The sequence below is a fragment of the Sapajus apella genome, unplaced genomic scaffold, assembly GCF_009761245.1.
Source record: "Sapajus apella isolate SASKATOON/1434 unplaced genomic scaffold, GSC_monkey_1.0 scaffold1, whole genome shotgun sequence".
Lineage (NCBI taxonomy): Eukaryota > Metazoa > Chordata > Mammalia > Primates > Cebidae > Sapajus > Sapajus apella.
In genome coordinates, this window is record NW_022436941.1 from 5,238,067 (window position 1) to 5,310,155 (window position 72,089).

Below are 72,089 nucleotides of genomic sequence, written 5' to 3' on the forward strand. Positions count from 1 at the left end.
TCTGAGAACCAGCAGGGAGGCGGTTTGGCTCAGCCTTGCATCCACAAAAGGGCTGGAAGGCTGTGGACACTAACTCCAAATGAAGTCAGACACATGGTCACTGAGACACTGACAGGGTGGAGGAAGATGCTCCACCACGAATTCCAATTTGGACCATCCCTGGATCTCCATGACTATAGGCTCTATAATTTTGATGGTCACTTTAAAATCCTGAAACTGCCTTGTGAACGGCACAGACTCCTTTGTATTTTTATTTGTTAACCACATTGATTTATTATATGTAAACTTTTATAATTTACCACCATTTCTCCCCTATTTTGGCCTTTATTTATTTAAAATAATAATAATAAACCAAGTCTCTCAAGCCCCTGGAAGCATCCAACACCTTGCTCCCCTGAGAATCCCTCCTCTCATCTCTCAAGAAAGCTGTTTCTTCATCAGTGTGTTGATGCCAGAAAGGTCTTCCCGATGAAGTAAAATCACCTCCCTGCTTGTCCCACTGGGGTCCTGAGTCAGATCCCTGGGGCTGCCTGGAACAGCTGTGCCCTTGGAGTACCTCTTGGTGGTCATATAAATGTACCTGACCCACTTCAAGGGTTGAGGCAAGCACAGGAGAGGAGGGTGGTTGCTAATGCAAAATATCAATTCTAGTGTCAACGAATTGGCTCTAGATATCAGTCAATATGACTTCAGCAAGTGCTCCAGAGATTCTGATTCCAGGGGTATGCCCGGCCTACCCTCCCCTGCTCCCCAGCAGATTGGCAGCTGGATGTTTCACACATCAGGCAGAAAACCTGGTGCGGTGCTCACTATGGTGGCACCTGCTGTGGCTGGATTTATTACATGCCCACATAACCTTCTATTCTATAACCTTCTGAGAATGACCGTTTCCACAGATACGCTCATGTACTAGGCTTGGAAGGCTTCGAGGAGCAGGAGAAACTTTCATCTTCCCTGGCAAGCATGCACATCCTTCTAAATGTGGCCTGGCCTTTTTCTCTTGAGGAGAGGCTCTGGGCCTCTCAAGCTGCCCCTTCATTCTCATTGTTCCAGGGCTCAGTCCTATCCTCAGTAGATCACTTATAGGAGGGCCCCCTGCAGATGCACTTATAAAAAAGCACAAGAGGTAGGCACTAACAGCCAAGAAGGAACCATGACATGCCCTGCCCAAGAGCCAGGAGCAGGCAGGGCAAGGCTTGGATGCTTGCCTGCTCAGCTCTCTAAGGTTCAAGAAAAGGAAGGGAGCATGGAAGGAGAAGGCACAGACCCACTGCTAGCTAACAAGGTGCCTCTGGACATACTGACATGGTGTCCTCTCTGGGCAGGTGTAGGCCAAGTCAGGGTGCATGGTTTGGTGGGTGGTAGAGAGGCTGGATTCCAGCACTTACTTGTCCCTCTAGCAGATGTCCTTGTACAGTGAATGACTGGAAGAACTTTAACAGCCCTGCTCAGAGAGAGCAGCAAGAGGTGGAGGAGAAGGGATGGAACAAGGAAGGCCACCATGCCTATTCAAGGGCCACCACAACTGCCCCCTTACCCTCTTTTCACTGGGTCCACCCAGAAACCCTATCCTCCAGACCAGCCCCCATACAGCTACTACAGTAACCCCCAGCCCTGTCTTTCACCTGGATTGTCTGTTCACATGCCATCCAGCCTTCAAGGCTTTTGCAAGTCCCCCTCTGCCAAGAAGCCTGCCCTTTGGGAGGTGCACAACACTCTTCAGATCTGCTCCCGTAATAGGCCCTCGGCACCTCTCTAGTCCTAATGCCACATCTCCTCTCCTTGAGGACTATCTTCCTGCTTCACACTCTGCAGAGCCCCTGGCACAGGGTGGCATGCAGTAGGCTGTCAGTGTGTATTTGTTGATGATTGTGATGGAGGAACATGGAGTAGGGGCTGAAAGGACTCCTGAGTCTGGCCTAATTCGACCACCAGTGATCCCTGAGGTAACCCGATAAAAAGACCTCCCCATCTCCCACCTCAGTTTCCCATGTATGAGGTGCAGTGGAAAGATGAATAATCTCCAAAGGTTCTGCTGGCACTGAATCCTGGCTTACAAGACTCAGAGCCCATGATCCTCATCAGCCAGGTTTATCACCCCTGTTACCCCCATGTCCAGCACAGTGTCTGGCCCAGCACAGGCAATCAACATAGCCAATCCTTCAGCGACTTGAGGATTTCACTTGGTGTTTTATTTATGAAACCACAGACACTAATCCTGGCCATCTGAAGCAGAAAAGCCCCACTAAAGAATGGAGGGCTGGAGAACCAGGCTCAGAAAGCAGGCAGAACCAGCGCAGGCCCTGGGAAGAGTTCAGTCAAGACATCCACTGGTTCCTGGCCACCTCCTTCACCACTGGTCACTGGCTCTTCTGGGTTGTTGCCATGACACAGGTGAACTCTGGACTGTCATCAGCTCTGAGCCTAAATTCCAAGTGGGGCAGCCAATTGCCTGTACTAAAATCATGTGGCCACACCCTAATTGCTAGGAATGGGGAAAGGGTTCTTATGCATTCAAATTTCTCAACAGGAAAGCTCTTCAGGTACCTGTCAGCCAAAAAAGTAACACTGGCCAAACCAATTCTCTCCTCCAGGAATTTGGAAAAGCGTTTGTTGTAGTGAGTTGAAATAGTGGATTCTATTTCCATTAGATATGTCCTCCCAGAACCTCAGAATGTGACCTTATTTGCAGATATAATTAAGGCAAGGGTTGCAAGATTAAATCATCCTGGATTAGCTGGGCCCTAAATCAAATGACAAATGTCCCTATAAGAGACAAGAAGGAAAAGAAACACAGAGGGGAAGGCCACATGAAGAAAGGAGGCAGAAATTGGAGGGATGCAGCTGCCAATCAATGAATGAACAGCCAAGATGGCCAGAAGCCACCACCAGAAGCTGGGAGAGAGGCAAGGAACAGACTTTCCCTCAGAGCCTCCAAAAAGGAGCCATCCCTGCCAACACCTTAATTACAGATTTCTGGCCTCTTGAACTGTAAGAGAATGAACTTCTGTTGTCTTAAATCACCCAGTTTGTGGAATTTTGTTGTGGCAGTCCAAAGAAAGGAAGCTGATGCAGGCAGAGAAGTAGAGGCTGGGGGCAGAGAGAGGACCCCTGTGCTCCTGCTGGTTCACACAAGCCCTTGAAGCCCTTGGGTTCTTGAGATGCCCCGGTATTCATCCAACAACTGCCCTTTCTTGAGTGAGCTGGTTGAAGCCACTTTCTGTGACTTCTAATAAATCTCAAGCCCTTATATATGACTGTGTCCTAGCCTTCTGCCTAGGTCAGGGGTGCTTGCAGGGTACAGTGGGGGAAGGGGACGGCTGGGGAGAGTCCCCTGAGCCAGAAGGCAAGCGTTGGTCAGTGAGCCAAGGTGGGCATTGCCTCTCCACAGCCCCCTTCCACAAAGAAGCCAATGCCCCCCACACAGAGTCAGCTAGGCTCCCAGGGCAGCAGGCCAGGCTTCCTGCCTAAGGCTACCACCTGGAGATCAGGGGAGGGGGCTGGCACTTTGCTGAAAGCTGCTCATTTTCCAGTGCTGTTCCTTACTATTATCTCCCAAGTACAAAGTTGGGCAATGTCTGGGCCTCTGTTGCTCCTGGGTGAGTGTAGGCCACCAGAGAAAAGTGACTCCTGACATGCAGAGGGAAGACCTGCTGGAATAGGCCAGGTTAAGACACCAAAGGCGGGAAGACGTTTGGAGAAAAGGGGTTCCACTGTGCACCTGCCCGCCACAGGCTAGCTCTCTCTCCCTCCAGAGAAGCTGGATCCCCTGGCTGGCTTGCCCTGAAAAGGGCCACAGAGGCTGCAAGCAGGGCTCTGAGAGACGGTGAGCAATGGAATTCTCAGGCCATGGGGCGGGCAAGGTCTCAGGAACACGGGAGAAAAAGAGTCTTACACTTCTGTTACCTTAAGAATCTTGGGGTGACTGTTGGGGGCAGAGGTGTGGAGGAGAGTGGAGAAGGGAAGGGGAGAGAAGGGAAGGGTGAAACCAAGACTCAAGGCAACCTGGGAAGTCACCCGATTCTCTTTTCCACTCTCCTCTCTGCACTCCCCAGATGAAGGTCAAAAGATTCTTTCCCGTTTCTTCATCAACCTGGACACAGCAGCGACACTTATCCTTGCCCTGCTCCCTTGGCTCTGGCATGGCCTCTCTCCAGTCTATTTGAAAATGATTTGCGCCCTGTTCAGCAGGTGCTGCCTATTTAGTGTCCCACGAACATGATCTCTGATCACCCTCTACAGGTAAACTTGCGTCTAATTTTACAGATGGGGAAAGCGAGGCTCAGAGAAGTTAAATTACTAGTCCAAAGTCACCCCAACATTCAGCAGCTGGAGAGGGGATGCGAACCCAGACTCCAAGTCCCCTCCAGGTTTCCAGTACTCACTGGGCGGCTCACACTTTCGCACTCGCGCCCCGCCTCCCCATCCCACCCCAGCGAGGGGCGCCTAGCCCGCCCCGAGAGGAGCGTGCCTCTGCCGCTAATCGTCCGCAGCCCCCGCCTCCGTTTCACTGCCTGGAGACGCCCTGGCCAGCTTAGCCCGAGCCGACTCCCGGGGCCGCGCGACGCCGCCGATTGGCCGGCGGTAATTACGGGCACACTCCGGGTGGGGGGAGGGGCGGGGGCGGCCTCCTGCGAGCATAAATTATGCAAATACCCGGGCGCCGCACGGGGATGACCTGCCGCCTTGTTCCATTCACCCGGGCTGCCGCGGGGGCGGAGGTGGCAAGGAAGGGGGGCGCCCATTGTTACGCCGGGTACTTAAGGGGTCCTGAGGCCGGTCGTGTGCCACACTCGGTGCTCACACGAGCTGATCTGATCGCCGGCGACATCACTCGGGAGACCGGCCGGGCGCGTGGCCCCTGCAGGCGAGGCCAAGTTCCCCGTGCGTCCCTGAGCCCTTCCAGGCTCTCGCGCCCGCTGCTGGCACAGAGTAACAACCCCAGGCCGTTGGGAACGTAAGTGCGCCCTGGCGGCCCTGCCCCCAGTCCGGGCTGCCGCGCTCTGAGCGCCTTTCTATCCTTCCGTCGGTCCTGCACAGCGCAACGATGCCAGCCCCTCTGGAGACCTGCATCTCCGACCTCGACTGCGCCAGCAGCAGCAGCAGCAGCAGTGATCTGTCCGGCTTCCTTACCGACGAGGAAGACTGTGCCAGGCTCCAACTGCCAGCCTCTGCCTCGGGGCCGCCAGCGCCGGTCCGCAGGGGCGCGCCCAGTACCTCCCGAGCGTCAGAGGTTCCAGGGGCACAGGACGAGGAGCAGGAGCGGCGGCGGCGCCGCGGCCGGGCGCGGGTGCGCTCAGAGGCGCTGCTGCACTCGCTGCGCAGGAGCCGGCGCGTCAAAGCCAACGATCGCGAGCGCAACCGCATGCACAACTTGAACGCTGCGCTGGACGCACTGCGCAGCGTGCTGCCCTCGTTCCCCGACGACACCAAGCTCACCAAGATCGAGACGCTGCGCTTCGCTTACAACTACATCTGGGCTCTGGCCGAGACACTGCGCCTGGCGGATCAAGGGCTCCCCGGAAGCGGTGCCCGGGAGCGCCTCCTGCCACCGCAGTGCGTCCCCTGCCTGCCCGGACCCCCAAGCCCCGCCAGCGACGTGGAGTCCTGGGGCTCAGGTGCCGCCGCCTCTCCCAGCGCCGCCGCCGCCTCTCCACTCTCTGACCCCAGCAGCCCCGCCGCCTCCGAAGACTTCACCTACGGCTCCGGCGACCCCGTTTTCTCCTTCCCAGGCCTGCCCAAAGACTTGCTCCACACGACGCCTTGTTTCATCCCTTACCACTAGGCCCTTTGTAGGCACCGTTACCTTCCCCCTCCCCTAGTCAGCAGGCAATAGATGGGGCCCCAGCTGCCGCCTCCTCGGGACCCACTCTCCAGGAGGAGGGAGGAAGCGGGAGCTTTAAAGGGGTCGGGGATACCTGAGCCGCTTGTTAGGTCGCTGCACCCTCGCTGCGGCTGCCTCTTGGTCTGTTTCTCCAGCCCTCAGCCCCGGGCCCCTCCTGCCCGTCCCTAGACGGCCTTTCCTTTTGCACTTTCTGAACTCCACAAAACCTCCTTTGTGGCTGGCTCAGAACTGACCCCAGCCACCACTTCAGTGTGATTTAGAAAAGGGACAGATCAGCCCCTGAAGACGAGGTGAAAAGTCAATTTTACAATTTGTAGAACTCTAATGAAGAAAAACGAGCATGAAAATTCGGTTTGAGCCGGCTGGCAATACAATGAAAAGGCTTAAAAAGGAGAGACAAGGAGTGGGCTTCATGCATTATGGATCCCGACCCCCACCACTGCAGGCTCGCTCTAGGAAGAACTGGAGACTCTTGCTTAGCTATTCAGGCACCGGGCTGGAGTGTACTTTAATTTATTCAAGATGCTTCATTCATATGAAAATGTATTTTTGTACATAAAGAGTTTATTCTATTATGAGCTGTCAAAGTTTACGTTTGTACTGCAGATGCTTCATGTAAATAAAAACTAAGAAAAAAATAAGTCACCAAGTTTCTTGCCTAATATTGGTGTCTCTGGGGCTTTTCTTGCTTTTCCCTGGTGGCTCAACCACTAAAGTGAAACACTATCCCCACTCACCTCCAAAGCCTCCAGTCCTGTTTCAAAAACAATTAAAAAATAAAATGCACCTGATTTCCACCAAGAAACGGATAAAGACAGACTAGGGCATTTGGGATCCATCATTTCCTTTCACCTTGTAAGCACAAGGGAGATCTTTCAGGCTCCCCATAAGCCAATTAAGACTTTTTAGTAGAGAATTAGCTCCGAATCCGCAGCTACCTGTTGAGGTAGAGGCAGTGGGAGAGTCTTTCTTTTGAGGAGCTCCACATCAGCTGGCTCTGTGTTTCAAAGAGAGGGGATTAAAAAGATCAATATAGTGTGACCACTGGTTAGGAAGTCGCAGTGACAGGTGGGCCTAGGCTAGGCAAGCAGAAGGGTCCACTCTTATAACAGCCTATTTAGAGGGGGAAATTAATTTGTAAACAATGCGTCCAAATTGTTTTTCGTTGAGTCTGGATTCACCCTGGCTGTGAGGTGTGGGATGAATTATGCTGGTGTGGTGTCCTGAGTGGGGTGTGTAGCTGCCTAATATTGTGAGTTAGGGTGCTTGCATTATCCTCAGCCCCCATCCCCCAGCATACACACACACACACACACACACACTTAACACCCTCTGTGGCCCACAGTGGTGGGGGAGGCCCAGAGAGGGAGGGCTCGGGTGTAGGGCTTGCTCAGCCAGGCCTCAGGGGCAATAGCTAAAGCTTTCATTTGATGCCAGAGAAATCAGCTGCCCAAACTCAGTGGGGATTTTTCTGGCTGCAGTGTGTTTGTCTGTTGTCTTACAATCAGCTAACAGCAACAGCTAGTAGCGGTTTTTGTTTTAAATTTTTAGAATGTGGGTAATTACAAGAGGTAGTTCCTAAAATGCTTTTACTGACATTTCCTCAGTTCACAAGTTACCCTATGTTGTTCAGACCAGATCTCGGCCAGGCACTATGGCTCATGTCTGTAATCCCAGCACTTTGGGAGGCCGAGGCATGTGGATCACTTGAGCTCAGGAGTTCGAGACCAGTGTGGACAACATGGTGAAACCTCATCTCTACAAAAAAACACAAAAATTAGCCAGCACAGTGATGCGCACCTGTGGTCCCAGCTACCCAGTAGGCTGAGGAGGGAGGATCGCCTGAGCCCAGGGAGGCAGAGGCTGCAGTGACCCCTGATGGTGCTACTGCATTCCAACCTGGATGACAGAGACCCTGTCTAAAACACACACACACACAAACAAAAAAGCAGGCCTTTTTTTCCACTGGGTTCTTCTTTTCCTGAATATAATGATTTAGTGGCAAGGTTGTGGGGAAGGTGGGAATGGGCTCAGGAAAATGAGTCCTGAACACAAAGCTGGTAGACTGAATGATATTGATGGAGAAATTATATTTGTGTGGGAGGCATATAGAAGCAGAGGGCCAGAGTACAGCCACTGATGGCAGGTTCTACTTATGAAAGCATTTTCCCTCCTCACATGTTGGAGCCGCAGATCCACACACTAGGTCCCTGAAGGCATCACTAAGCCTAGCCATTGGGAAGGCACCCGCCTTCAGATACGAAGGCTACTTTGCAGAAGGTTCTGGAAAGTTGAATGCCTTCTCTAATTGCCCCCAGAGAGACAAAGTCATCCAAGAAAATCTTCAAATTGCTTCTTCTAAAAGCTCCAAGGAAAAAGTTGTGTCTCCAGAATAACTCAGTCCAGGGTCTCTATTGTCTGTCTCAGAATTGATTCACTTGACTAGTTTTGTGTTTTCTGTTTTCCTATCACAAACAGCAAAATGGTCTGCATCAGATTTTCTGCTCTCCCATGCATAGGGTGCTTGAAGTGACTCCCTCTAGCTTTCCAAAGGGCCCAGGCCAGGTTCGAGAATGGCAAGTCTTCTATGGAGAGGAGAGTCCAGCCATAACATAGGCACACGTGTCTGGGACAGGGAAAGAGAACAACAGATTGTGTCCTGATTATTGTCCAAGCACTGGCAAACAGCTGGAGCAGGAACTTTGTCTCATACAGCTAGCTGCATGTGGGCAGCACTGAAAGCAGGGAGAAAGGCCATCACCACTGAGACTAAACAGCAAACCGCATCCTCAAGCTTATTGCCACAATAGACTCAAGATGTAGGCCCCAGAGCACCTTTCCAAAGAGAAAAGTCTTTAACAACATTGCTGGTTGGGGGGCATCTCTACCCCTGCCAGTTAATACTATTCTTCTAAGGAAGTAAGCATATATATGCAGCTCTTAGAATTCTCAAATAGGGGAAAGGAAGGAAAGTGATTAAAAATGCTTATCCCCACCTCAGGGGCCTCTTTCTTCGCACAACAAATTCTCATTTATCTACAGACACCTGTGAAGGCAGGGGATGGGATGGGGGTCAGGAGGGGGGATAAGAGAAGAGCGGGCAGGTTACTAAAAGATACCAAACAATGATAGAACATAGACCTCCCTGCTGACAGCCATGTCTCTATCCTCCACATAATCTTCAGAAACATTCTTCATTCTCTACCTTAATCTCTAAATTTATTTTTGCCCTGGTTTAACATATGGCTTAGTTTTTGTTTTTGAGACAGAGCCTCACTCTGTTGCCCAGACTGGAGTGCAATGACATGATCTTGGCTCACTGCAACCTCCACCTCCCAGGTTCAAGCAATTCTCCTGCCTCAACCACCCAAGTAGCTGGGATTACAGACACGCACCACCATGCCTGGGTAATTTTTTGTACTTTTAGTACAGACAGGGTTCTGCCACATTTGCCAGGCTGCTCTTGAACTCCTGACCTCAGACAATCCACCCCTCTTGGCCTCCCAAAGTGCTGGGATTACAGGCGAGAGCCACTGCACCCAGCCAACATGTATATTTGTATATACTTCTTCCAAGCCTTTGTGAAAGCAGATTAGGATAAACTAATAAAATGAAGATTCCACTCATTCTCTTATTTCTTTAATGACTCTTTATCAAGCCCCTACTATGTGCTGAGCACCTTTCTAAGCACTGGAGTAACCAGGACAGACAAAGTTCTTGGCCCAAAGGAGCTTTCATTCTAGTGGGGAAAGGCAAAATAAATTTATGAAAGATTGCAGTAAGTTCTGAGGAGAAAAAATAAAGCAAAAGAAGGTGGCTATGGAATGCCAGGGTGGGAGAATAGTTGCTCTTTTAGAAAAGATAGTCAAGGAAGGTATTTAAATGTGGTTACATTTAAGCAAAGGACTGAATGAAGACAGGGAGTGGGGGATGTCATGCCAATATTTCAGGTGAGGGGAGAAGGCCCAGCAAGGGGAAAGCCCTGGCCAGCAGTGTATTAGAGGGGCAGCAAGGAGGCTGACATGGCTGGAACAGTGGGCATGCTGTGAGCAAGGATGGCCTGAGAGATGATGGTATCGTTTGGCTGTGTCTCCACCAAAATCTCATCTTGAATCCCCACGTGTTGTGGGAGGGACCCAGTGGGAGGTAACTGAATCATGGAGGCACCTCTTTTCTGATCCCATGATAGTGAATAAGTCTCGTGAGATCTGATGGTTTCAAAAAGAGCAGTTCCCCAGCACAAGCTCTCTCTTTGCCTGCTGCCATCTGTGTAAGAGGTGACTCGCTTCTCCTTGCCTTTCACCATGATTGTGAGGCTTCCCCATCCATGCGGAACTGTAAGTCCAATTAAACCCCTTTCTTTGTAAATTGCCCAGTCTCGGGTATGTCTGCATCAGCAACCTGAAAACTGAGTAATACAGATGAGGTGCACAGTCAAATCACAGTGAGCCTTGTAAACTATTGTGAGGACTTCAGGGGTTTTTTTCTCAAGGTGATTGGAGGGCTGAAAGCAAAGACGTCCTAAGGCCACACTGGTTGTTATATGAATGATAGATGCTGAGGCCAGGGCAGAATAAGGGACCTAACTAAGCATCTGACCATTAGTCCTGAAGAAAGGAGTATATAGTGTAAAGCTGGTGAAAAGTGGTCAGGACCAGGATACACTTTGAAGATAGAAACACCGAGATTTGTTGTTGAGCATGAAAGAAAGAGAGGAATCAAGGATGGCTTCAAGGATTTTAATTCGGAGCAATGTGGATACAGGACCTACCACAGAAAGCCCTCTACAAATGTGTGATTTTGCCTGAAATGCTCATTTTAGTATCTAAAACAAAGATAGAAGCACGAGTCTCCAGGTCTGTATTAGTCCATTTTCGTGCTGCTGATAAAGACATACTTGAGACTGGGCTATTTTTAAAATAAAAAGATTTAACTGGACTTACAGTTCCACGTGGCTGGGAAGCCTCACAATCATGGCAGAAGGCAAGGAGGAGCAAGTCACGTCTTTCGTGGATGGCAGCAAGAAAAGAGAACTTGTGCAGGAAAACTCCTTACACTAACTATCAGATCTCATGAGACTTGCTCGCTATCACAAGAACAGCACGGGAAAGACCTTACCTTCCAGTGTCCACGAGCTGAAGACAGGCTGGTGCTCAAGGGAACCATAGCTTTGTTTGAGTTGGGGCCAAAAAGAAATGCCTAAAAGAACATTCATGGCAAGGGTTGGGGAAGGGACTAGTGGTGTAATGGCCAAGGCCCTCAGTATCACCATCCCATCATCGTCACCCTAGCTAGCACTTATGTAGCACTTACCCTGTGTTCTGTGCAGTACTCCAAACAAACCACACACAATAACTTATTTCATTCTTCCACCCATGAAGTTGATAATATCATTATCTCCATTTTACAGATGACAGAAGTGAGGCACAGTCAAAGAACTTACCTAAGATTACACAGCTAGTAACTCATGGAGCTGGGATTTGAACCTAGGTAAACTGGCATTAGTGCTCCTGCTGCTGCTTCAATTATCTCTCAAGGAATAAAAATGAAGTGCAGCTGAGTGAAAAGCATCATGGGCCATAAGCTTAGCTTCGATCCCCAGTCTAGCCCAGGAGGAAGCTGGATCATAGCAGGAGACAGGGCCATGGCTGCCATTCCAGGGCCTTTGGCTGAATGAGGAAAAGGGCACATTCGCCCTACTCCTCTCACTGAGGGAGGAGAGAGCTAGCCCAAGAGGGCTTAAAGGTGAGTTCTCTGGCAACAACCTGGGGTATCAGTTTGCAGGACCAACAGAGCTAAGAACCTGGTGGCATCCTCTTGTGAAAAATCAGTCTCCACCAATCCACATCTGTCTAGAAAGCCCCTCACATCTTACCCGTCCTAGACATTTTTTTTTTTTTAGAAAATATGTATGCAGTTGCTTCAACCTCAGCCAAGCAGGAAATTAAGGCCACAAAGTTCAACACCAAAGAGACTGATGGTGAAGATTTTAGCCTAGAAGATGCTCCTAGTAAGTTTTACCAGTTGTCTGCAAGGCCATAAGTCAATAATATGCCTAAGTATATCTCTCCTTAGGAGCTGTCAGTTTCCAGAGAAGCTCAGGACAAACTCTCAGCTCAAGCACTGAGTTTACCTGCTGCTTACTGGGCTGATGACCATGAGCCAGGAAACCCTGAAGGCAGGATGCTAAAACTAGACGTTGGGGTTTTAGATGGCTGAGCTTATGCTATCCTTTAGGGCAGGGTACTATTTGTCTTCTAAGGTCACTGTCTTATTAGGATGAAGACCACTGTGTCATTGACAGATGTCATCTTCTGGTCTTAAGAGTAAGGGGAAGCATGCATCCAGATTATGCCAAAGTGGTCTCAGCTCTCTGACATATAAGCAAAAGAGGAGAGCCAGAGTATACACTGTTTAGTTGACTCAAATTTGATCTTCATTCTGTCTAAAGAACTGCACTTGACCCTTAATCATATGCTGCTTGCTTTTATTGGTTAAACTCATCTCAACACAAACTGAACACCTCCTGCACAGCCAGCATGTGAGCTTGGTAGACTGTACTATTGTTCACAATTGTTGGTTCCTTCCCCCACTTTTACTCTGTGCACTCCTACACAGGCTGATAGTCCTTCCTGTCCCAGCGACTTTGGCCTTGGTTGTGGGACTGGCTTTGGCCAGTGGATTGTAAGTACACGTAAGCTATGCCACATCTAAGCAGAGGCTTTCCTTGCATTTGTACAGTTTGTCTTCTTCTCCACCTCTTCTTTCTCCAGACTCTGCTTTCTGCTTGAGGGCAGCAGGACTGAGAAAGTGGCCACCTGTGTCTGTTCATTTTGCATCACCATAAAGGTATACCTGAGGCTGAATAATTTATAATGAAAAGAGGTTTAATTGGCTCACAGTTCTGCAGGCTGTACACAAAGCATGGCACCAGCATCTGCTCGGTTTCTGGTGAAGCCTCAGGGAGCTTTAACTCAAGGCAGAAGGCAAAGCGGGAGCAGATCCATCATGTGGTGAGAGAGAGAACAAGAGAGAATGTGAGCAAGAGAGTGAAAAGGAGGTGCCACACACTTTTAAACAACCAGAAATCACATGAATTCAGAGCGAGAACACAGTCATTACTGTGAGGACAGCACCAAGACATTTGTGAAAGCTCCACCCCCATGATCGAAACACCTCCTACCAGGCCCCAACTCCGACACTTGGAATTACATTTCAACCTGAGATTTGGAGGGGACAAACATCCAAACTGCATTGCTGCCCCTTCAGTTTGAGCCCCAAATGAGAAGTACCTGTTCAGTTCCTCATCTCAAGGTCTGCTTCTAGGAGATTCCAAAAAACAAGATAGTGCATATCTGAAATCTGTTCATAGCCTTTTCCTCAAAGAAACCTGATCAAAACATGCTGTACCAAATAATTATACCTGGCTCTTCCTAGAACTAAATCCAGATGCCTTGGGTTGTATACTCATCTACCCCCTCCATATCCCCTAGGCCTAGACCGCAAGAGCCCTCTTACCACCCCCCAAAACACAGCAGGGCCTTTTGTGACTCTATGTCTTCTACCCACTTGTCTCCTATCTAGCTAACCCCAGGCCCTCACTCATCCTTCATGCTGCAGCTCCAATGCCGTCTCCTTTGTGAAGCCTCCTCCAATAGCCTAGGCAAACTTAGTCATTCCATTATCCTCTGGGCACTTATCACTCAGTCACCTTCCTGATTATTGCATATACTGTGAACATATCAGTTTCTAAGGGACTTCAGGTTTCTTAAGCTCAGGAAGCAGGTTCAAGTCCTCTAAGAGCCTCTAATAGTCCCCCAAACTCATATACTATCATTTATGCGGTGCTTTCATGCAGTTCACAACTTGACTGGAGAATCACTGAAATAGCTCCCAGTCTTCCTTGAAAGGGCTTACAGATGGTTCAAGCCAAAGAGAAATAAGTTGACTTTATTTGATCTTTCATCTGGTCCCAGTCAATTTCCCTTAAGGGAGAAGGCTATAATTCTGCAGGCAGACAACACTGCAGGTATGGGAGCGGGAGAGGTACAGTAGAGAAGCAGCCATCAACTCAGGAAGGAGGCCAAAAGAACTCATCACTCACTTTTTTTTCAGCCACAGCCAACTCAGAGGTGCCCAAAGCACCTTGTTCTCTTCAGATTCCTTACCATCTCAACAGGGCTAACACCAAGAATGGAGCCAGTGATTCATAATTGCTCCAAGCCCAGAATCATTTTTGTTTTCTTTTACTTTTGTTTTTGAGACATGGTCTATCTGCTGGGAGTGCAGTGGCGCGATCAAGGCTTACTGCAGCCTCCACTTCCCAGGCTCAAGTGATCCTCCCACCTCAGCCTATCAAGTAGCTGGGACTACAGGGGCATGCCACCCCACATGGCTATTTTTTTTTTTTAGCGATGGAGTCTTGTTATGTTGCCTAGGATAGTCCCAAACTCTTGAGCTCAAGCAAGCCCCCTGCCTCAGCTTCCTAAAGTGCTGAGATTACAGGCATGAGCCACATTGCCCAGCCCCAGAATTATTTTAGATTTCACTTGTTTGGAGCCTGGGGACTGAGGCTGCTGGTAATTCACTGAAATCCCTTCCTTACTTCTTCTATGGCACATGACTAGACTACATTTCCCAGAATCCTTTGCAATTAGGCATGACCATGTGACTGGACCTTTTCACTGGGTCATGAGTGGAAATGTGAGCCATTTCTGAAACAGGGACTTTAAGGCAATGGTGGACACTTGAACTTTCATGTAAAATGTAAGAAGCTCAAAGAATATCACTCTTACTCTAAAATGAGAAAATCCAGGTAATGTACAAAATCATAGCTTTTCTTGAGCCAATCAGAAAGCTGAGGTCACAAAGTGATTAAATTACAAAGATGGGAAAGCCCACCCCACCCCCAGGAGAGATGGGGCATGTTAACTGTTTCACCTTTGGCAAAACACAAGAGAAAGAGGTGGCTTACGGTAGGTAAGAAGAAATCAGCTAAAATTTTAATAAAATGTTAAACACAAAGTGTGGACTAGGGTGTCAGTTTGGAACAAGAGGAGTGCACACCTATATCCATGGGCCTCCATCAGGTATTCACAAGAAAGATCAGGTCAGAGAAGAAGACTAGAGGAAGTTCCTCTGGTAGTAAAGGTGTTCAGGAGGTGATTTCTGCCTGGGAATAGGCGCAAAGCTCACTCATTTTCCCAGAGACTTCTATCCTTAAGCAGACACATTAAGCCACAGAAGAAGGGGAACTATCTTCCCTAGAATACAGGCATGCATCTATTGCTTCCGCAGAGAAATAGAAACAAAATCTACAAAAATATTCTGGTAGAGGTGTAGAAAATTATCTCAACATCAGGACAAAGGCAAAGATCAATTGCTGCTAGAGGAGAAGTAGAGGCAAACACCCTATTTCTTGTGGGAAACTTAAGGATCCTGTACCAGTACCAAAGTCTGCTACTCTGAAGGGAGAGAAACAGGAAATTTCTTCCTTCCTTCCTAAGAACAACCAAAATAGGGTTTGCCTGTCAGGCAGGTATGGTGCTGGAAATTTTCAACTATGAAGCAAAGATGTATATAGGTCCTGCCAAAAACTGAGGCTGGATGCTGTTATGAGCCTAACATTAAGTAACTAACAAGCAACATCAGTCTAGTGCTGGAAGAGGAACAAGAGTGTAGATAGAGATGCCCCCTGGAGCACAGTCAGCCAAGAATAGCTGAAAGCTGAGGGAAAACAAACAAAAACAAATCCTCTGCATCCCCCTCATCCCATTCCAATAAAAGAACATAGCAACAGTCCACTGCTGAGGAGATGGGAAACGTGCGGTGCACTTGACATGCTTTGGCTTTGCCCCACCCAAAATCTCATCTTGATTTGTAATCCAAATTATAATCCTCATGTTAGGGGTGAAACCTCATGGGATGTGATGAGATCACGGAGCAGTTCCCCCATGCTGTTCTTATGATAGTGAGTGAGTTCTCATGAGAGATAATGGTTTTGTAAGGGGCTTTTTCTCCCTTCACTTGGCCCTTCTCTCTCCTGCCACCATGTGAAGAATGACATGTTTAGTTCTCATTCCACCATGTTTGTAAGTATCCTGAGGCCTGCCCAGCAATGCAGAACTGTGAGTTAATTAAACCTCTTTCCTTTATAAATTACCCAGTCTCAGGTAGTTTTTCACAGCAGTATGAGAATGGACTAATGAGGGAAGTTGTTCTCTTTCTGGGTCCACACTGGGGCGTAGTTTTAAGGGCAAGAACTTCCCAGTGCCATACCCCCCTCCCCTGTCTCCATCCGGGAGATTTAATGGTTTATGTTTGAATTTCACAGGCGTGGGAAGAAACTAAGAGTCAATCACTCCAGCAGAAGTTCTAAGGAACTCCTTTCATTGGCCTGGGGTCTTGGAGAAGGTGGGGGTTCCTTCCAGGTTAAAAGTCTCCTTCTTCCATACCCCTTCGGACTCCATGTTTGGGTCCTCTTCCACGAACACTCCCTTCGTGGAAGCCATCTTTCTCTCTCCTGGATTTTCCCTCTGGAGTCCCCTTCCACACTCTCTTGTGGAAGCCTGTCTTCTCCTCCTAAACTCCATCTCTTTCTATTCCCTAACACTCTCGTGGAAACTGCTTTCCTCTCCTGGATTCCATCTTTCTGGATTCTCTCACCCAGTTTGAGAGCTAGCTGTTTCTCTCTCCTTCTCCTTTTTCTCTCTATAAATAAATCACTCTCTACAAACACTTTTGAGTCCAACATTTACTGTGCACTGTGCTGTGGTCCCCTCTCTCATTCTTGAGAGAGCAGGAGACCAAGAACCTGGAGAAACATCCTCTCAGGGGAGCTGAGGGCACCCTGAACCCCTGAACCCCAATATTACACTAATACAGTAAATTGGTACCAGGAGTAGGACACTGCTGTAAAGATACCTGAAAATGTGGAAGCAACTTTGGAACTGGGTAACAGGCAGGTTGGAGCAGTTTGGAGGGCTCAGAAGAAGACAGGAAAGTGGGGGAAGCTTTGGAACCTCCTAGAGACTTGTTGAATGACTTTGACCAAAATCTGATAGTGATATATACAATGAAGTCCAGGCGAAGGTAGTCTCAGATGAAGATGAGGAACTTGTTGGGAACTGAAGTAAAGGTCCCTCTTGCTATGCTTTAGCAGAGATTGGTGGATAGCTTTTTGCCCCTGCCCTAGAGATTTATGGAACTTTGAGCTTGAAAGAGATGATTTAGGGTATTTGGCAGAATAAATTTCTAAGCAGAAAAGGGTTCAAGAGGAACCAGAGCATAAAAGTTTGGAAAATTTGCGTCCTGACCATGTGATATAAAGAAAAACCCATTTTCTTGGGAGAAACTCAAGCTTTCTGCAGAAATTTGCATAAGTAATGAGGAGCTAAATGTTAATCACCAAGACAATGGGGAAAATGTCTCCAGATCATGTCAGAGACCTTCACAGCAGCCCCTCTCATCACAGGCTCAGAGGCCTAGGAAAGAAAAATGGTTTTGTTAGCTGGGTCCAGGGCTCCAGTGCTCTGTGCAGTCTTGGGACATGGTGCCCTGCATCCCAGCTGCTTCAGCTCCAGCCATGGCTAAAAGGGGCCAAAGTACAGCTCAGGAAATTACTTCAGAGGGTGCAAGCCTTGGTGTTTTCCGTGTGGTGTTGAGCCTGTGGGTGCACAGAAGTCAAGAATTGAGATTTGGAAACCTCCATCTACCTAGAGGATCAGAGGATATATGGAAACACCTTGATGTCCAGGAACAAGTTTGCTGTAGGGAGAAGGGGAGCCCTCATGGAGACCTTCTGCTAGGGCAGTGTAAAAGGAAAATGTGGGGTCAGAGCCCACACCCAGAGTCCCCACTGGGGCACAGCCTAGTGGAGCTTTGAGAAGAGGGTCACTGTCCTCCAGACCCCAGAATGGTAAATCCACTGATAGCTTGCATTGTGCACCTGTAAAAGCCACAAAAACTCAATACCAGCCTGTGAAAGCAGCTGGGAGAGGGCTGTACCCTGCAAAGTCACAGAGGCAGAGTTGCTCAAGGCCATAGGAGCCCACTTCTTGCATCAGTGTGACCTGCATGTGAGACATAGAGTCAAAAGAGATCATTTTGGAGCCTTAAGGTTTAATGACTGCCCTATTGAATTTCGAACTTGCATGGGGCCTGTAGCCCCTTTGTTTGGCCAATGTCTCCCATTTGGAATGGCTGTATTTATCCAATGCCTGTATCCCCACTGTATCTAGGGAGTAGCTAACTTGCTTTTGATTTTACAGGCTCATAGGCAGAAAGGACTTGCCTTGTCTCAAATGAGACTGTGGACTTTGACTTTTGGGTTAGTACTGGAATGAGTTAAGACTTTGGGGGCCTACTTTTGGAAGGGCATAATTGTGTTTTAAAATCTGAGGACATAACATTTGGGAGGGACTGAGGTGGAACGATATAGTTTGCCTGTGTTGTCACTCAAAATCTCATCTTGAATTGTAATTCAAATTGTAATCCCCATGTGTTGGGGGCAGGACCTCATGGCAGGTGATTAGATTACAGGGGAGTTCCCCCATGCTGTTCTCATAGTGAGTTCTAATGAAATCTGATAGTTTCGTAAGGGGCCTTTACCCCCTTTGCTTGGTATTTCTCTCTTCTGCTGCCATGTGAAGAGAGACGTATTAGCTTCCCCTCCCACCCTGATTGTAAGCTTCCTGAGGCCTCCCTAGTCATGTGAAACTGTGAGTCAATTAAGCCTCTCCTTTATAAATTATGCAGTCTTGGGCAGTTCTTCATAGCAGCATGGGAATAAACTAATCCCACCGAAGATAATAGTAACAAGAAGAAAACACAAACTAAGCTCAACTCCTGACTAAATTGACTTCACCCACCCCCTTACATATTAACTGCATAACAAAAACGGTGACATGTCCAGTCATAACATTATGCCTCAAGCTCTACTGTTCCCCTATTCATGATAATTGGCATTAATAAAAAATCACAGGACACACACAGAAAGAATAAGAAACAACCTACTCCTAATAGATAAAGTAATCAACAGATCCAGACTCAGATATAGCCTAGATGCTAAGCCTGGATGTCAGATTTTCAGATAGGAAATTTAAAATAGCCTTGATAAATATGTTAAGAATCTGTTGGAAATGATGGACATGTTTGAACAGATGGGGAATTTCAGCAGAGAAACTGAAACTATAAGGAAAAGTTATATTACCATGCTAGTAAATAAAATAGAATATCCAAGATAAAAAATGTATTTGATGAGCTCAGCAGTAACCTGGAAAGTGAGGAAAGATTATAACCTTGAAAATAGGTCAACGGGCTTTATCAAAACAGAAACACAAAGAGAAAAAGAGTGGGGAAGGGGGGACTTCAGAGCAGAGCATTGAAAAACTGTGGGAAAATAGAAAATAGTTTAACATACATGTAATCAGAGTCCCAGAAGGAAAAGAAAGAAGGAACAGACCAGAAGAAATATTTGAAGAGATAATGGTTTGAAATTTTTAAAAAATAATGAAAGACTTCACAGCACAGACAATCTCAGAGAAACTTCAAGCACAGTAAGTTAAAAAATAAACAAATGAACTTAAAGTGTGGTGGTTAATGGTTTGGATGTCTGTTCCCTCCAAATTTCATATTGAAATGTAATCCCCAATGTTGGAGGTGGAGCTTAGTAAGAGGTGCTTGGGTCATGTGGGCAGATTTGTCATAAATGGCTTGGTGCCATCCTCACAGTAACGAATGAGTTCATGTGGGATCTGGTTGCCTAAAAGGGTGTGGCATGTCCCCACTCTCTCTTGCTCCCATTCTCACCATGTAATGCACTGCTTCCTCCTTCACCTTCTACCATGATTATAAGCTTCATGAGGGCTCATCAGGAGCAGATACCAGCACCATGCTTCCTGTATAGTCTGCAGAACCATGAGCCAAAATAAATCGCTTTTCTTTATAAATTACCCAGCCTTAGGTGTTTATTTGTAACTATGCAAAAATGGACTAGCACAGTGGCACATGCCTGTAGCCCCTTGGGAGGCTGAGGAGAAAGATTGGTTGAGCCCAGGATTTCAAGACTGCAGTGAGCTATGATGGTGCTACTGTACTCTAGCCTAGATAACAGAGCAAGATCTTTCTCAAACAAAACAAAACAGAAAATTTTACAGATTGTAATTATAGTCAAACTACTGAAAACCAAAGATAAAGCAAAAATCTTGAGGGTAACCAAAGGAAAAAAGGACCCATTGCATACAAATGAATAAAGATAACAAATATGACACTTTTATCATCAGTAATTATGCAAGCCAAAAGACAATACAGTGATACCATAATGTGCTGAAAGAAAATGACTGTGAATCCAGAATTCTATACCCGCCACAGAAAAAGGTCCCTTTCCAAACTGAATGAAAATAAGGACCTTTTTCAGACAAACAAAAACAGTGAAACTTTATTGCCAGTAGACCTGTGCTACAAGAAATTTTAAGGAAAGATCTTGGGGAAGAAGTGGTTTCATGATATTGTTAAATACATATTTTTGGTCTTTGTTCCTGTTTCCTGAAACACTTGTTTAGATTCTGTTTAGATCCTAAAACCCTTAGAATCTACAGAGAAATAAAAGTGTCTTTTGAATGCTAATGAGATGACTAGCGGCTAGCAGCCCCTACATAGCTTCAAGACAGGAGCTGGTCACCAGAAAGAGCAAAGTATGAATACAGCGACTTTGAGACCCACCCACCAACCTCCAGGGAGGGAAGAAGGGCTAAAGGGTGAGCTGATCACTAATGGCCAATAATGTCATCCATCATGTTTATGTAATTAATCCTCCGTAAAAACCCCAAAAGGACAGGGTTTGGATTGGCTTCTGGTCAGCTGAACACATGGAGTTTCCTGGAGGGTGGTGCACCTGGAAAGGGCATGGAAGTTCTACATTCCTTTTCCTATACCTCACCCTGTGATCTTTCCCATCTGGATTTTCATCAGTATCCTTTGTAAAATCCTTTATAATAAACCAGTTATCTAGGGATTTTCTCCAGTCCTATGAGCTGTTCTAGCAAATTAATCAAACCCAAGGATGGAATTGTGGGAACGCTGATTTATAGCCAGTCCATCAGAAGTACAGGTCACAACCTCTACTCGTGATTGCCATCTGAAGTGGAGGCAGTCTTGTAGAACTGATCCCTCAACCTGTGGGATCTCCAGGTAAACAGTGTGAGAACTGAATTAGAGGAAACTCAACTGTGTCCACTGGAGAATCTGCTACAGAGATGTCTGCTGGTGGGGAGAAATTCCCACACACATTTAGTGACCAGAGCTGAAGTGCTGTATTGAGTAACCATGCGAGAATTTTTATGAACACTTTGGTATATATATAAAACTTTAATGTCTGATGAAAACTTCAATCTATACAAAGAAATAGAGTAAATGAAATGGTAAAAATAAATGTAAAAGACCCCCTTTTCTCTTATTTTAGGTCACTTTAAATTGACTGTACAAAACCAAATGAATAGCAATGTATATGGGGCTTATAGCATATGTTAAAGTAAAATATGTGGCAAAAATTTCAAAGAATAAGAGGGAGGAATCAAAAGTATAGTCTTGTAAGATTGTTTCACTTTATATGAAGTGGCATAATATTCTTTGAAGGTAGACTCACATAAGTTAACAATGTATATTGTAAATCAAAAAAAGAGTTGTGACTAATAAGCCAATAGCGGAAATAAAAAGGAATAATAAAAAAAATCTAAAAGTAGATGTAAAAGAAGAGGAGAAAAGGATAAAAGAACAGACAAGACAAAAAAACAATTAAGAGGACAGAAGATTTAAATTCAATCACGTCAATAATATTAAATGCAAATTGCAAAGATTATCACACTGGACGAAAAAGCAAGACCCACTTATATGCTATCTACAAGAAATTCACTTCCAATATGAAGTTATACATAGATTAAAAGGAGAAGAAAGAAAAAAGGTATACCATGCAAATACTAACTGAAAGAAGATAAAATGGCTATAATTAATATCAGACTAAATAGACCAGAACAAGGATTATTTCCAAGGACAAAGAGGGACATTATATAATGATAAAGGGGACAATTCACCATGAAGACATACAATCCTAAATGTGTAAGCACTTAACAATGAACCTTCAAAATACATTTATAAACTTATAGAATTGAAAGAACAAATAGATAAATCCACAACTATAGAGACTTCAAGTCCCATTTCTCAGCATCTCAGTAATCTATAGAGAAAGTAGACAGAAAAATAGTAAGGGATATAGAAGATCTGAACAACACTATAACTAACTTAATCTAACTGACATTTGTAGATCACTCCACCCAACAACAGCAGAATATATTCCTGGCAAGCAAACATAACATATTCACCAGGATAGACACATTCTGGACCATAAAGCCATATTAAGAAATTAAAACAAATTCAAGTCATACAAGGTAGTTTCTCTAACACAGTAGAATCAAACTTGAAATTAATAGCAGGAAAAAAATCTCAAAAAAACCAAATAATTAGAAATTAAACAACACACTCCTAAATAACCCACTCATTAAAAAGCAAGTCACAAGAAAAATCTGAAAATATTTTTAATTGAACAAAAATGAAAACATGAAAATACTTGCCAGAATTCGAGGAAAGTTGCTAAAACAGTTCTTTGGGGAAAAGGTATAGCATCAATAATTGCTTTATCAGAAAACAAGAAAGATTTGGACTCAATCACTTAGATTTCTTCTTAAGAAAATGGAAAAACAAAGAAAATGTGACTCAAACCTAGCAGAAAGACTGACATATTAAGGCAAAAGCAAACTTCAATGAAATTGGAAACAGAACACCACAGAAAAATTTTCAGAACCAAAAGTTGGTTTTTAAAAAATAATCAACAAAGTTGATAAACTTCTAACCAAACTAATTAATAAAAAAGAGAAGATATAAATTATCAGTATCCAGAATGCAGGCAGAAACATTATTACAGGTCATGTGACCTTATAAAGATAATACAAAAATATTCTAAAGCGCTTTATCCCAATACATTTGATTACTTAAATGAAATGAACACATTTCTTGAACAACAAAGACTACCAGAGCTTAATCTCAGAGAAATCGGTAATCTGAATAAGAAATTTGTGTTTAAATACTTCCCATAAAGAAAATTCCAGGTCCAGATGGCTTCACTGAAGACATCTATTGTATTAATCAGCATCAGCTGCTACAACTAAATACTATAAGCTAAGTGACTTATAGAAGACAAATTTATGTTCTAAAAGTTATGAAAGCAAAGCTAGAAGTTCAAGATCAAGGTTCTGGCTGATTCAGTTTCTGGTGTGGTCACTTTTTGTGGTTTGCAGATGATCATCTTCTCACTAAGTCCTCACGTGGCCTTTTCTCGGTGTGTTTGTGAACAGAGAAAGAGAGGGAGAGAGAGGGAAAGATAGATGCTCTCTGGGGTCTCAAAAGGACATTAATTTTATCAGACTGGGGCCAATACCCTTATGACCTCATTTAACATTAATTTTTCCCTTATAGGCCCAAGCTCCAAATACAGCCACATTAGGAGTTTGGACTTTGACATACAAATTGGGGATAGGGGGACGCAATTCAGTCTGTAGCATATATCAAACACTTAAGGAAGAAATTATATAAATTCTATAGAAATTACTCCAAAAAATAGAAGAGGAAAAAGCATTCTAACTAATTTTATGAAGCCAGCATTATCCTCATATCAAAACCAGGCAAAGATATTATAAGTAAAAAAAGCTATAAATGATATTCTTCAAGAACAGATACATAAAATCCTTACCAAAATAGCAGTAAATCAAATCCAGCAGTATATAAAAGGTTAAATGTACCATGGCTAAGTGGAGCTTATCCTAAGAATGCAAATTTGGTTTAACATTTGAAATTAATTAATGTAATGCATATCCTATCAACAGACTAAAAGAGAAACACAACATAATCACTACAATAGATACAGAAAAAGCATCTGATAAAATTCAGCATCTATTCATGACAAAAATCTCTCAGAAAACTAGAAATTGTTATCAACACGATAAATGACATGTATGAAATCTAGTTTAAAATCTAGGATAATGCCTAGGTTGAAACCTAGTTTAAAACCTAGATTTCAACTCATATCATACTTCAAGACTGAATGTTTTCCCATTAAAATAAAAAACAAGACAAGGAAGTTTGCTTTCATCACTCTTATCCAACATTATATTTGTAGGTTTTGCCAGCGGAATAAATCAAGAAAAAGAAATAAAAGTAATGCACATTTGAAAGGAAGAAAAAAAGCTGTTATTATTTGCAGACAACAGGACCATTTACAGATAACAGTTTTAGAAAGCACGAAAAACGTTGGATGATGCACCTCACCTGATTTCAAGATGGTGTGGTATTTGTGAAAGGAACTCCTTTATCTCAGAGATAAAGGAACCCAAATAAACAATCCTGAAATAAACAAACACATATGTGGCCAATCGATTTAAGACAAAGGTACCTGGCTGGGCGCGGTGGCTCACGCTTGTAATCCCAGCACTTTGGGAGGCCGAGGCGGGTGGATCACAAGGTCAAGAAATCGAGACCATCCTGGTCAAAATAGTGAAACCCCGTCTCTACTAAAAATACAAAAAATTAGCTGGGCATGGTGGCACGTGCCTGTAATCCCAGCTACTCAGCAGGCTGAGGCAGGAGAATTGCCTGAACCCAGGAGGCGGAGGTTGCGGTGAGCCGAGATCGCGCCATTGCACTCCAGCCTGGGTAACAAGAGCGAAAACTCCGTCTCAAAAAAAAAAAAAAAAAAAAAAAAAAAAAAAAAAAAAAAAAAAAAAAAGACAAAGGTACCAAGGTGATTCAACTGAGAAAAGACAGTGTTTACAACAAATAATGCTAAAATATTATTGGTAGCCATATGAAATAAAAACAAGTCTTAACTTATATTTCACACCATAGACAAAATTATCTCAAAATGTAAGACTTAAAATTGTAAAACTTTACAGGAAAACATTGGAAAAATCATTGCCACATGGGGTTAGGCAGCCAGTTCTTAAATAAAACACAAAAGAACCTGGGCAACATAGTGAGACCCTGACAATACAATAAATTAAAATAAAAATTAGGTGTGGTACCACATGCATCTAGTCCTAGCTACTTGGGAGGCTAAGGTGGAAGGATCGCTTGAGCCCAGGAATTCAAGGGTACAGTGAACGATGAAGTCCAAGAGTACAGTGAGCTATGATCACGCCACCTCACTCCAGCCTGGGTGATGGAGCAAGATTCTGTCTCAAAATAATAATAATAATAATGAACCATAAAAAAATTCGATAAATTATACTTTATCAAAAATTTTAAATGTCTGCTCTTCAAAAGACATTGTTAAGGAAGTTAAAAGATAAGCCATAGGCTGAGAGAAAATACTGACAAAACATGTTCTAATAAGGGACTGGTATCCAGAATATATTTTAAAAACTCTCACAAATCAACAACAATAAAAACCCCAAACAACCCAATTGAAAATTTGGCAAAAAAATTAAAACTCTCCTCCAAAGAAGAGATAAGGTTGGCAAATGAACACATGAAAACATGCTCAACACAAATCGTCATTAGGGAAATGCAGGTTCAGACAACAATGAGGTATCACAACGAGACAATTCTTAGAAACAGCTGACAACAGCAAGTGCTGCTTAGAATGCAGAGCAATTCAAACTCTCATACATTCCTGGTGAGAGTACTACTCCCACTTTGGAATAGTTCGGCAGTTTCTTATGAAGTTATACATTTACCATGTGGCACTGAAATCCCACTCTTAGGTACTAACATAAGAGAAAATAAAATATGTTCACACAAAGACCTCCATGCAAGTGATTATATCACCTTTATTATTATATCACCTTTATTCATACTGTCATTGGTGAGCCCAGGTGCCCATCAACATAATAGATAAATAAATTGTCGTATATCTAATTAAAATCAATTACTTGATACATACAAAAACATGAATGAATCTCAAAAGCATTATCCTAGGTTTTAAAAAAGGCAGACTCAAACCGCCAAATACAGTATGATTCCATTTACGTGGTATTTAGAAAACACAAAACTATAGGGGCTGAAACCAGATTAGCGATTTCTAGAAACAAGAAGAGGAGGAGATTAATTTAAAATGGAGCAAGAGAGAATTTTGGAAGAACATTTCCATTGTTTTATGTCTATGTCTTAGTAATTTCACGATTTGTCAACACTCATACCACTGTGCACCTTAAAAGGGAACTTTATTTTACGTAAATTACACCTCAATAAGCCTGACTAAAAATTTAAAAAATAATCACGGGGTTTTATGGGGCCTCCTCCACCCTCTGTTCTTTTTTCCCATGACTGTCACCCAAACATGATGGCAACCCAGCTTCAACCATGGGGATGATGACAAAGCTTCAGGCCAATCCTTCTCAAAGGGTTTCTAGCACCAGTCCACAAAGAGGTAAGTACAGAAACTGAGAGGGCATAGTTAGTAACTTTTACAGCAATGTAAGTAAGTAATATTATGGCTGTTATATCTGATAATAAAATAGTGTAGGTTTGTATTTTGTGTCTTTGAGGTTTTCCTTTCTTTTTTTCAGAAATTCATTTTTATTACTTTTTACAAAAAAAGAAATTAATCCTTTACCACATACAATTTGAGAAGCACTGCCCTAGGGAATAGTGGATCAACTTAGAAGAAACCTGCATTCCTGAATGACCGCATGGAGCAGAATCACCAGGCAGCCTGGAATGCTCTTCTTGGACCATTACAAGAATGAGAGAGAAACTTTGTTCTTTTTTTTTTAAAAAAAAAAAAAAAGAAGAAGAAGAAAGAAAGAAAAAAAAGTATTAAAAAAAAAAAGAATGAAGGAGAGGAAGAAAGAGAAAGAGGAAGAGGGAGAGAGAATGGGGGTGTTGCTTTATTGCCTGGGCTAGGATGCAGCCTAAAAATGGGTATGCCTATAATTGTGCTTAATAATAGAAACATGAAAAAAAAAATGAGGGAAGAAAATAACAAACAAGCAGCTAACCAATATTTCATTTAAACCTGTAAATAGATGTGATGTGGTACTGATAAGAGTGTATATTTTGTGTATTTAAAGTGGAGAGTTCTATAAATGTTAATTAAGTTTACTTGTTCTGGATCTGAGTTCAAATCCTGGATATCGTTGTTAATTTTCTGTCTCATTGATCTGTCTAATATTGATGTTGAAGTCTCCCACTATTATTGTGTGGGAGTCTAAGTCTCTTTATAAGTCTTATATGTCTGGGTATTCCTGTGTTGGGTGTGTATATATTTAGGATCTTTAGCTCTTCTTGTGGCATTGATCCTTTTATCACTATGTAATATCCTTCTTTGCTTCTTTTGATCTTTGTTGCTTTAAAGCAACTCCTGCTTTTTATTTATTTATTTATTTTTGCTCTCCATTTGGTTGGTAAATCTTTCTCCATCCCTTTGTTTTGAGTCTTTGTGTATCCTTGCATGTGAGATGGGTCTGCATGCAGCATACTGATGGGTTTTGACTTTTTTTGCCTGTCTGTGTCTTTGGATTGGGGGATTTAGTTGATTTAAATTTAGAATTAATAATAATATATGTGAGTTTAATACTGCCATTTACTGTTAGCTGGCTGTTTTGCCTATTAGTTGATGTAAATTCTTGATTATGTTGATGCTCTTTACTTTTTGGTATTTTTTAGAAAGGCTGATACTGGTTGTTCCTTTCTATGTGTAGAGGTTCTTTCAGAAGCTCTTGTAAAGCAGGCCTGGTGGTGATGAAATCTCTGAGCGCTTGCTTGTTCACAAAATATTTTATTTTTCCTTCTCTTATGAAGCTTAGTTTGGCTGGATGTAAAATTCTGAGTTGAAAGTTCTTTTCTTTAAGCATGTTGAATATTGGCCCCCACTCTCTTCTATCTTGTAGGGTTTCTGCTGAGAGATCTGCTGTGAGTCTGATAGGCTTCCCTTTGTGGGTAACCTGACCTGTCTCTCTGACTGCCCTTAGTATTTTCTCCTTCATTTCAACCCTGGTGAATCTGGCAATTATATGCCTTGAGGTTGGTCTTCTTGAGGAATATCTTTGTGGCGTTCTCTGTATTACCTGGAGTTGAATATTGTCCTGCCTTGCTAGGTTGGGAAAGTTTTCCCGAATAATATCCTGAAGTGTATTTTCCAGCTTGGATTGATCCTCTTCGTCACATTCAGGTACACCAATCAAGCGTAGATTAGGTCTTTTCACATAGTGCCATATTTCTTGGAGACTTTGCTCGTTCCTTTTTATCCTTTTTTCTCTAATCTTGTCTTCTCATTTTATTTCATTAAGTTGGTCTTCGACTTCTGATATCTTCTCTTCTGCTTGATTGATTCGGCTGTTAAAACTTGTACATAGTTCACAAAGTTCTCATGTTGTGTTTTTCAGCTCCATTAATTCACTTATATTCCTCTTTAAATTGTGTATTCTTGTTAACATTTTGTCAAACCTTTTTTTCAAAGTTCTTAGTTTTTTTGCATTGGGTTAGAACAAGTTCTTTTAATTCACAGAAGTTTCTTATCATCCACCTTTTGAAGCCTGCTTCTTTTAATGGAACACGCTCGTTCTCCATCAGGCCTTGTTCCATTGCTGATGAGAAACTGTGATCCCCTGCAGAGGGAGAGGCGTTCTGATTTTGGGTATTCTCAGCCTTTTTAGGCTATTTTCTTCCCTTTGTTATAAATTTATCCACCTGTGGTCTTTATAATTGGGTTTCTGAGTGGATGTCCAACTTGTTGATTCTCAGCGCTAAAATCTGAGCAACCCACTGTGCCAGCCAAAACAGCGGTGTTATGATGGATGGTGCTTTTCTGACTCTGCACCAAGAACCGCCGCACCAAGGCAGCTGCAAAACCGCCTTGCTGGCCACAAGAGTCACGCTGGCCACCCATGGGGCTCCTCCACTGGGAATCTCCTGGTGCGTGAGCAACAAAAATTCGTCTGAAAGTGTGGCGTCCTCTCGTTCTCTGTGCTTTCACTGGGAGCTACAATCCTGAGCTGCTAGTGATCAGCTGTCTTGGATCTCCCTCCTTGAAACTTTGTTCTTTAAACCACTGTTTCTTTGTGTCTTCCTGCTATAGAAGACAAACCTTACTCTAATTGTCTGGGACCTCTACAAGGACAGCTATCTGCTGATTCTGGGTCAATGCTTTAGTTCAGGAAAAGCTAAAAGCAAGAACTTTTAGGAGTGCATAGGCTCAAAAGATATGGGAAAAACAAACAAGTTGAGCATTATTTTTCATACCACAGAGGATGTCTTCAAAAGAAAACCAAAGTTCTTACTTTTTCAGCGGTGTATACAGCAGTGTACAGATATAGAGGGATGGAGCTATTCCACAGCCTTCAAGTCCCCAGCACCACTTGGCTCTCCCTGGCTGCTTGTGGGAGGAGCAGAACTTCCGTCAGCAAGGTCAGTCTTACATCACTGAACTGGGTTAAGTTCTGAGAAACACATCCTTAGGTCATTTCATTGTTGTGTGAACATCGGAGGGTTTTTATGCAAACCTAGATAGTATAGTCTACTGCACACCTAGGCTACATAGTATTTCCTACAGCTCCTAGGAACAAACCTGTACATGTGCATGTTACTGTACTGAATACTGTAGGCAACTGTAACACAGTGGTAAATATTTGTATATCTAAACATACAAAATATACAGTAAGATACAGTGTTATAGGCCAGGCGCAGTGGCTCATGACTGTAATCTCAGCACTTTGGGAGGCTGAGGTGAGTGGATCATCATGAGGTCAGGAGTTCAAGACCAGCCTTGCCAAGATAGTGAAACCCCATCTCTGCTAAAAATACAAACAATTAGCCAGGTGTAGAGGTGGGCACCTGTAGTCCAAGCTACTTGGGAGGTTGAGGCAGAAGAGACACTTGAACCCGGGAGGCGGAGTTTGCAGTGAGCCTATATTGTGTCACTGCACTCCAACCTGGGTGACAGAGCAAGATTCCATCTCAAAAAAAAAAAAAAGAGATACAGTATCATAATCTTATGGGAGCGCCATATATAGGTCCATCATTGACTAGAATGTCCTTATGTAGTATATGACTGTGCAACCGTAGCAGCTTAAGCAACTATAGCTGCTCCAGAAATATGGCTTTGGGGTCTGCCTCCCTTGTATGGGGCCAATTAAGTGTTGGTAATTCTTTTACTGAGGGTGCTCAGGCAATGGAATGATGTTAATACTCAAACAACTGTGCTTCTTAAAAGGGAACTTGAAAGGGAACTGGACCAGTCTAGTTCCACCATTTTCTAATTTAAACTTCGTTTTTGCCTCAGTCTTCTCATCTCTAAAATGGAGGATAATGATAGTGCCCACCTATATTATAGGGGTTTTCAAGGTTTCAGTGAGAAGCAATTCTTGCAAACAGCTAAAACTAGGCGTGGCTCATTGAAGAAGCTTGATAAATGTTAGCTATTGACTGATTTAGCTGCAAGCCAATTACCCTTTGTAATGAAATGATCTTTCTGTGGTCACCAGATGGTCCCTACCCTGCTGAAGGCTGTAGACCTTGAACACAAACCTGACTGATGTAACTTGATTCTAACACAGCAACTTATGTGTAGTGACCAATACTATACTTCAAATGTAAAACTGTGATTGGAGGACTTAAGAGGGATATTATGTGATACCTAGTGATAGTGTGATTCAAGCCCAGACTCAAATCACACTGCCTTCAAGAATTCTCCATCCTGAGCACGAGCACATGAGTATAGTGCCTTCCAGGTTAGAAAGCAATTTCACATCCATCATCTGACATCAGCTTCTCAGTGTCCAGTGAAGTAGAAGGGATTATTGTATCTGTAGCACAGATGAGGCAAGGGGCTCGGAGGCTAAGTGGCTCACCCAAGGTTATAAGGTTAATGAGAAGAGAAGGTGGGGCTCGGAGCCACATCTGGTTCCAAGTCCATTCCTTTTCCTTAGATACTTTCTGCCTCTCCAGGCTTGCCTGTCATGATGCAGAGTACACCACCACATCACAATTGTTTACATATCATAATGTGTAAACAAGAAAAAGATTAATAATAGTGGGTATATGACTAAGTTGAATCATATTAAATTGCTAGTATTTAACTGCAGAAATCGTAATTTTGTATACTTCAAACTGGTAATTAACATTTACTTGGATACTTACCAGTGATTAGGTACTAAGCCAAGCACTTTGAATTATATTGGTTTATATAATCACAATAACCCTTTTATCTCCATTTTAGGGATGAGGAATCCAAGGCCAGGGTTCCAAAGCTATGCAATGTGGTGGAGGCAGGATTTAAATCAAGGCATCCAAGCCCAGGGCACAAGCACTTAACCACCCACTGTACTGCCCTACCAATTCATTCCCCAGCAAGAAGACATGAACTCTAATGACAGAAACCATGTCTTATTTAGCTATATAATGCTGCATCCAACACCTGGTATTCATTAATTCATTCCACAAATCTGAGGGCCTCCTAGGCTTCTTATGGCGAGGCGATTCTCCACAGGTCTCAAGCATCTCTGCACATCTTGTGAGCAGACGCACTGACTGCTCTTTGCACCGGACTACACTTTCAAAGACATGTATATCAAACAACTCTGGAGGATAGAGATGGCGCCTCCCTCCAGAGCGAAGGGCAGACAGACTGTCCATTATGGTCAGGTTCCCTAAGCTCAGGGCTCCCCTCATGTAACTCACTGAGCACGCAGGTGTCATCAAGCCCTCTTTGTGTCACTCTATGGAAGTCAGGGCTTGAGGAACCACTACAAAGATGCTAATACTCTGCAATTGCTGTGAGTGATAAACCATCCTTTGTCTCTCACCTAAGAGTCTCCTATCTTCTATCAGCATGAAATCGTGGCCAGTGAACTTGTTAGCTTGCCGGTAGGATAGAGCCTTAGATTCAGAATTCTTGACAGTACTATGTGAGTACTGGTTAAATGAATAAAATGAATAAATGCGTGTAAATGAGTATTCTCTTTGCACAGGGCGCTGTGCCCTAAACGTCCTTACAGTGTCTCACACAGAGCTGTGGCTGCCACTCACCGAGACACAATACAAGTAAATAGCCAGGAGAGTGGGTCTGGTCGCCCTGGGCTGACCACTGATCTGCTGGAAAGCCATGCTGGCAACAGCGTTGGTAATAACCTACTGTGTACCTGGCTTCAAACTTCTGAATTCCATAATGTCCACCAAGGAGTATTTTATAAGTGCTCATTGAGCAGAGGATCCATTCACCTATGTAACAAACATTTGTTGAATGCTTACTATGTGCGGCTCTGTTTTACGGTTTGGGGGAATAAGATAGACAGGACCCCTGCTTTCATGAGGCTTATCAATTGCTGGGAGAGACAGTCAGCAAACAAGTAAGTAAACAAGAAAACTATCATTAGTGAAAAAAGCTTTGTGAAAGTTTAAAGAAGAAAATGTGCTAGAGTGAATGGCAACTACTTTAGAAAGCATGGTCAGGAGAGGCCTCTCGGACGAGGGACCACTAAGCCGACACTGAAGTGATGAGAATCGCTGTTGCTGAGATCAGCGGGACAAGCACTCCAAGCAAAAGGAATGATTGGGACAGGGAGGAAGTCAGTGTGGGTGGAGCCAGTGAGGTGGAGGAGAGGGAGGAGGTGATGACAGAGAGGCAGGAGCCAGACCATATGGGGCTCCATGAAGTTACAAGGATGCCTCCTGTCAAAATGATAGTGGGCACAACTGAGTTCTTACCATTAGATCCTATCAGCCGCGGTAACAAGGATGACCACACTGCAGAAGGTGCTCGATCCCACACCATGAGCTTCTTTCAACTCGGCAACAATCATCCAGAAGGTGGCCACTTGCTAAAATAAATAAATGAATAATTTAGGTAGCATGACTGTCCAGAAAAGGAGTATTTAGCAAAATTACAGATGGCATGGAGTGTGCTCTTTTCAGGAGTAGAGCTTCTGTAACACCCAACTGAGTTCAGTTGACATGGGCTGTTACTGAAAAACCCCTCCTGGAGATTGTCCAAAGAACAAAATCAGGAGTCTCCCATGATGATGGGCTACCCATGGCCGCTGACTTGTCAAGGGCTCTTCCATCAGAGGAGGGGCCGAGGAAGACCCCTTGCAGGTGTGCATCGAGTCTAGAGTTTTTAAAAGGAGGGGTAAGGAGCAGGGCTGGACGACTGGAGAATTCTTGCAAATATCAGACACCTCCCACGGCTGCCTTTCATATTGTAGCTAAAGGAAATATGGAAAGAGAAAAGAAAACCTCAATAAACAAAGATCAACCAAAAATCCATTTATAGCAACCACAACAAATCCTTAAGTACTCAAACCTGGAGGAATTACTCAATAGAGAAGAGTAGAATATCATCATGAAAAAAGTTACCCACAAAAAGCACCTATGACAGCTAAATAAACTATATAGCTTGAATAAAAGGTTGGGGGAAAAGAGACTGCAAACTATATCCACAGGATCAAGATGATTCAAATACTAGCTGTGTAAAAAAAAAAAAAAAAACAAAAAACAAAAAAAAAACCCCAAGTTTGGAGGAATTAGAGAGAGATGTCAACAGTAGTTCAGAAATGGTGAGAGGGAGAAGTTACAGGTTTTATAAAGTTGCTTACTCAATTAAAACACTTGAAATATAACGTCTCTGCTGATTTCAAAACAGCAATACAAGTTTTGAGGAAAACATGTTTTCCAAAACCAGCAAGACCTAAAATATCAGAGTCATCTCCATCTAGAAGTCAGTCACTCTGGCCAAGCAGTTCTCTTGCAAAGATACTGCAAGAGTTATTAGAAATAAAAGTCAGAGACTGATCCAAACACCCAAACCCTCAGCGGACAGCGGAGCCAGTGGTAGCGGTGCGGCTTCAACCATGGAAGAGGGCGGCAGTGCTGGCAGTGACAGCAGCACCAGCAGGAGTGGCGGGGCACAGCAAAGGGAGCTGGAGCGCATGGCTGAGGTCTTGGTCACCGGGGAGCAGCTACGGCTCAGGCTGCATGAAGAAAAGGTTATTAAAGATAGACGTCATCATCTCAAGACCTACCCAAACTGTTTTGTCACAAAAGAACTGATTGGCTGATTGAACACAAAGAGGCTTCCAACAGAGAGATGGCAATTACACTCACGCAGAAATTAGCAGACCATTATTCACCATGTGTGTGATGAGCATAAGGAATTCAAGGATGTCAAACTCTCCTACTGCTTTAGAAAGGATAACAGCACCTTCCCATTGGATAACGAAGTGAAGGCCTTTATGAGGGGACAGAGACTGTATGAAAAGCTGATGAGCCCTGAAAACACACTTCTGCAGCCCAGGGAGGAGGAAGGGGTCAAGTATGAGTGCACCTTCATGGAATCTGAATTCCTGGACTGGCTGGTTCAGGAAGGTGAGGCCACCACCAGGAAAGAGGCAGATTAGCTCTGCCATCAGCTTATGGAGCATGGCATCATCCAGCATGTGTCCAGCAAGCACCTATTTGTGGACAGCAATCTTCTCTACCGGTTCAGAATGAACTTCCGGTGGAGGCGGAGACTGATAGAGCTGATCAGTGAAAAGTCTTCCTCCTCCCAGGAAACTCATGACAGTCCCTTCTGCCTGAGGAAGCAGAGCCATGACAGTCGGAAATCTACCAGCTTTATGTCAGTGAGCCCCAGTAAGGAGATCAAGATCGCGTCTGCAGTGAGGAGGTGCAGTATGAGCGGCTGCAGCAGCAGCGAGAACTTCTGCAGCAGCCCCACCCTCAGCAGCAGCCCCCCTGTGCTCTGCAACCCCAAGTCCGTGCTGTAGAGACCCGTCACGTCTGAGGAACTCCTTACACCCGGGGCTCTGTATGCAAGGAAGACATTCATGATTGTTGGTGACTCGGTTGGCTGGGGTTTTGTGGTGTGAAGAAGTTAAGCTATGCCACATCCAGGCTGTTGACCCCAGTGGCCCTGCAGCCACAGCAGAAATGAAGGTCTGTCAGTTTGTCGTCTCTGTCAATGGGCTCAATGTCCTGCATGTAGACTACCGGACCGTGAGCAATCTGATCCTGACGGGCCCACGGACAATTGTCATGGAAGTCATGGAAGAGTTAGAGTGCTGAGCTCCTGGGCCTCCCAGCCCTCCAGCAGTGATCAAAGCCAGAATGACACAAAGCAATGCAATGTAAGATTTCCATGCAAATGGATGGTTTTGGACATACAAATCTCTGCACATACACGTCTAAAGTTGAGTTTTATACACTGAATGTGGAAGAACCGGGTAACGTATCTTTTATGTCAGTGTAGAAAACATTTGGGAAACAGTTTTCCTACATGATAGAACTGCCTTACTAGATTTCTATTTGTAGGTTTCGTTCATTGTTTTTCATCTTAGTTTGCAGAAAGGTGTTGAAATGCTTCTCTAGCCCAAACAGCAACACACTAAAGTCCCCTTCTCCAGAGTCAATAGAGTAGTTGCTAAAGGTTTTAAATCATACTTTCTCCAAAATTAGCATGGATCTATTTAATAGGGAATCTAGATTTCACCAAGATTCAAATCAATAGAGTAGTTGCTAAAGGTTTTAAATCATACTTTCTCCAGAATTAGCATGGATCTATTTAATAGGGAATCTAGATTTCACCAAGATTCAAATCAAAGCAACATCCAAAGGAATAAGACCTGTTCACTAGCATTTTCAAGGGAGTTCTAAAGCATTCGAGTGCTTAAAAGCCATAAAAAATGACTTCTTAATTCCTGCCTTTAGTGTCAATGTTTAAGTTAGTAGAGGTTTCAATTGTGGCATTAGCTAAAACAAAAACAAACAACAAAAAAACGAAAAAAGCGAAAACTTGGTGATGCTATGGGCGAGGGTAGATAGGGAGAGACTACATAAAACTGTCCCTATTTTCTCTCTGAGCCTAAATCATTTTGTTTTATAAATCAGCTATAGCAGCTTTCTAGAATTAATCTTGAATATGTTGAATGTTAAAACAGAGAAGTTCGTATATACACGTAATTAAAAATCAACCCTTCTGGCAAGAAAAAAAAAAAAAAAGAAAGAAAGAAAAGTCACACCATTAACCCTTGAATGTCCTGAGGCATTATGGCTTTCTCTTTCCTATAGGCAGTAGTTTTAATAAGTCGCCCAGCCAGATTCCCCTAATAATATGCTTTCTACATAAAAAAGGGGCTTGTGAAACCTAATTCCTCTGACAGAAGTGAGCTCGAGTCTCTGAAGCGGCGAAGATTTCAGATTTCCACCGGGTTTCCTTGCACCTGCCCTTGCGAGGCATGAGGTTTTGTGTGCAGAAGCCTCCAGGGGTTGAAATTTAGCCCTGTCCATGTAGCAGGAAGGTCAGCTGAAGTCACTGGGTCCCAAGACACTGGACTTCAATCTCCGACCAAAAACAAAACATCAAAACACTTCTATTCACGGGGACGTGCTTAGCAGCGCGCTGGCATTTACAAATGTAACGCAGCACCGGGAGGCTCAGAGAAGGGGCTCTGCTTAGAAAGTCGATTGTTCTTCAGAGATCTGACAACCTCTATCAGATCTGTGTCAGCCCGGCTCCAGCAAACACTCAGAGAAAGCCAGCCTCCTTCAGACCAAGCCCCGGCTGCCACCTGATACCTGAATGAAGAGCACAGCCAGCAAAATCCAAACTCCTTTCCGGACGTCTGCTTCTTTGGGAAATGGTTTTAACTTTCTCAAAAACCATTCATGTGAAAGAAAATTAATTTCCAATTAGCCTTTATTTTTTATTTTGTAGCACAAAATAACGTACATTAATTAATTAATTATTTTAGATTTAGGGGTTACCTGTGCAGGCTTGCTACTTGGGTATATCATGTGATGTTGAGGTTTGGGCTCTAACGATCTTGTTGCCCAGGTAGTGAACACAGTACCTGACAGGCAGTTTTTCAACCCTAATTTCCCTCCCTCCTTAGACCCTCTTTTGCAATTCCCAGTGTTTACTGTTCCCATCTTTGTGTCCACATGTACCCTCGTTTGGCCTTTAAATACTGATATGACATACCCGCTAATTGGAATGACAGTCATTCCCAGGGAAAAAACTTTAGCTCTATTTACCTGTGTATTTCTTTTTCTGTTGCTGTTCTTTTATTTTCTTTATTTTACTTTTTTTTTTTTTTTTTGAGATGGTCTTGCTCTGTTGCCCAGGCTGGAGTGCAGTGGTGCAATCTCGGCTCACTGCAACCTCTGTTTCTGTGGCTCAAGCCAACCTCTCACCTTAGCCTCCTAAGTATCTGGGACTAAAGGTACATACCACCATGCCTAATTTTGTTTTTTTTCTTAGAGATGGGGTTTCACTATGTCGCCCAAGCTGGTCTTGAACTCCTGAGCTCAAGAGATCTATCTCCCCCCCTTGTCCTCCCAAAGTGCTGGGATTGCAGGCAAGAGCCATCATGCCCTTCCTGTGTATTTCTTAGCACTTTCCCATCTGGGTAGTCCCCTCAATTTATACTATTATTTGCTATAGCCATGATAATTACAATAGCAGCCAGTGCTAACTGAATACTTACTGTGTGCCAAACACTATGCTACTCAGGTCTCACAGCAGAGAACTATTGGTACCTTTGCAGAAAGAATACTGAGTCTCAGAAAGTTCATGGGGCTTGCCAGAGGTTATGGGGATAGTAATTGGCAGAGCTTGGACTTGAAGCTCTCAATGCTCTAGACCCTGCTTTATACGTCATGACAGCCCTTAAACAATGCAAGAAGCCTCCCTGCCACCACCCAAATAGTCTGACAAATCCCAATTTAATCTGGCAAACACTGAATAGCTGTCTACCATGTTTGGAGCTCTGTGCTAGGCCCAACCCTCATACTGCTGGGTGCCCACAGGACAAGGAACTAACTACACACGTAGTAACACTAGCCCAAGGCCAAATGCAATGGCTTAAGCAGTGACACCAACAAGGGCGATGAGCACCTAGAACAGGGGGAATCATTCATTCCAGCTGAGGCACTGGCTAGTTTTCCAAAGCTGAGGCTTCCAAGACAGAGGGAACATTTTTACAGTGGCAGTGTTGTTGTTTTTGTTTTTGGTTTTTAAGGAAAGTGACAAGATTACTCTGGAGAACTTAGAAATACAGAAAAGCATAAAGACTAAAATAAAAATTATCTTTAATTCCATCACCCTAAAGCATCACATTCCTCTTTGCGTCAAAATAACTTTATTGAGGTATAATTTACAGGCAATAAAATGCACACGTTAAGTGTCAGTTTGTTGATAATTTGCAAATTAATATACCCATTTAACAACCATCACTGCCAAGACAGAGCCTTTCTATTGCCCCAGAAAATTCCCTCACATCCCCTTTCATTCAATTCTCTTCCTCCCCTGGCTCCAGGTGCCCACTGATTTGTTTTCTGCCACTTTGGTTTTATTGGTTCTGGATTTTCATATAAGTGGAATCACACAATGTGTGATCTTTTGTGTACCTTTCATGCAGCATAATTTTTGAAGATTTAGTCATTTCATGTACATCAGTAGTTCACACTCTTATTTGCTAAGTAGCATTCCATTAAATGTACATATTACAATTTGTTTATCCATCACCTGTTGGTGAAACCTGTTGGTTTCTAGTTTAGAGTTATTATGAATAAGGCTGCTATGAACACACATTTATAACTCTTATTATTATTATTATTTTTTGAGATGGAGTCTTGCTCTGTTGCCCAAGATGGAGTGCAGTGGTGTGATCTCGGCTCACTGCAACCTTTGCCTCCCGGATTCAAGTGATTCCCCTGCCTCAGCCTCCTGAGTAGCTTTGAGTGGACATATATTTTCATTTCTCTTGGGAAAATACCTAAGAGTGGAATTGTTGAGCCATATAATAAGTGTATGTTTTTCTTTGCTAGAAACTGCCAAACCCTTTTCCAAAGTGGCTGTACCATTTTACACTCCTGCCAGCAGTACATGAAAAATATAATTGCTCCAAATACTTGCCCAGACTCGATTGTCACATTCTTTTTAACATTAGCCATTCTAGTGTGTATGTGGTGGCATCTCATTATGGTTTTAATTTCCATTTCCGTCATGACTAATGATGTTGAGTATTCTTTTCTTTGCTTATTGACCATTTATATGTATCTTCTTTTGTAAAGTGCCTGTTCAAGTTCTTTGCCCATTTATACAATCAGATTAATGCATCCCATGTGGTAGATAGTCATTAATCCCAAACACTACTATGAGAGAGATAACAGAAAAGAAAAAAACCAAAGTACTAGTGAAGTATATTTCTGAAACAAAATTCATGTTACATATTATTAATTTTTATCAGGGTTAATTCCTGCCACTTACTTTTTTTTTTCCTTTGCCTATTTGTAGATTGTCTTCTTATGATAAGTTGGGAAGGCCATTTATGTATTCTAGATGCAGCTCTTTCATCAGACATACTTATCACAATCATTACTTTCCATTCTGTGGCTTGTCTTCTCATTTTATTTTAGTTTTTTCCTTTTTTGAGACAGGCTCTCACTGTGTCTCCCAGGCTGGAGAGCAGAGGCACAGTCACAGCTGACTTCAGCCTCAACCTACAGGGCTAAGGTGATTCTCCCCCGACAGCCACCTGAGTAGCTGAGATTACAGGTGCCCACCACCACGCCTGGCTAATATTTGTATTTTTAGTAGAGATGGGGTTTTGCCATGTCGTGCAGGCTCGTCTTAAACTCCTGTGCTCAAGTAATCTGCTCGCCTCGGCCTTCCAAAGTGCAGGGATTACAGGTGCAAGTCACTATGCCTGGCCTCATTTTCTTAACAGGATCTTTTGAAGAGCAGAAAGTTTTAATTTTTATGAATTCCAAGTTACCCTTTTTCTTTTATCATTCAGGCTTTTGTTTCATATCTAGGATATATTTGCCTATACCAAGATTGCAAATATTCAGGTTTCTTCTGGAAAATTTATAATTTTAACTTTTATATTTAGGTCTATTATTTCTTTTAACATAGATCTCTTTGGATATGTTATATCCTTCTTTTAATAAGATTTCATGCTTTTTTTTTTTTTTTGCAAGATGGAGTCTCTGTCACCTAGCCTGGCATGCAGTGGCACAATCTTAGCTCACTGCAACCTCTGCCTCCCAGGTTCAGGCAATTCTCCTGCCTCAGCCTCCCGAGTAGCTAGGCTTACGGGCACCCGCCACCACACCCAGCTAATTTTTGTATTTTTAGTAGAGACGGGTTTTCATCATGTTGTCCAAGCTGGTCTCGAACTCCTGACCTCAAGTGACTCACCTGCCTTGGCCTCCCAAAGTGTTGGGATTACAGCCGCAAGCCACTGTGCCTGGCCTTAAGCTCATTTTTGACTGAGAAGGCTATGTCCTTGAGAGAAAGAAAAAGGAAAATGATGATAGGGCCAGCCCATCCCAGTGAGGCCAGCCCTGAGGGTGGTGACCAAGGACATGACCAGGTCAGACCAAGTAGCTGGCACCAGCCATGAGCTCACACACCACCTGCCTTGCCCTCCTATGGGCTTGAGGAGGTCTAACGTGCCCCCCCACATTCTCTCCCTGATTCGCACAATCTCGCACATGGCAATTAACCTCCTGGTTCACCTAGCACAGTGAGTTTCCCACGGTAGCATTCAATAGGGGTTTCCCACCCAGAAAATCTGTGGTCGCAGGTGACTCCTGAGATTGAAGCCCAATGATTAAGAAGTCCAAAGCCCTTGCTGTTCCTCCTCCTTCCCTGTCGTCACAACATCACCCAGGGTATAGGCTTTTCCACCTACCCTGAACAGGGTTTCTCCAGCTGCTGCTCTGGAAGTGTCCTGAAAGCCTCGGCACACCAAAGCTGTAAGTTCTGGGAAGGGTACTGAGTTGAATGTTAGTGGCATTTACTAGGGGGCATCCTAGGCTTTTGCATGCACCAATGCAGCCAGGCCAGATGATGGCAGCTTCATAAATATTAGTTTAAATGCTCCTGATTTGCACCCAAGAGTTTCCTGGAGTCAGAACAGAAAGCTTCATTGTAGGACACAGGTTAAGTGCTCTGCAAACAAAGGTGCTCTAGCAGATGGCTGCGGAGAAGGAGGGGTGTAGAATGTGGGATGAAGCAAGTGGCTTCAGCAGCTGTTGTGAGCAAAGCCAGTGGCAGAGCTGAAAGACACCAACAGGATAGGAAGGGGAGAGAACTAATTTGCCTTCTTCCTCTGTTGCCAGACTCTACTGGGGACCCTCTTGGAAAGAGACGTCATCCTCTGAGCAGGAATCACAGCAACAGAATGTTTCCCTTTTGAATCCCAACCCCAGTCCATCTCTGCAGTCTGATGGCATCTCCTGCAGGATGACCACGGTCCCTGCCCATCTTCCCTTTTAGGCCTTTTGATAAGGGATGCAAAGTCAGGAAAAGAGGAACAGAGATGAAATAGGTGTGAGGTGAGGGGTGGACTAACACCTTCTGGTTCTCACCTCCGGTGTGCTTATATCCCTTTCCACCCAAGTAATTTAACAGCCTATGGGCCAAAGAAATCATCTGCATCCAAATCACAATAGCTCCAGTCCCCACTTAGTCTGCATCCCCCTTCCCTGGTACCTTTTCCCTATGTCTGACATCCTGGGAATAGTTTCTGTTTTCCTGAATTCTGCAAGAGTCTCAGCTGCTGCTCTAGCCACATCCTACCAATGTCCCAAAAGACCCCCAAAGAGAGCGGCCCTGCCTGCTTGGGTCTCCCCACAATTTAGAGAGAGAGTTCTTCCAGGGAACTCCCTGGCCCAAGAGAAGGAGAAAAATGGAGCTTCTGGAGGCAAGGCAGTCTAATAAGTTATGCACCAACAGAGTGTCACCACCTCGTCTGCTGCAGACAGGAGGTGACACATTCTGAAAGAAGGGGGAGATGGGCCAGGCAAGGTATCTCACGCCTATAATCCCAGCACTTTAGGAGGCCAAGGTGGGCAGATCATGAGGTCAGGAGTTCGAGACCGGTCGGTCAACATAGTGAAACCCCATCTCTACTAAAAACTAGTGTGCATGGTGGCACACTCCTAGAGTCCCAGCTACTTGGGAAGCTGAGGTAGGAGAATCGCTTGAACCTGGGAGGCAGAGGTTGCAGTGAGCTGAGAGCATGCCATTGCACGCCAGCCCAGGCAACAGTGTGAGACTCTGTCCCAAAAGAAAAAAATAAATAAATAAAAAGGAAGGGGGAGATGAAGCACATTTGTCTTAATTCCCTAGTTCTGCATTTCTGATCCCTACTCTCATGGAGGTGATGTCAAAAGTGTGAGTTGGTATTAGATGGTGATCAGTAGAATCTGCACAAATCAAATCCTCATCCCCAGACCACACACCATTCCCCAACACAAATAATAATCGCATCAGCTGCTGTGAGTATTGGCTGCTAACAGAATTGCCTTCAGCTGCAGGGGCAAGGGAACGCATGGGTGGTTACTCCATTCCCTCAGGGCAGCCTACAGCCAATGACTCACAAATGAGGGTACATGGTGGAACAATCTCAAGGTGCTATTCATACTCTAAAGAAGCCTACTATAAGATCAGCCTTCTTTTCTGGTTTCTCTAGAGGACCAAAAAAAAAAAAAGAAAAGAAATCAGACTAAAGCTGGACATCGGCTTAACCCACAACTTTTCCCAGCTTCTTCCCCTGACATATCCTGTATAGGTCTTACCTGGAAGCACTCATTTAATAAATAACTTGCTCAAGAATCCCTGATCCAGGTTATGCTTTCAGAGAAGACAAGCTAAGACAGCTAGCTAGGCTTTCAAAACAAGATGCAGCTCTCCCTAAGGCCCTACATTTACAGCAGGGACTGATTATATCTTCTCTCTGGGTCTCAGTTTCCCTATCAGTCAGGAGGATTTATTAGGACCCTTTATTGTGCTCATATTCTGTCCCTGTAGTGAGATCTCCGTGATCTAACTGGGACAAATGGTGTTTTGTCCCCCTTCTCTCTGCAGAAAAAGCCCCCCAGAATACACAATTTTACTTTGACTCTCATGGGGCATCAGCATACCTTCCACTCCACCAGCCTTGATACATGTCATTTCAACCAATTAGGGGATGCCTATATCACTCCCCTCAGTAAGAGGTCCCTCATGCCAAAGGCAAGCACCTTTTTTTTATATTCATTATTGACTATATTGGGTGCAAACTCTCTGAGATGCATCATCCACAATAGACTTCACTTGGGCATCTAGAAAACACAGCCCTCAATTGTAAGCCTGTGAAATGCTATACCATAATTACAGTTTCCAGGCACCTCTAATGACCCATTAAGATGGATTTGTGGAGTAGGCGGGGCCTAAGCAGTCAGAAGCAGGTGAGACTGCAGGGTCTAGCACTTTCTCTCCATGGGCAGAGACCCACCAGAAATAATCTGCTATAGAGAAGAAATCAGGAGAGATGAGATTTTATCATTTAATGCTCTTTGCCACAGAGAAGACAAATCCTGAAGTGTTTACATTTCCTGGACTAAAAAATTACTTTGAACATCTTGTACTTGACTTATGGGAATGCAAATTGATATAATCACTTTGGAAAAAAATTCAACATGATCCTACAAAATGCTATTCATCTATTACCCTGGGTGCAGCAATTCAACTCCTAGTCTTACATTCTAGATAAACTTTTGTACTTGAGCACCAGGAGATAAAGAAGCATTGTTTATGATGCCTCAGAGTGGAAATAACTTCAATGTCCATTTTTAGGAGAATGGGTAAATGCATTGGGGTATCAGTACCCAACAGAGTATTAAGCATGAATGAACTACAGCGACTTATATCAACATGAGTGACTCTTAAGAAACATAACATTAATGGAAAAAGCAGGGGCAGAGGGATACCCATTGGTAATGATGATCATAGTCGGTTTAAGAGTGCCCCCAAAAAGATATTTCCAAGTCTGAACCCCTCATAGTGAGAATATGACTTTATTTGGAGATAGAGTCTTTGTAGTTGTAATTAATGTAGGGTGAGCTCTAAGTACAATGATTGGTGTTCCTTTAAGAAATAGAAGCAGAAGGTTTTAGACACAGACATAGGAAAGAAGGCCAAGTGGAGACAGAGGCAAAGATTGGAGTTATGCTTCCACAAGGATTCCAGGAACCACCAGAATCTGGGAGAAGCAGGAAAGGATTCTTCCCCAGAGCCTTTGGGAGAGAGTTAAGCCCTGCTGGCACCCTGATTTTGGACTTCTGGCCAGAACTGTGAGAGAATAAATTTCTGCTGTTTTTAGACACCCAGTTTGTGGTAGTTGTTATGGCAGCCCTGGAAAATGAACGCTTTATATCAATGATCCCCAACCTTTTTGGCACCAGGGACCAGGTTCATGGAAGAAAATATTTCCACAGACCAGAGTCGGGGGTTGGTTTCAGGATGATTCAAGAGCATTTCATGTATTGTGCACTTTATTTCTATTATTATTACATTGTAATCTATAATGAAATAATTATACAACTCACCATAATACAGAATCAGTGGGCGCCCTGAGCTTGTTTTCCTGCAACTGGACAGTAACAGATCATGAGGCATTGGATTCTTAAAAGGAGCACACAACCTAGATCCCTCATGCGTGCAGTTCACAACAGGGCTCGCACTCCTCGGAGAATCTAATGCTGCCACTGATCTGACAGGAGGCGGAGCTCAGGAAGCATTGCGAGTGATGGGGGCACTATAAATCCAGATGAAGCTTCAACCACTCACTTCCTGCTCTGCGGCCTGGTTCCTAACAGGCCATGGAGCAGTATAGGCCCACAGCCTGGGGACTGGGGACCCCTGCTCTAGATCTTAGGTTGGGTGATAAGTTTCTGGGTGCTTGTTTTATGTTGTAACTTATGTATATCTTAAGTGTATTCCACTGCATGAAACAAATATTATAAAATATGCTAAGAACAAAAAGCTAGAAAAGCATGTACAGGTATTGATCGACTTACGATCTATGCAACTTACGACCATTCGACTTTACCACCACAATCGCTAGCCACAGCTGCTCCGCGTCTGGCAGCACAAACGTTGCCCAGCTGGGCGTACGACAGCGCGGACCAGCTTCCGGCAGCACTACCATCTCCGCGTGCACCATTTCAACTGTTATCCCAGACTCGGTACAGCAATTTGTGTTTTGTGTCTTGGATATTTTTCATCAAACCCCTCCCAATAAACTTCTTATACATTTTGAAGCAATGGACCCAAACATCGAACAATTTGCAAGGATTGAACGGATGGCGCACGATGTGTTTCGTCCGTATCGTGAAATTTATGAAGAAAAAAAGAAACATACAATTCAGACAAAGCTCACCATGTTTATGAAAAAACCAACTCCGGTAGCCCCAACTGCTGCCTCAGATGACGACATCAACAATCCGCAGCCAAGCACCAGCGGCCAAAAAAATGTTTTGTACATGTTTATATATTTTGATATGTTTTGCAATTGGGAAAATGTTTCCTATGGTATTTTTTACACCTGTATTTTGTAATTTTGTATGTTTTGCAAATATTAAACCAGTTGTACTGGTAATGCAGTGTTTTACTTAAACCTGACAAATGTAAAAATAAGAAACAAAATGGTGTAGACATGATACAAATGGCATAAAATGAACAAAGAAAATTATGATATATAACAATAACGAAAGAAAATTATGATAAAATATGACTTAAAGATTTTTATAACATCATTTCACAGTACTGTACATATAGCCTACTCAACTTATGACCAAATCGTGTTACGACCGGTCTGTAGGAACCAATCGTGGTCATAAGTCGAGCACTAGCTGTATAAGCAAAGCGAAAGTTAAGGTCCCTGAAAGATTTGAGGGATTTCATGGTGTCAATCTCTACTATGTTCAGGGATCATGCCAAGCACTTCATTTATTTATTTATTTATTTTTGAGGCAGAGTCTCCCTCTTTCGCCCATGCTGGAGTGCAGTGGCACGATCTCAGCTCAATGCAACCTCCACCTCCCAGGTTCAAGCGATTCTCCTGCCTCAGCCTCCTGAGTAGCTGGGATTACAGGTGTCTGTTACCATGCCAAGCTAATTTTTATATTTTTAGTAGAGACGGGGTTTCACCATGTTGGCCAGGCTGGTCTCGAACTCCCAGCCTCAAGTGATCTGCTCACCTTGGCCTCTTAAGTGTTGGGATTACAGGTGTGAGACACTGCACCTGCAAGCCAAGCACTTTATAGGTGGTGTGACATTTAATCATCAAAGCAACCTTGTGGTAAGTATGTTACCCATTTTGCAGATATGAACACTAAGGATGGGGGACAGTGAAATACTTGCCTGAGGTAAAAGTGAATAAGTAGAAGAGCAAAGACTCAAATAAGGATCCACTTGCCAAATCCAGGCCTTTCCCACCAGAACACACAGCCCTGGTCACATGCATTTACAACCCTCAAATACCAAAGTTACTGGCTACAACTCTGGCAAGAAAAGCAAACATATCCATTTTATCTCAGACTTATTTTCAGGCAGAGCTTGATGGACATCCTTTGAACTCACTATTTTCACATGAATTATGCATTTAATGGGCCTTATATCTTCCAACACATCTCACCGTGACCTATGTAGATCACCTTCAGTTAATCAAAGAACATGTTTCATCCATCATCTATTCCTTGATACCAATCACAGTGCTGGCAATGCAGAAATCTAAGATGAAATGAGGTTTCCTTGTTCTGCTGTTCCTAGGGGTGGGGGTGGGAGGGGGAGAAAAGTTGCTTCTCCTGTAGTAAATAAAGGGAGCAGCTGAGCAATCAATTCAGTAGTAATAAACTATCTGGAGGCAGTTACCTCGCGGGTAGAGTGACCTGCCATCCTGGTTCACCTGGAACTGCCCCTGTTTCAACACTGAAACTCCTGCATCCCAGGAATCCCCTCAGTCCTGGGTAAACCAGAATGGTTGGTTACTTTTCCTGGGGAAAATGCTCCTTTTCTTCTGGGATCTGAAGTATTTACAAAGGGGTGGGAAAGAGCAGGTGGGGTCATCTGATTCAACCTTGTACTCCCTTCTGTGGCTCAGCTTGAAGCCTTGCTCCCCCTTCTCGTTCCTTTCTTCTATGAGAAAAGACATTTGTCAGACTCTGAGGCCAAGCCAGGATGCTGCAGCTGGGGGCAGGGGACATACTCACCCACCCCATTAGAGCAGGTGCCAGCTTCATCCCTTCCCTTCCCCACCCCCTTTAGCAATCAGCGAATTTTAATTAATTGATAACCAAAGGTCAGCTTCCAAAGCTGCATCCCAGCTTCCCTGCCATCCATGCTTGGGAGTGAAAGCTGTGGGGCCACCTTGCATCAAAGTCCCAAAGCAGCAGCATGCCTGGTCCTAGCTGAACACTGGTTCTCAGATTCTGCTTCAGTACCATCAGCAAATGGCAGTCTCAAGTCACTCTAAGTTTATAAGACCTTGTGCATACAGTGACTCCTTGGGTCGTCAGGTGAACAGCATGCACATGTTTGTCCCATTTCATGATGGAAACAGACTAAAGGGCAGGGTCAGGAAAGCGGCAGAGCCAAACCTGAGACTGGATCTGACTCCCAGGTGCATGCTGCTTCAGGATGCCAAGGCCCCTCTCTGCATGGCTCCAAGAACAGCAAGGAAGAGGTGGAGAAGGAATCACCAGTCTTCACCCTCTCACCTCCCCCACTGCTTTAAAAAATGTATCATACTCCTGGAGAACACACTTAGCAGATGGCTGATTCAGGAATAAATTCAGGACTTCCAGATTTTCTCCACCACAAAAACCTGACACTTGTCCCCTGCCGCTGCCTCACACATGGAGTGGGAGACAAGGATCCCTACAGCGAGCACCCAGCACCAGGGAAGGGCCCAGCAGTGGAGGGAAGAGGCACAGGAGACCCAGGGTCCCCTCTGTCCCTATATGGTCAGGTGGAGGATTCCTTATCACCCATCTAAAGGAGTGAGTTGGTTCAAGATTTGCAGGCTGGCCCCAGAGATCTGTCCCAAAGTCCCCAGGCTGAGCATGACAGATGTGTCTCCCTTTAACAGATCTGAGTCATTTGACTCAAAAGAAAAAGCACTCAGCTCATCTTTTGCTTCCCTGGCCATGAACCCAGGGTGGGGAGGGAATGGGGTGGAGACTGATCTGTTAAAACCTATTCTGGAAAAAAGCTTGGGGGGCAGGGAGGCATGCACATGTGTGTACACGTATGTAGAAATGTGTGCACACACCTTCTCTGCAAAAAGGATTTGAAAGCAGTGCTTGAATTCATTTGCCAATGTCATCTACTAACTGGGTCCTGCTAAAAAAAGCTAGACGCTGTGCTATGTTTTGTGGAGGAGCTGGGTCCTAGGCCATGGTTTCCAGAAGAAATGAAGCATGTAACCATAGTCTTTATCCCAAGTGTACAATGAGTCAGGCATAAAATTAAATGCTGGGAGTAAGTACAGGGTCATTGTAAAGGCTCCAGCAGCATTTCAAATGGGATAAAGGAGAAACGAGGGGGTTGTGGACCACTCTTCTTAAATGGGTGTCCTCCCCTCCAGTAGGAGAAAGCAGGTGCAGTCATTGGACCAAAATCCCTGCTTCCCTTTTTTTCCACTTTTGAATAGTTGGGTGGTCCTCCAAGGACTCCCTCCGTTGGCAGTAGCTACGGCAGACTATCAGGGAAGAAACCTTATATTCTTCTTCCAGATGAGACTGGGAGGGTCCCTGGGTCATGCCCAGTGGAATCCTGCAATCCATGATTACTACCCACGGCTGCAGAGTCTCTGCACCAGGTTCCCCTTTCATCTCCTGCCTCCGGTCTCACCCATTCTGGTCTGTCCTCCAGAAGGCCACCAGTGGGTTTTAAAATACAAGTCTGACACCCTCAATCTTTGTTTAGCCCTCTCCAGGGGTACAGAATGAAAATCCTACAGGATAAGATTCCAGACCATTCATCTCCTCTGTACCTTCAGCTTCATCTGTCTTTATGACTTCCACATGCTCCCTCCTCCTGCCCCGTATCATGCTTGCGAGCTGTTTCCTCTGCTGGGACATACCCTTCCGTGCTTCCTATCATTTACGCTCCCGACTCTTACCCAATCCTAAAACTCAGCTTATATCACCCCATTTATAATGCTGTCTCTGCAAAACCAACCATGCTTGGGAGTGAAAGCTTTGGGGACACCTTGCACCAAAGTCCCAAAGAGGCAGCATGCCTAGTCCTAGCTGAACGCTGAACCAAGGGTCCAGGGACTCATCTCTACAACTGCACTGACCACCACATCAGAATGAGTAGCTTATCGGTCTTTCCCTAAAGACAGTGAGTCCACTGAGGCCAGAGATTGTACTTCTATCATCTCTGCAAGTCCAGGACCAGAACCTATAGGATCTCAAATGATGGCCTGCTAAACGTGCTCTTGAGTTAGCAAGTAAATCTCCTAAATTTCCCCAAGTTGTCCAGGAAGATTCCTAGATGGCACCCAGGTTGTTTCCAGTCATCCACGTCAGCAGGAGCCTCAGCGTGGGTGTTAATGTCATACCTTTAGCACAGGACAACATGCCTGATGCATTATCCAGGCAGTCCTAAAAGCTGCAGAGAGGATTCCTCCACCTTTCTCACAGCCTGTTTCCTGACCCAGTGGCCTCTAAAATTGATGGATATAGTTTATTTTTTGAGTGCTTACTGTATGAGATCTACTTAACTTTCAATCCTTATCTCATTTCATCCTTAAAAACACCCTAGGAAATAGCTGGCAATATTCAATTTTTCAGATGACGAAACTAAGGAATAGAAAGATATAAAAGATCCCTTTTATTTTATTTCCTATAGAGTAGAAGGCAGGATTGTGATCCTGTAAATCTTGCTTAGTAGGTACCTTCAAATACAAGAGTGCCTTATTTGAAAAATAAAATTAAAAGGCCAACATAGCAAATACTGTACATATTTAATAAGTAGCAATAAAGGGCAGTAGATTCTTTGGTTTACAACACACGTCAGAAGCACTAATTACTACTTCCCCCACTCCCTTCCGGCCAGACTTTTGTTTGGAAACAATTCAATTCAAATTAATGCAATGAATGCAATTCAATAAATATCTATTTCATGCCTTCTATGCAGTAGGCACTATTCTAGAAACTTGGGAAACAAAGAAAGACAAAGAACCCTGCTCTCAAACAGTTAGTAGTGAAAGAAAAACAGTGAATAAATATAACAAACAAGAAAACACATACCATGTTAAAAGGTGCAGTAGATAGCCTCTAAGACCACCCCTGCCATCTTCCCCACCCAGCATTCATGCCCTTCTGTAGTGCCCTCCTATGCTGATCAGCATTGACCAGTAGGATTGATATGGTTTGACCATGGCCCCACCCAAATCTCAACTTGAATTGTATCTCCCAGAATTCCCATGTGTTGTGGGAGGGACCCAGGGGGAGGTAATTGAATCATGTGGGCCAGTCTTTCCTGTGCTATTCTTGTGATCGTTAATAAGTCTCACGAGATCAAATGGGTTTATCAGGGGTTTCCGCCTTTGCTTCTTCCTCATTTTTCTCTTGCCACTGCCATGTAAGAAGTGCCTTTTGTCTCCCACCATGATTCTGAGGCCTCCCCAGCCATGTGGAATTAAGTTCCATTAAACCTCTTTTTCTTCCCAGTCTCAGGTATGTCTTTAGCATGAAAATGAACTAATACAAGGATGTTGCAGAAACAATAGGCTATGACTTCCAAGGCTGGGTCAGAAAGGACATTGCAGCATTTTTCTTGCCCCTGTTGAGACACTTGCTTTAGGGGCAGCCAGGTGGCTGCCATGTCTTGAGAACACTCAAATAGCCCAATGAAGAGATCCACAAAGTGAGGAACTGAGGCCCTCCCCAACAGCCAGCACCAACTGCCTTCAGTGTGAGCATGCCATCTTGGGAGCAGCTCCTCCATTCCCAGTCACCCCTTCAAAAGTTTGCAGCCTCCGCTGACATTTTGACTGCAACCTCATGAGACACCCCACAACAAACCACACAGCTAAACCATTTCCAACCTTCTGTCCCACAGAAACAGAGAAACAACGAATGTTTTAACCACTTGGATAAGGACTCTCACACCCCTTATCCCATTTCTAGGAGTCTGGGGCAATTCCAAGATTCCAATTTACAACAACCTAACGTATGCAGTTTTCCAGAAAATGTCTTCTATAGACGCCTAAAACTAAACCTGCTTAGGACATTATGTCAGAATCCTACGCAGTAAAACTCTGAGAAGTAGAGCTTGCTGGGGTATTCAAGGAGTCTCCTCTCTACCTGATTACTTCCTCCCATGGCTGCTCTGTGATTCTCTTTGTTTTTCTAAGCACCTCCAGTGCATCAGGCTTATGCTGGGTTCTAAGGACTCTGGAAGGAAAGACAAGGTTCACCTCATGCACATACTCAATCAACATTTGTTGAAGGAACGTGAGCTGCCTTGGAATGGACTCCTAAAATGCTTGGAAAACTTTCATCTCAATCTTCAAATATCCTTTGACCATATAAAAGAAAGAAAGAAAATAAACCTGAACTGTCAGAGGCACCTCTTAAGTGTTGCCAGCCAGTGGCTGGCCCGGGGCCTCTCCAGAAGGCCAGAAGGGAGAAGTGGTTCAAGCCTCTGCATCTTTACCCCTAAATGAGACAGGGGAAGGGAGAGGAGGCTTGAACCACTGGCTATGTCAAGCATGGTGGGCTGGGGGTCAATGGCTTGTGCCTGTGAGCCCCACACAAAGGAAGTCTTAATGATTAATCAGGGCAGCAGGGTAAATATTTAGAAAGAGAAGCCTCTCCTTGAACGGCCAGCCTTTGTTTTCTTGTTCCAACTCAAAGGGCTTGGTCTAAAAGGGGTCTGTTACAATGGGACGGAGAACAGGGAGTAGCCACAGCCAGTACAAGGCTGTGGCCTAAATGATAGAAGGACTAGCACTATGTGGAGAGCTGAGCCAGTAACCAGAGGGGGGAGCCTCTGCCAGGATTCTCCAGGGCACTGCCCAGGGGCCCTCACACAGGATGCTTTAAGCCCTGTCTTCAGCTCCTGGCAGGCCTTAGGGGTGAGCCCAGGATAATCTCCATTTAACTCTCTCTAAAAGCAAACATTCTCAAGGCTCCAGAGGACAGAGCGGGCTATGCACTGACTCCTCTCCTCAGTCCTTCCCCAAGCCTGTCTTTCCAGCCTCATGATCTGCTCTGCTCTCTTCAGCGAAGCCCCTGTGGAGCCTGTTTCTCAGTCAAGGCTCCAGGCTCTCCCCTTGCAGCTGCCAGCAACTCTGGGCAGTTAAATTCCTCCCATTCCTGACTCTTCACCTCAAGATGTTCACGACCTGGTTCTTAGAGGGAAAACCTTTTAAGCCTCTTCTTGGTAAGAGGCCATTAAGGTATCTTCTAAAACAAAACATGAAGATGTGTTTCAGAAGTCATGGGAATCATGGATTAAGTTCCACCTGCGTGTGATGGTTGGGAAGACAGAGTCGTGCCTGCCCTGGCCTGCTTGGGCCTCTGTCTTGGTAGACACCAACGTTAATGGCCACTGCTAGCAGGAGCCACTCTAACTCACAAAAGGGAAACATTTCAAATCTTGAAGCCTGAATCAGCCAAAGCTAGTCATTTCTCGAAACAGGCTTTGTTTTATGATAGCCTCATCATGACTCATCAGCAAGAAATAGGGCACTAATAAGACCTTCCCTGTCCCTCTGTTATCTTATGGAAAAGATAAATACACACGCAGCAGAATGCACTGCAGCCTTGGTCTGTCTCATTTCTCACTGTATCAGAACGAGTTTTGTTGCTGGTGGCCCTCCATGGAAGCTGTGGTCTCTGAGTTGATAAACATTCATAAGAGCCATGCTCTGCTTCTGTAGGACAACATAAAAAGTGAGAAACTAACATGGTAGCGTTCAAGGACCACCCACCCTACCTGACATTAAATGTTCATTAGAGCACAGAGCTAGAAGGACACTGGAGGCTGCCCACACCAGCTCCTACTTCACTTCCGGGAGGCTGTACTTCCTGGCACTCTGGAACAATCTATAGCCCTCCTACCCACACACAGAGTCGGTGCCCATTCTGCCCAAGGAGGTGGATATTTGTCCCAAGTGGGGCCAGCCAGCATCCATTCGCCCATCAAAATGACATGTCAGTTTATTGTGGGGTTATTGCCATTAGCCAGCTCCCTATAATCTAGGTGAAATTATAAATCCAGGCACTTGTATCTGATCACTGAAGATACAGGCCCATCCACACTGCCAGGCCAGCATGTACGTAAGACCAACCAAAGTCCTCTATAGAGTCTGAGTCCACAGCAAGTGGCCAAGTAGAGTATGCACTGCTCAGATGGTTCCTGAGTGTCACGTCTCCAGTCACTCCTAGACCCCAGACCACCATTGCAAGGGATAAAACATGCTTGCCTGTCCCTTAGCAACAGGAGCGCAAAGGGTATCCAGCCCACTCTGAAGTGGGCTGGAAAGTGAAAAATGGGCAGTTGAATGTTGGCTGCAGTGAGGGCACTGAATGAAAGCTTTATAGGGACATGTCACATTTCTAAGGCAGTCACTGGAGCAGGGAGAATTAAAGTCACCAACATATGCTGACATTCATGTAATACACCAGGACAACAGGTACCAAGTAGGGGCCCAGCATGAAAAAGATCAAAATCCAAATGCCTTTTCTCATGATCCTAGGAGCCTTATGAACAATAGTTGCAACATTATGAGTCAGCCTACCTCCTCAAAGGTCCAATAGTCCTAGCCAGCAGCAAGGGTTGCCTGAACACTACTTCAGGCTCCAGCTCTACCGGCAGGAGCCCAGGTTCACCAACCACACAACCATGTCAGGTGGTTGTGTAACTAAGTACAAACCACAATGATGGAGAAGAAAGTGGGGCGGTCACCTGGTTTGCGTAGTGGGATAGCTAAGGAAGGTAGACAAACATTCAACTCTGGGTTTCCTGTGACCTCACAGCCTCCTGAAGCAGCCCTACTCGTGGCCTGGAAGCTCCCTCTCCCAGTACCTCTTCCGAGTACTAAGGCTCACCTCTTAGCCCCAGGCATTCTTGAGAGCAGAGGGCACTTCCGAGGGCCTTTCCTCGGTTCCCCTAGGCTGCCTCCCTGACAGGTTAGGATATGGACTCATTAGGATTTCATCCATCTTTTCACTGGCCACCTCCCCCGCTCCCCATATCCCGCCCTAGACTGCCTCACTAGGTCAACACTGCAGTCTCTCTGGCCCAGCTAAGTCGTCCCTAATGAGGAGGAGGCCTGAGCGCGGAGGAACTCCGAGGCACCTGGCCGCCGGCAAGATCACCTGCAGCGCTCTAGGATGGGGTGGGCGGTGGGGAGCCAAGCGCCCCCCCAGACGGAGGAGGGACGGGAGGCCCTGTTCCCGACCCGTCAATCACTGCCCAGCCCGCAGCTGCGCTCTCTGCAGCCCCAGCGAGCTGCTCCTCCGAGGGAGATAAACATCGAGAAATCCAATCCAGCGCCGCTTCAGAGATAAACAGATGTGCGGCCCTCGTCGGTCAGGAGATAACGCCCCTGCCCCGCCCCACGCGCCCGCCCGGCCTGCACCTGCCCGAGGCGACAGGAACGCGCCTCTTGGGAGGCAGGCTGCGTCCCCCAGCCTGGAGAAATGGTCTCCAGAGCTGCGGGTGGGGGTAGGGTTAGAGAAGAAAGAAGCTCGGTTTGTAAGAAATTCATAATTGACCCTAGGAATCAACTGCCAAGGTTCAAAACCTGGCCCTGCCACTGTTTGGCAGGCGACGGCAACTTCGAACCTGGACGTGCTCATCCGAAAGATGCGGATAACCACAGTAGCATGACATTGGGCGTTTGAGGTGGGGAAAGCTCTGTGGCCGCACACGAAACTCGGGCTCTAACAGAGGAGCTCCTGGATCGCGTCTGGAGCTAAGATCTACTACCAGAAGCTAGGAGGCTTCTTCCTTGACGCCCAAGACTCAAAGTAAATCACTGCTGAGTGCCTGTGAGACTTCCCTGCCCAGAGCACCACATCCTCACTCATCTATTCCACTGACACTGGGGAACACTTTCCACAGGGCATTTCCTGTGGGGAGTGAAATATATCCCTTGCCCTTAAGGTAAAGTTTGGGGACTCAGGAGTGACAGCCGCCAGCAGATTAGACACCTCCAGGCTGCCTCTGAAGCCCAAACATTCACCGTCTTTTGTGAGGCGGCTTCTTCCCTACCCCAGCAACTGGCTTAGACCGACTATGGCTTAACTGGGAAGGAAAGGTGGGTGGATTTCTGGGGCTATGTACAGCTTGATTTCTGTCCTTAAGACCACCAGGCCAGAAGGTGGGTGAAGGCAGAACCCCGAGGGGCTTCAGCAAATGTGGGTGGCATGGAAGTAGGTCTCCCAGCGCAGGGAAGAGGGCGAAGGTAAAAGGGGCGTTTCCGAGCCCTCAGCGCTCATGCCTGCTCTGGCTCGGCCTCCAGCGCGTCCAGAGTACTTGCCACGTGCGGCGACGGGGAAGAAGGCCCAGCCCTGAACTGGAGGTGGCGGCGGCTTGGCCGCAGCTGACTAAGGCCGCGCCTCTGCTGGCATCTTTTACTGGAGCTTCTTCCTCGCCCCGCCTGGAGTCTAGAGTCCCGACATCCTTTTCGGAACTGCTAGGAAATGCCAAACCTCCGGGGTCGCGAGCTCTGTGTGAGTTTGGGGTGCATTAAGGACCGCACCGGCAGGCCCCAGGCTCCTCTGCTGGCGAAGTTCTTAGAAGAAAATGCCTGGCCCTCAGCTCAGCGGCTGCCCTTGGGCCTCCAAGGGACGCGGAAGACTGAGTCTGCGTACCCGGAGGGGTATGCCAGGCATACCGACCGCGGAGCGGAGCGCTTTAGTTAAAAGCTTATTAGTCCCTTCGGAGGGGTGTGAATCTACTGCGTTCCAGTAGGGTCTGAGTGCGCCCCTTCATGCTATTGTGCGCGTCGCTATTTAGTGCGGTCTTTGTGGGCCTGAAAAGCCCCGGGTCCTCTCCGGTGCGCGCATTCCCGCGGCACCAGCTTCGGCTGCACCGCGGTCCCCGCCCTGCCCGAAGCTCGTAAGTGCCCTGGGCCACCGCACCCTCCTACCGGTCATCCGCACCCTGCAGCTGGGGTCGCTGGCACGAACCGCTGAACCAGAGCAGCCCTCAAACCCTTCTCCCCAAGGCCCTCGCCTCCTCCGCCCCCCTTCCAGCCAAAGTGAAAAAATGCATGTGGACCCTTTACCTCTGCTTGGGGGCAATTGGACTAGGTTTAAAAGGCTATTGAGGCCTCGAGAGGCTGCCTCTCTCTGAATAGCTTTGTGCAATGTTTGCAAAGACATTTGCATCTGTTTGCGCTCGGGGAAACGTCCTCGAAGGCTCAGTAACGAGAAAGCCCGAGAACTGCTTTGTGTCTCTCCCCCTCCCCGCCCTGCTCCGCGCTGGACGATTTGGTGCAGCGATCCACGGGCGCGGAGCGGAGGCATGCAAAACCCGACCTGTTCAAAGATTGGGCGCTCTCGCTCTCGGTCTACTTTTAAACAATTGCTGTTAACAATGCAATTTTAAGCATAAAATCGTCTAACTAGATTAAATCCACGTGACATAAAAAAAACAGGGGTGGGAAGGGGAGTCCTCATTGGCATAGCAGTGCGGACGCCTAACAGGATAGAAAGTGTGAAATGCATGCAGAGGTGGAACGACCGGCAGGTGCCCAGGCCTCTCTCCGACCAGACAAGGGCTGGACCGCTCGCCTCCCTCCAGTCCCGACGCCCGGAGAGACGAAGGGTCTCCCAGGGGAACAGGCGCGCAAGGCCAGGCGCCCATCTTGGGGGACCCTAGGAGGGGTGAGGTGTACCCAAAATTAAGTCCTGGGCTCCTCTACCTCCACCACCTACAGACCCGCGGATCCTGGCTCTGCTGCTGCGTCCTACCTCCCCAGTGCGAGGGGCGCGGGGCTAGGCTGGAGAAGACGGAACGCCCTCTCCACTCGTGAGACTGGGCAGACAGGCTCTTTCAATGAATCGAAATCAAAGTCAGGCCATAGAAAGGCCCATTGCTATGGCAGCAGAGTTCCCTAAAAGCGACAAAGCCCAAGGCCCCCCTCCATCCCTTCCCTTGCCCGGCCCTCCTCTCCCCTCCCCCTGCGCTGCCAGGAGCCACGCTCGGAGCGCGCTCTTACGGGTTAATCACTGTAAAAACAAAGAGATGAAAGCCTCTCCAATGGCAGAGCCCTCCGCGGCCTCCTCCCCGGCCTGGGGGAGGGGAGGAGGCCACTCTGGCGGAGCTTCCCTAGCCAGCCAAGAAGACGCTTCTGCCCTCGGCCGGGTGGGAGCCCCATCCCACCGTCCCCAGGCGACGCCGCCCACACAATCTGGCGCCTCCCGAAGGACCTGAGGAGGCTGGCGGAGGGGGACAGGCCGTCACTCATCGAACCCCACCCACAGCTACCACCCCGCAAAACACAAGCACAAAGCCGTGGGTTTTCTCTCCGGGGCCTAAGGAAACGTTTGAGACTTGAGAAAACATTACTGGCTGTAAAAACAAACAAAACACCACGGCAAAAGTGAAATTAATAAGCATTGAAGTAAATGCCTCTAATATAACATTGTTATCCAGTCAAGTTTAAATCCACTACCTTCTATAGTTCTTTATAAATTTAATTTAATGTGGGATCTGGAGGCATTTTATTTTTAGTATCATGTGGGGTGATGTTCAGTAAGATGTTTTAAAGGCTTAAGAGTTTTCCTTGTAAACTTCACTTGGGGTTCCAGGCCATGGAGTGCAAAGCTGAAAGGTCCCCGTTTATTATGTGGCTGGTCCTTTGGGTCCGTGGCCATTACTCGCACCTCAGCCCCATCCCCATCCTTTCAGGCAGACTGACAAGGCCCTCATCCCCATTCCCTCAGTGCAGCCCTATTTAGTGCAGCTGAGTTGGGAAGCAGAGCAGCATCACCTGGTAGCTGAGCCTGTCACAGGTCAGGCAGAGGAGCGCCTGTTGTCTCTGGCTCCTTCCTTCCACCCTCAGAGAAGATGGAACAGTGGGAGGGAAAGGAAGCCCAGACAGGCACATCTGCAGGGGTCCAGAGGTCCTGAGATGGTCTTCCCAGAGATTGTGCCTGAGTTCTGAGGAGACCACCGCAGGGCTCTTGGAGGAGTGGGAAAACTCTGCCTCTAGGGACAGCTTGCAGTAACTCACAAAGCTGACTGGAGATTTTTTTTCCTTTTAGCTGTAGGCTCAGGACCACCCCAGTGCCCAGCATCGCCTATGCCAAGTGTCATCATCCACTCCCTGCCATCAAACCTCCCAGGGCAACCAGAGCAACCCAACACACACACACACACACACACACACACACACACACACACCACCCAACCCCAATTCACTTCATTAAAGTTTCTGCTTTAGGCTCCAGAGCCCTCAGATATTCCCATAGACAAATAGTAAGAAAACGCTTTTCCCCTTTGTAGGCCTCAATATCCCCACAATGACAGTGAGATTCCTGAAAAACTCAGTGGGGTGGAGAGGTGGGCAGGAAAACTCCAGCCCTGACCTAGGTGATGCCAGTTGAATATCCCTGCACCCAAGGCTCCCTGTGGTGGGCACTGTCATCTGCTTCATCTGCTTCATGGACAGAGGGCTTGTCTAAGGTCCCCCAGGGTGAGATAGCTCTGCCATCCCCAGCCCTTGCACACAACCACTGGGCAGCTCTGACCCATTTTTCCTCTCTGTCCTGCCAGTGCCACCTTTACTGGGGACCCCAGGCTGCTCCAAGGGAGAAGTAGGGCAAGGCCCCCAATGATAGAGATACCCAGGAGGGAAGTATCTCTCTTCCCGAGCTTTGCTCCTAGTCTGACCCTTCTCCTGTCAATGAGGCCGTGGTTTCTCCTGTCTTCCCATTTGCCTCTCAGGGGACTGCCATCTGTTCCTGATTGCCACATCTATCCCTGCTGGGAGAGGGAACAGTGTGGGCCCCACCCCACCCACTCAGTCTCAAAAGCCCCCACCCAACAGAGAGGCTGCTGAGCCCACCCATTTGGATCCACTTTCTGTGGTTTGCGCCCTGGGCCTTGGCAGGTCCTAAAACCCTCTCTGTGTCCTGGCCAGGTATGCAGCCAGGAGCCAGGCTATGAGAGCAACAGCTCCTTCTGCCTTTAAAATCTTCCATTTTCAGCCAAGCACTGTGGCTCACGCCTGTAATCCCAGCACTTTGGGAGGCTGAGGCTGGTTGATCATGAGGTCAGAGGTTCAAGACCAGCCTGGCCAAGATGGTGAAACCCCGTCTCTACTAAAAATACAAAAATTAGCCAGGCGTGGTGGCAGGTGCATGTAATCCCAGCTACAAGGAAGGCTGAGGCAGGAGAATCGCTAGACCCAGGAGGTGGAGGTTGCAGTTAGCCGAGATTGCGCCACTGCACTCTAGCCTGGACGGCAGAGCAAGACTCCGTCTATATATATGTATGTATATACTCAGTTTTCACCTCTTTCCAATTCTTTCTCCAGGGAACACGGGCATTCCTCCAGCCTCTCCACCCTTTTCACAGATGAAGGTAGGCACAGCCTTCTGCCCTTGTGAAGCACCGTGCCCAAGGCCCTAGGTCAGGGTAAGCCTAAGGCTCTGAATCCAAGGTTTGGCTCAAACCCAAGCCCACTTCAAGCCTCAGTGGGCTCCTTTGTAGAATGGGGACAGCAGCAGTTCCCCTCCATGGGGCTGTTGATTAGATCAAAGGCCGCAAAAAGTAACAGGTGGTACTCACAGTGGAGTAATCATTTTGAACATCATATTCCTTCAATGCCTGGCCCCCTCTTCTTGTTATTTGTGGCATTGCTTGTCACTTATTGAGCACTGATGCTGCCAGTGCTCGCTGTGTGTTTTCGCGTGCCTGCTCACGGACACTCCATTATTACCCCGGTGTGTAGATCTGACAGGGGGAGCCACAGAGAAGTTAAGTCATTTGTCCACGCTTCACAGCCAGAAATGGAGCCTGGGATTAACACTCATTCCTCCTGACTCCAGAGCCATGCTATGAAGCCCCAACAGGTCCTCAGTCCCTCCTCATCAACATCGGATGTCCCTTCCCCAGACCAGCTGCCTCCCTTTGACAAACAAAATGAGACTCCTCCAGAGTCCTGGAAGAACCTGTGGCCTTGACCCAAGTGCCTTGGAGAGATGGTTTGAGCACTCCTTTGAATGGGAACAGAAAGCCCCTGTAGGGGAAAAGGATAGTCTGTGAAATTTCTCTCCCCTCAATTTACTTCTCCACCGGGTCTTGCTCATACAATGTCCATCAAAGGTGCAGCCTTGGTTGGTGCTTTGGGCAGCTGGCCACATTTGGTGTGTCCATTCTGCATGAAGCCTATACCTCTGGGCTGCATAGCTGGCAGACACTGGGATGCCACCATCCTGACCGGTGCACCATAGCACTGCCCCTGGCTGCGAGGCAAGCAGGTAGAAAAATATCCCACCTATTCCCACTGGATGGAACTCTACCATGTGCTCAGGACAAACCAGCTCCCTCGAGCTTGGATCAGGCTTGATGAATCAGGCTCCTCTGAATCAAAGCCATTTGCTTACCATAGCCTCTTGTGAAGGGAAAAGGAAGGTGGGCAGATGGGAAGGAGCTGAGGCTCAGCTTGGGGCTCACTCTTCTCATTGCTCCATCACAGACCAGCAAGTTCTGCCCTGATCACCCAGATCCCCAGGAAAAAGATGTTACAACCCCTCTTAGGAATTCTGATGAAGGCCAGCTGTCCTTTTCCCTTTTATCTGTCTTGCCTAGCCTAACTCCCTCTCATTGCCTAAGAATAGAAATATATTTAAGGGCTCTAATTGACCAAGATAATGAACTATCTGCCATTGATTGCCAATCAGTCAAGTCCAAACTCCTTATTGGAAAGATGGGAAACAGAGGCCCCACGAAGCAGTAACTTGCATAAAATCTGGGGTATGGATTGTCTACACAAGGAGGATGGTATTTCCTTAGTACAGTCATGCACTGCACAACAACGTTTTCAATCAACAATAGACCACACATATATGATAGTGGTCCCATAAGATGGTAGTGGAGCACATATAGAAATCTGATATATGGCACTTTGATATTGACATTGCAGATCAAGTAGGAGAGATGACTGATTATCAGTAATGGTGCTGGGACTTTTGGTTTTCCATATAAAAATGTATATAAGTAAAAGCATATATACCATCTAGGTTTTAAGTTCTCTCTATGATTCTGCACAACCACAAACTCACCTAACAACTCATTTCTCGAACATATCCCTGTCATTCAGTCGTGCGACTATAAGTGGATGAACATTCCCAGAAGGCCTACCTCTGCTCTAGGTTTCAGGCAAATACCTGTGAGATACTTGTCTCAAGCCTGATGAGTGACCTTCTGGGGTGAAGGCTTAACCCCTCTTAACCTATGATCTCTGGCCATCCGTCCCCAACTTCTTCTCCAGGCTAAGTAAGTGCAAATCCGGCATCAGTCTGCCCAGAGGCCACCTGGGAAGACAGAGAGGCCAAGAGGCCCAGCAGAGACACAGCCTCTTTAAGCTGATCAGTCCTGCCTGAGTGAAGGGAAGCCCAGAGGGAGAGAGGTAGTCACCCTGGGTAGGCCAACTGCAGGAGGGATGAGCTTGGCCAGGCCCGGGCTCCACAAGGGCCCCTCTGTTCACATTTCCCAGATCAAAACCCACAGCTGGGATGTGCAAAATGCTCCTGGGAATGATGAGAGGAGCAGCTGCTTGAAAACCCCACATCCCAGTCTGCAGCGGGGCTCCTCTCGGAAAGGCATAAGGGCAGCCACCGTGCAGGCTCCAGAGAGCTGGGGAGTCTTAGCCTACTTAAAAGAGCAAACAGCTTTCAAGTGCTCTCTGGAGCACCTATTTCAATGCTAATGAAAGACTTCTCTCTGCACTAAAGCACATCTCCAAAAGACTCCCGCATAGGGGCTGCATGTCCTGTGCCTCTGTGTGTGTGTGTGTCTCAAAGTCAAATAGGGTTCAGAAAACAGAGTGTGTGGGCCTCTGAGCTTCCCAGTACACCACACCCACATTCTTCTGAATTAGAAGTGACAGAGAAGGACTTGCTGCCAACATCTTACCCACTTAGAAGTCACTTCAAGGAAACCTGTCCCTTTCAGAAGCACCACTGAGAATGGGGCAGCCAGCCAGGCAAAAAAGAAAAAAAAAAAAAAAAAAGCAATGCACAGGAGATGTCATCAAGTTGTGTGGGGACCTCAGTGGATCAAAATGTGACTTCCCAAGTCAGACAATCCTGGTTCCTGTCCAGACTCTACATTACTAGGCAAGACACCTGCCCTTGCTCTGAGACCCTATTTCCTCATTTAGGGCTCACCCCGCTCGTTACTCCATCACAGACCAGCACGGTCTGCTCTGATCGCCAAATGGTAAGGATTATGAAGGCCAGGGGTTTTGGAAAGCGTTTATCACAGGCCCGGCACATAGCAAGGAGTGATCTCTGCTTGGTTGCTCTTCCCTTGGGCCCTGGCTTAGCGCTCAGCACACACAGGATAGATGAGTTTGGGATGCAGATTTTGGAAAGGAGGAAGCTGGCTGTTGGTGGTCAATATGGATAAGTGGTCAGGCTTGCTCCAGTGATTTTCTCTTTTGGAAAAATTAAACTGGAGGGGTTTTTTGTTGTTTTTTTTGTTTGTTTGTTTTGTTTTGTTTTTTAATCTAAACAGAGGCCCAATAGGAGCAACTTCCTAGAAAGCCTGACAGTTCAGGGCTGATCCCTTAACATCCTATGAACCAGGTAGGGCTCTCCCACCTACCATGGATGTCCTTGGGTCAGTGACTTGGCCTGTCCATGCCTCAGTCACCTCATCTGTAAAATGGAAATAATAATAATGCCCTCCTCATAGGGTTCTTAAACACACTAAGGGAGCTTAGCCGGTGCCAGGTACCAAGTAAAGGCTCAGTAAATGTCATCTTCCACCATCATGTACATCCTCCCACGATGATATGCGTCCCACCTGCCGAGGATCGTGGTGGGAAGTGGCAGCACAGATGCAGATCCCAAATGAGGCACAGCCTAGAGAAGCAGGACCTCTCAGCCATCTTCCGAGGTCGAAAATGGCTTCCTAGAAAAGGAGAGATGGAAAAACATTTTTTCTAGTGGCTTGGTCCCCCACCCCGTCTCACCTCTACATACAACTCCCTGCTCCTAGGGCCGTGGAGGGGTTAGGGTGGATTAGGGGGTGAGGAGACAGCTGTCAGCAAGCTGGGGTTCACTTGTACCCCATTTCCACCCCCTCATCTATGGGGCCACGCAGGGACAGGATGCTCACACAGGGCGAGGAGAGGGCTTGTTGCCTTGGGGAAGAGAATGCCCTCAAGAGCAGGCCACTGATCTCAAAGGGAAATAATGGGATTTTCTGGGATTCACATTGATCCCCAAAGGAGAAAAGCTTCTGTTTGCCTTTTTTAAGCCGCCAAACAAGGAACTAAAGCCTCTTTGAGCCCTGAGTCGGGGGCTGTCCTTTCTGAAGTCCTTATTATCCCTGGGGCACCAGGAGAGCTGTCCCCAGCACCTGGCCCTCCATGCAGGGAGCTTTCCGTTGGGCAGAGGCCGTCCTGGTTTCCTAGCGACTGTTAGATACCCCACTGGACCACAGGCACTGGCACCTTGGCCCACAGTTCTTGCCTGAGGCCTGGCTCGGGCCCAGCTCCTGTTCTTGATCTACCCGGGATGTGTTTCCATATCCAGGAGCAAACATGTGAAGCAATAACTCTCCAAGCCACCAGATGCCACATCCCAGCGCCCCCCACCCCGCCCACAGCTGACCAAAGATGATGACAGTGATGATGGTAACAGCCACAGTGACCCAGGCGCTGTCTTCCCCTCTGCCGGGCCTTGCCTCTGAAGATCTCAGTATCTGGTCAGACAACCAGTTCTCACCCTGAAGAGCTGATCACATTTGCAGGCCCCGAGTGACTCCAGTGACCTCTTACCACTCAAACTGTCCTTGTTAACAGCCATACTCCAGTCGTGGGCATCATCAGTCACTGCTCCACCTCCTCAAACTTTACACACACTCACATACTCTCACTGTCCACAAGCACTCACAAACATTCATGTCCGCACACTCACACCCCACAAGCACTCACACACTCACATACTCTCACACCCCACAAGCACTCACAAACATTCATGTCCTCACACTCACACCCCACAAGCACCCATACACTCATGTCCACACACTCACACCCCACAAGCACCCATACACTCATGTCCACACACTCACAACCCACAAGCACCCATACACTCATGTCCGCACACTCACACCCCACAAGCACCCATACACTCGTGTCCACACACTCACACCCCACAAGCACCCATACACTCATGTCTGCAAACTCACACCTCACAAGCACTCACACACTCATGTCCGCACACTCACACCCCACAAGCACTCACACAGTCATGTCTGCACACACCCAACAAGCACTCACAAACATTTGTGTCTGCACACTCACACCCCACACGCACTCATACACTCATGTCTGCACACACCCAACAAGCACTCACAAACATTTGTGTCTGCACACTCACACCCCACACGCACTCATACACTCATGTCTGCACACACCCAACAAGCACTCACAAACATTCATGTCTGCACACTCACACCCCACACGCACTCATACACTCGTCCTCACATTCACACCCCATAAGCACTCACAGGCATATCTGCACACTCACACCCCACAAGCACTTACAGACTCATGTCCGAACACTCACACCCCACAAGCACCCATACACTCATGTCCCCATGGTCACACCCCGCAAGCACTCACAAACATTCATGTCCGCACACTCACACTCCACAAGCACTCACACACTCATGCCTACAAACTCATATGCTCACACAACCCCACAAACACACACGCCTCCCCAAACTTAGTTCCCAGCCTTCTCTGTCCAGTTCTTCCACACTCACCCGCTCAGACACTCCTCCACCCCCAAAACCCTCTCCATCCTTCATCAACTTCCTCAAACTTGACAAAAGGACCTGATTCTCCCCACCCTCCAGCCTGTTCTTCCTCCACCCCCATTGCCAGCCCAGCAGACTGAGAGACCTTCTCCTCTCCTCTCACTTCCTCTCCCCACTCATCTCCTTTTGCAGATTTGACTTCCTAACGTGCCAGTGGCTCCTCACTGCACTTGGAGATAAAGCCCAAGTTCCTTTTTGAGGTTCATGAACCACATGGCTTATGACTTGCCCATCCTTCCAGCGTGAGCCCTTGACAGCACTCCCTGCGCATGGCCACATCTACGCACACACGTGTGCACCCGTGCACACACAGAGAGGCATGCTGCTGGACTGCACCCCTGTGCTCTGCCCACACCCCTCCATTTGAAATAGCCCTCCCCTCTACCCATTTCTCTTCTAAGACACCTCAGGTGCCACTTCCTTCAAGAACTACTGCCCCAATTCCCAGCACCACCACCTCTGTGTGTTATGTGTCTGTGGCAGAGGCTGCCATGATAGAATTTTTAGCTAGGTACATGAGCAAGAGAAAAATGACACTGTCCAGTCTCCACTGCAGTGAGGTGGAGCCATGCAGCTCTGGCCAGTGGAACATTAAGCAAAGGTGGCTGCATGCAGCAGGCACCCTCCAGGAAGCTTTCTTCAAGGGCTGGAGAATGCCCTTTGCCTCTTCTTCATCTTCTCCTTCACCCTGTCACCTGGAACAGTGCCACCATCTCAGGGGATAAGGATGAAGGCCGCAAGCTAGGAATGGGAGGAACCTGGTTCCTGAGGGTTTCGTGAAGTAGAGGTACAATGAGTGCCATGGATAGAAAACCTGGAGAGAAAAATAGACATTTGCCTTGTGTAAGCAACTCTTGTTTGGGGTTTTATATCACTCTGGCTACTGTCTTTCCATGGTGCTTTCTTAGTACCCCAGGTGTTTTTTCATCACTGTGTCCATCACGCTGTGATGCAGTGACTTTTCATGGGTCTGTCTCTCTGGGAGACACTGAGCTGCCTGAAACCAGGATTCTGTCTAAGTCAACACTGTATCCCCAGAGCCTGGAGCAGGCTAGGCACTCAATACTGAATGGAGGAATAAGTGGGTGCTTGATGATGCAGATGGGCAGATTTGGGAATGACTGATTTATCTGGGAAAAGTGAGTGCCTACTTAAGTGACATAGCACAGAGGAGTGGTTCCTAGACTGTGTATGTGACTATGGGCTTGAGACCACCGAGCACATTGGAAGCAGCAGCATTTCTCAAAGTGCACAGACTCCCTTAAGGGGTTGGGAGGACTGGGACAAGCGAAAATGTGCACATATGCCTTGCTTTCTGGCTTGTGTTGTTCTGATGATCGTTTCTCATTCCTCCTGTCACTTACAGCATAACCAGATAGCACCCAGAGACTTCTCATGCACGCATACCAACCAGTTCACTCCACCAGGCCTGGGAGGCTGCAGGCTGTAGTGGACAGGTGGGTGCACTGTTTGTGTGCTCACTGGCTCACCCAGCATGCTTTGGCTCAGCTGCAGATGCCACCACTGCTGTCTTGGGAACTGGCTTCTTAGCAACTGCTGGAGGGCCAGGCGGCACAGCCCAGAAAGATAAGGCAATGGATACCCTGCATGGGAGGACGTTGACTAATCAGAGACAAAAGCCGGCAAATCAGTTCTCGCTTCCTCCTCTGAACTGTGTGGTGCTTCATGCAGCTTCATGAAGGTGTCTTGCAGGACCACGCAGTCACCTCTGTGCGTAGCCATGCAGTGGCTAGCTCAATGCTCTCTCTTGTATTCCTTCTCCCCACTTCCTCTCACCCCTCTTTTCCCTTACTTCTGCTTTCCTGGGGTTGAACTTCCAATGAAATGTTAGCACTTACGTTTTTGTGGTCTATTTTCTAAGGATACCCACGGGTATCATGTTTGGGGGCCAGTAAGAAGGTGCTACGGCTGGAAAGTGGGAAAACGATGTAATATAAAGCTGACATAAAGTCAGGTGGTCCAAGTGCTGAATTTCTCCTTGAAGCCTCTTGGGCACCATGAGAAATGTGAAAGCCTGCACTGGGTAGATACCTGCATTGTTCCTGCCACAAGCTGCCTGTGAGCTGCCCCGCTACAAAGAAAGAGGAGAACACCAAGTAAGACTGCACTCATTCTCACAGCCAACCAAAAGCCAGAAATATTGAGAGGCCACACAGCTGCTATCATCGTTGCAGCTGCTGTTTTTACATTGCGTGGTGATAACACACCTAGACCCAGGAGACAACCCATCTTTGCTTCCTAGCTAGGTGACCCTGAGCAAGCTGCTTTATCTCCCTGTGCCTCCATTTTCTCATATATAAATTGGGGATAATAATGGTATCAAAGGGTTGGTGTGAAGACTAATGCATAGTACCTGGCACATGGTATGTGTTTGATAAATGCTAGCCATTATTATCGTGACCATAAAACATCTCAAGAGAAACACCCACGCACATCTCTTAAATCACACACTAGCCAGGCAATCTGCTGGCTCTGAACTCCAGTGGTCAGGGTGGGCCAGTCTCATCCTAAATGCCAACCAAAAATGCCACCTGGCAAGTGAGCTGCTATTTCAGTTACCTATTAATGCACTAAGAGACACAAGATTTAAGCAAACTTTAACAAAGGCGGTGTCAAATCTAGGATCCTTGAGAACCCATGCATGGGATTCTTCCAGAGCTTATGCTAGAACCTAGACAACTGTGCATTTCGTGGGGCCATAGAGACCTCACTAGCTTCTATGTGTCACCAGCACAAGTGTTGACAGAGAATGTTGGGTACACTAGAAATGGGCTTTCCTAGAATCCCACAATTTCACTTCTGAAAAAATATCTGACAAGCGTGTCCTTACATGAATGCTAAGTTGAATGTATAAGAGACTCGAGCTGAACAATTAGATTCTATTTCAGGTTGTTTCCTAGAACTAAGGAGAAATCCACACTCTTTTTGCTGGGGTCGTTTAGCTCATAGAATGTAAGCCTGGAATGGATAATAGCCATCTCGCCTTCGTATGAACACAAAACCAGAACAGAGGGAGCAAGCAAAGCTGAGAGACAGACAGAGAGAGAGAGAGAGGGAGAGAGATCATCATAGGAGCACTAGGATTCTGCTGTTCTTGAAGTCAAAGCCAGGTTCATGACTGGCACAATTCAGCAAGGGCATTCCAGGTGGAAGCATATAAGATCAAGGGGCCGGGACTGGCAGGGAAGACACATAGCACAACTGGGGCTAGGAAACAGCGCAGCCTGGCTTGGATGAAGGGAGGGTGAAAGAGGAAAGCCCCAGGAGGTGCTCCTGGAGCCACCCCTGGGGGCCCTTGAGCATCAAGTTGAGGAGCTGATTGTTCCTCTTTAGACAATGATGTGTGAGCAGAAGAGTCACAGGATGAAGATGGTTCTTTATCACCGAGATGGAGGGGAGGGGATGCAAAAACCAGGTCAATGCCTTGGAGGCCCATTGGGGCAGGTGTTTGCCTGGCGGCTGGTGGGCAGAATGAGGCAGGTGCAGAAGGTTTTGTGGCCCTGGCCTGCCCTCTGTCTCCAAAGGCAGCTCCAAGGCCTGATTCTGGCCCAGCTAGCTCCCCTGCTGATGGCTTGTGCCACTCCCCCCATCACCACCACCACCCGCCCCCACAAAGCTAATCAGCTTAGGATGGCAGAAAATGAAGGCTCCAGAATTGCAGGACCCATACTCTCTGTAGCAGCAAATTAACACTTCAATTAAAAGCTAGCCAAGCCAGGCCTGACATCCACACTCTCACTGGGTGAGGATTTAATTAAGGATGGTAGGGAGGTAGAGGGGAGGAGGTGATCTGGGAACACCCCACCTTGAGCTAACCACCATGGTTAACCTCTTGTTGTTTCCAGCTCAGACTGTGGGCTGGACACCCAGACGCCTGTTCCTGGGCCTCACCCCAGCACCACTTATCCCAACTCTCTGAGATGGCCCAGGAGCCTGCTCTTTTATGCATTTCAAGATTGGATTCTGATGCCTGTGGGTGTTGAGAACTGCTGCTTCTGTAGGTTGTTAAAGCAATTTAACAGATTAAGATGATCAGCATTTTAAGCATTGGAACGAAATGAAACAAAATATCAGAATAGAAAATATCAGAGGACATTGCATAGAGTGAGAGGAAGTATTCATGAACATTTGGATTTCATTTTGTGTGTGTGTGTTTATACTGGGTTCTATGAATTTTTTTTTAACTGTAGATTTCAGTAAAAAGAAGTTAAAAAAAAAAACAAAACCGTACTCACAACACGTCAGCAACGAGGAGGTGTCAAAGCCCTCATAGGCACCCAATTCAATGAAATCTTACCATAGCTGCTCCTCCAAGCCTATTGATCCTAAAACATCATGATCGCTGGAAGTCTGCCCTTTCCCAGAAGTCATCTGCAGACAGGTTGGAAGGTGCAGCCATCTGCTGTTCTGGGGTCGATAGGCCCATTCCCGGCCCACACTGGGGCAGGTGTCAGAACCGGGCACCAAAAGAGACTGCAGCCTGAGCTTGTACTGATGGCAAGCGCAGAGTCCCAAAGCCTGCCCCACAACCAGAGGCAGAGCCTGGGGCATCGCAAAGGTGCCAGCAGCACTACCCCACCTTCTAGAGCTCATGGCCTGCATGGGAGAAAGAGGAGGAGGTGCAGGAAAGGGTGTGAGCCTGCAGCCAGGTAGCAGCCAGGGAGGAGTGAACAGAGGGCAGGCCTGGGCAGGGCAGGAGGGGGGCACCCTGGGCCAGGCAGCCGGCCTTGCCCAGTGCCACATTCCCCAACCCTTGCAAGGCCACGCTGTCCCTGCCTTCTCTGCTTTGGAAATCCCTTTGAGCTCGAGAGGGCAGATGGGGGTCACAGAGTGATGAGCCCTGGCCCCAGCCCCGTTTGAAATCTCGGGCCAGGGGCGAGGCCTTCGAGGTGGGGTCGCCACCTCCAGGGCAGCGGAGTCCTCCGGCCTGGGCCAGCCCGTTGCTAGGGCCCCTCTTCGGAGGCATCAGGTTATAGGGCCGCGTGGAGCAGCCCATCTGCCAGCTAACTTCTCACTTTCCCCCCTAAGGCTGCCTGTGACCCGGCTCCCCGGGCTCTGGCCCATGTGTAAAAGTGGCGGGGGGCCTTTATTCCCACCGAGCCCCTTCTCAGCGGCTAGGCAGCCAAACTGCTCTTGGATTACATTTTGATGAGTTTTCAATTTAGGCTCAGCAGACAAGGGAAGGGAGGGAAGGAGGGGTGGCGAGGGGGTGGGGGGTAGGCAGGGGGCGGGCAGGGGAGCCAGCGGAATAAATGCAACAGATGGGTCCAATTGTACTGCCTAGGCAAATGAAGGAAGACATCTGTAGCTCCCGAATACTGGTGGTCTGAAACGCAATTAGCCCTCTGTGAAAGGGGCCCCTCACAGCCCCCTCGGCCAATCCCCTCCGAGGCACTGCTCACGTTACAATGGCCTTGACCACAATCCATTGAGTAGAAAAAGGAAAAAAAGAAAAGAAAGAAAGAAAGAAAGAAAGATTAATCCAGGAGTTGCTGGGCGGCGGGGCTGCAAGTAGAGTTGCTACGCTGGAAAGGAAAGGTTACTTACATTTCTGCTTTTCTCTTTTTTTTCATCTCAAGATACCTACTGTAGGTCTTTATTCAAGACAGAGAGAGAGAGAGGGGAGGGTCTTACTTTTTTGCTTGGTGAGGTTATATGGACCCACATCTCCAGTGGTTATTAATCTGCAAATTGCTCAGAAACCTCAATTTTCTACTGACTTGTTTGAGAAATAATGAATGAAGACACAAGTCCCTGTGGTTGAGACTGGGCCCCACCCCCTGTCCCCTGACGAGTGAGAAAGCTGTTATGTGATAAGACCCCTTTTGCAAGTGATAATTTTGATGGCTGCTGTGAGTTCCAGGGAGGTGTCTTGCACAGTTGGAAATGTAAGTTCTGCCTGATTTGTCTGCGTTCCTGCCTCCAAATTTCCTTCTTGTCCCAAGTGCTGGGGAGACCCACTGCAGAACTGGGAAAGGATTTGGGCCTCAGTTATTTTTGCATATTTATGATTGGTGGACCCTGGTAGAAAAAGGGGTGGGGAGCTCAGTACAATGGTAGGGGCTGCCCCTGGAGGGGGAGGACGGGGTACCTTTAAATTACCCTCCTGGCTTTGTTCTCCTCCAGGCTGCTCCTTGGCCATCTGATGGGGAGATGGCCACTCTGCCCAAGAAGGTGAAAGAAAACCCACATTCACCCTTATTGGATTTCTCTGCCATGCCCTCCAGAGCCATCGGATGGCCCCTGAAGCTCCTGGGCCCATGTAGCAGGATCCCCTCCAGGACATCCACAGCAGCTCAGCACCTCCCTCACAAAGAATCTCTATAGACTAAGAACCATGGGGCACACTCCTGTTGTTGTTTTGTTTTATTGTGGTAAAATATACATAATGTAAAATTTACTATTTTAACCACTTTTTTTTTTTTTTTTTTGAGACGGAGTTTCGCTCTTGTTACCCAGGCTGGAGTGCAATGGCGCGATCTCGGCTCACCGCAACCTCCGCCTCCTGGGTTCAGGCAATTCTCCTGCCTCAACCTCCTCAGTAGCTGGGATTACAGGCATGCGCCACCATGCCCAGCTAATTTTTTGTAGTTTTAGTAGAGACGGGGTTTCACCATGTTGACCAGGATGGTCTCGATCTCTTGACCTCGTGATCCACCCACCTTGGCCTCCCAAAGTGCTGGGATTACAGGCGTGAGCCACCGCGCCCGGCCTTAACCACTTTTTTAAAGACACAGTTTCACTCGTTGCCCAGGCTGGAGTGCAATGGCGCGATCTTGGCTCCCTGCAATCTCTGCCTCCTGGGTTCAAGCAATTCCCCTGTTTCAGCCTCCCAAGTAGCTGAGATTATAGCCATACACCACCATGCTTGGCTAATTTTGTATTTTTAATAGAGATGGGGTTTCTCCATGTTGGTCAGGCTGGTTTTGAACTGCTGACTTCAGGTGATCCACCTGCCTCAGCCTCCCAAAGTGCTGGGATTATAAGTGTGAGCCACCATGCACAGCTATTTTTACATATATATATATATTTTATTGCACTTTAGGTTCTGGGGTACATGTGCAGAACATGCAGGATTGTTGCATAGGTACCTACATGGCAAGGTGGTTTGCTGCCTCCATCCCCGTCACCTATATCTAGCATTTCTCCCCATGTTATCCCTCCCCAACTCCCTACACCTTGCTGTCCCTCTCCTAGTCCCCCACAACAGACCCCAGTGTGTGATGTTCCCCTCCCTGTGTCCATGTGTTCTCATTGTTCAACACCTGCCTATGAGTGAGAACATGTGGTGTTTTATTTTCTGTTCTTGTGTCAGTCTGC

The 72,089-nt window shown here is 46.3% G+C and overlaps 1 protein-coding gene and 1 pseudogene across 1 annotated transcript; both read left to right on the forward strand.

The window, feature by feature from the left end:
- The first annotated feature begins 4,792 nt into the window (after window positions 1-4,792).
- Window positions 4,793-6,475, forward strand: NEUROG1 (neurogenin 1). Its single transcript, XM_032289664.1, has one exon. The coding sequence runs from the start codon at window positions 5,048-5,050 to the stop codon at window positions 5,783-5,785; it is 738 nt and encodes a 245-aa protein (XP_032145555.1). The 5' UTR covers window positions 4,793-5,047; the 3' UTR covers window positions 5,786-6,475.
- A 27,260-nt stretch (window positions 6,476-33,735) lies between these two features.
- LOC116529212 lies at window positions 33,736-35,047 on the forward strand (annotated as a pseudogene).
- Window positions 35,048-72,089: the final 37,042 nt, after the last annotated feature.

Excerpts from the sequence above, each read along its gene's own strand:
- NEUROG1 (XM_032289664.1), top strand. The coding sequence starts at position 5,048 with ATGCCAGCCCCTCTGGAGACCTGCATCTCCGACCTCGACTGCGCCAGC.